Below are 72,089 nucleotides of genomic sequence, written 5' to 3' on the forward strand. Positions count from 1 at the left end.
GCGCTGATCTCTCGGTTCGTCGTCACGTTGGTTAGACAGCAGCTGGTGAAACTGACTCCGCGATCCGCTTTCGCTTCGGCATTTTGCTACTGATCATCTATCAGTTTACTTTTCCTGCCTCCTCTGATCACTTCATGCTGGAGCTATGCTAATAGCATCCGTGGCTAAGCTTTCCTCCAGCTCCACGTTACACTTGTTCCAGGCTCTGCCCGTCGTTTTCTCTAGAAATAGAAACTTTTTCCGACTTTTTTATGTCCGTACGGATCGCACTCGTCTTCTCCTTCCTCTTCACTTCTTGCTCTGATCTACAGTCTTCTTCGTTCTACACATCCCAGAAGCCCCAAAATTACTCACAGTGTGCGCAACAGCGTCCCCATTTACCAGCCGCAGAAAACTGCATTTGACGTATATATACGTCAATGGCACTCAAGCGTTGGATTTTGATTGACGTCCATAGACGTCAATGGCACTCAATGAGTTAAGAAACCAGCTCTGTGAACATTAACACTAGTTTTATTTATTTACAACACATATACACCTCAGTGAATCTCAAATAACAACTTTATGACATTTATTGTCTGATAAATGCACTTTAACTTCTCTCCTCTCTTGTTCCTTCTGACTGGTGCAACCGTTGTGTGTGTGATGTGTTGTATGTTGTAGTGATGTGTGTTGCCGTGTCGAGGCTTCAAGAAGTGCGTGTCGAGGAATCCAGGAAGTATTTTGCGTAATTGATCCTCACCTCCATTCCCACTTTCCCTTTATGACTCTTTATGAACACAAACCTCTTATTTAATCCAGTAAAAGCTCTAATATAGCTACACACTAACATCATTGTAATATTTTGTCCTGTTTAAGTCTTTTGGCCCAGTAGGTGGCCTAGTAGAGCAGCTGAAGCCCCAAGAAGCTTTGTGCAACTTGATGAAAATGCTTCATGAAGCTTCATCTCACCACCACTAGTATTATTCTCTTCATCTGTTTTGTCTTTGTAATTTCTAGTCAAAATCTCATTCTACTTAAAATAAGACTCATCACATAAAAAGCAGTTTGTTTTTAGACACTTTTTACTTCTTTCAAGCTGATTTTTTTTAAATAAATAAGTAGAAAAATCTGATAGTGGAGCAAGTTTTTCTTTCTTACAAACACAAAAAACTTGTTTTCACTGGCAGATTTTTTGTGGAGCTAAATCTGACCTATTTACTGTAGTTCCCGTCCCATTACAAATAAACTAATGGATGAAACGTAAAGTGTGTGTGTGTGTGTGTGTGTGTGTGTGTGTGTGTGTGTGTGTGTGTGTGTGTGTGTGTGTGTGTGTGTGTGTCTCACCGCTCGTTGAGGGACAGTGCTGACGTGCTCTTCAGGATGAACGGTTTAGAAGACTGAGACTCCATCGTTTCTCTCTTCGTCAGATTCATTGGACCTGAAGACAGAGACAGAGACTCATAATCAAACCTCATCTCATACAAACACACACACATCTACCATGCTGGCCTTACACCAAACGATGTTCACAGTCCCAGACTAAAGACTGACAGTCTCTGGTAAATCTGAGGAGTCTTACTGGAGTCTAGGCGCGCTCCCGTCATCTTCATCGTTAAAGACCCCCTAAAGAGGCATTTTAAAATTTGTAAAAATGCTCTGCTATGACTATTCTTTGATTAAAATTGCTTACCTACACAAAGTTGTTTAAAATAACTCTCCAAGACACTAAAAACACGTGCATTATTTCTCCCTCATTGAAAAATTCATCTGCTATTCATATTCATGACTGCCTGGTCAGGGTTGCTAGGTAACGGTGGTGCACGTTAGGGGCAAGGGAGACAGAAAGGTGATTTCAAAACACGAAGCTCACGTCAGGTTTCACGTGCAAGCTTGTGTTTCCTCCAGCGAGTAAATGTAAATTTGAATGTAAACCGAAATGTGAATAAAGTTTATAACAAAGAAAAAGAAGAAAAAGGAAGTCCACACAGGGACTCGAACACGAGTCTCCCGCTTACAAGACGGCGACGCTGCCGCTCAGCCACCGCAACCAACTGCTAATTCACACTGCATCTAGCTCTATATGTAGAGTGGTGAACTACTACAGCAAACAACGGCTGCAGAGAGCCGCCGCCGCTGCTGCTGCTGCTGTGAATATAGAGTTTTTTAGGTGCTCGCATCCAGGGGCCCAGAGTCTCTGAGTTGTTACTGAGTTGCTCGGTAACAGGCTGGTATCACCGTCCTTCACCGCTCCTCACCCGAACACAGAGCAACGTCGCCGCCATCGCTGTTTAACGTACGTTACTCCCGCTTTGTACCCTGTTCATATTTTATGTAATGAGATGGGGGGAAAATCAACGGGATTGGTTGCTACAGTTTCGTGACGCACGAAAACTGACTTCAATTTGAAAAATTGAATCCAGTTTTTTCAGAGTCTGGTATTGAAATCGATTGAAACTGAATTTTCAAGTCTAAAATGCTCATTTATGGCGTGGATTAGCAATTTTGCTCCTGAAATGCCTTGTAACAGAGCCCACACACTAAATCAACATGTTAATCATTTAAAAAAGTGCATTTTTGGTTTAGGGGGTCTTTAAGTTTAAGGTGGTAATCTCATGGTAATTGATAACTCAAATAGTTGTACAATAGTATCTGGTTGTGTTAAACCATGTTAACAACTTGGTTACACAAGGACATTTTCAGCTGCTACAGTCTGACGGACATGAGTTTTTACGCCGTTCGTACACTGATCCATCTCCTGTCCCATTCGTGTACCTTGTTTTGTACATTTAAACCAGTTTGTTTCTATGTTTATTCCTCTCTCTCAATCTCTCTCCCAGAAATCTGATTTAAAGATGTGCAGTCTATGGCTCTAACTAATGAAATAATCTCTTAAATGCTTAGATATGATGACAAATTTATCATAGAACAGCACAAACATGTTTGTTTTGTTTTAGTAGCATAGTCTGAAAATGTCAAATAGAGCTCTGGTAGCTGTGATAAATCATTTTCCAGGACAACTCAAGCTTTTTCAGGACATTTGATTTTTTTTTCTCATTTTCCATGTGTTTACCATGACTGGAAAATTGGTCAACTATTTTCCAGATTTTCCAGGAAGCGTGGGAACCAGTGTCAACTCGTCACTTTAGCACACAGCACTTTAACTACTAGCACTGTAGCTCTTTATAACTTCTCAGTAATCTTTTGGTCCCCTTACCCACTCTTTTAACCGTCTATGGTCAGTTAACTGCTGGTTTATGTATGTACTTCATATATGTTTTGTGTAAGATGTCAAGGTGTTTTATTTTATTGTCCGAGTCCTGCCTCTTGTACTTTTTATCGTCATTGTTTTTGTATGTCTAATATCAACCTGCCAATGGGACTGGGGATGATGGAAATTAGCCACTTGGCTACAATGGCCACATATTTACATGTCAATGCCCATTAATATGTACTGTTCCCTTTTTTTTTTTAAATACACTGCTAAAAAAAATAAAGGGAACACTTAAACAACACATTGTAACTCCAAGTATATCACACCCTTGTGAAATCAACCTGGGATGATAATTTTGATTTACATTGATCATTTGTATGTTATGTTGTTCTCAACACACTCTACTACGGTATATATTGAATAACGATTTTAAACTGCAATATTTCATTAATTGAGATCTAAGATGTGTTGTTTAAGTGTTCCCTTTATTTTTTTGAGCAGTGTGAATAAATCTGAATCTGAAACAGTGGGAGAAGACTTCAGCAGGTTCTGTGCTGTGTTCAATACAATACAACCTCTGTTTACATTAAATATGGTTTAGATTTTACATCAAATTGTCTTTTTAATCTTTGTAGGTGAGGAGGAATAACTTAATGTAAATATCAATAAGACACATGGTTATTAACTTATGAGGACTGGGACTGACTGAACACAGTGAACACACCTGTCCTCCTTCCTGAGGCCTCGGGGAGAAGTTACCGGTAGATTTCCGCTCCGTTAGACGCTGCTTGTGTGTTTTAACGGCAGCAGAACGAGAGAAAACAGCGCAACGGTTCACGGCTCTCTGAGCTAACTGCTTTTAATAAAAGAGGAGGACTGTTAAACTGTTAACACTTCACCGCCAGTTTAAAAGAGATTCGTCGCCATCTTGTCTTCTTCCTCCTCCAGAAACTAACGAAGCGGCCGCCGTGACGTCAGAGCGCGGGCTCTAATTAGCCAACATGTCCGCCCTGCTTCTTCTTGATATCTCATTAATTAAAGTATAAACTGACCGAGGTGTGTGTGTGGTGTGTTTATGTGAGGAGGAGCAGCAGTCATCTCTTACCTGTGCTCCGGAGCAGACACACACACCTGCTGCTGACTGACTGCATCCACTGCTGCTAATCAGTTAGCCTTTAGCACCTGGCTGCTGTTAGCTCCGCAGCCTAGTTCCCGCCAAACCGCTCTGAGCTAATGCTGCGTTCGCTGTCCACTCGGAACTCCTGGCTTTCCGAGTCGACCTCCTACTGGAAGAAGTGCAGTCGAGTCGAAGGCCACCTCACGTCGGTCGGAGTTCCCACTTGGGAAAAGTAGAAAGAGAAACAAATCTACCCTCACTTTTCCGAGATTCAGTTGTGGAAAAACAAAATTCACACACAAAAAAAATGAGAAATGCACTTTTAATGCCAAAATACATTAAAAACGTCGGAGGTTCCGAGTTTTCTTGAACGCAGCATCACTGCGGCAGGCTAGTTAGCATAGCACAGGTTAGCTAAACCTCTTGTTACACACAGATACTCACCTGTACCTGTCCGCTCACCTGCTGCTGTTTCTCCAGCGCCGACCACAGGGACACAATCACAGGTGAAGGCCGGAACTAGAAGGACCGAAATGTTTTTTATATTTTGGTCAAGTAATGTAATGCACAACAAGCTAACGGTAGCTAACGGTAAACGGCAGCTAACGGTCCAGTTTAATCCAGAATAGGCTAACGTTATTCCTCTTCTTTACTGCAGCGATAAATACCAAAAGTGCTGGGAAACAAACACTTTAATAAAGATAAATAAATATGATATGATAGATAATTTACATTCATGACATTCGTTTGTTATGAAGTCAATCTACTGTTTAATACAAGTGATTGGGAATTAAATCATATCTGTAAAAACTCTAACTTACAGTATCAAACTGTAACGATGAGATTACATTTATGTCTGAGATTCCTCCGTTTTATGTTCATAATGTTTGATGTGTGGACATTGAGAAGAGTTTAAACACCAACAGTCTGTTTGTATAAGGAACAGGATCATCAGTCAGTCTATACTTATGTGGCTTAAATCAATAGTTTCATTGATTAATCCATCCATCCATTCATTCATGTTCATTCTGCTGTTTATCCAGCTCATGTTAAGACATCAAGAAGTGAAAAGTTTTAATCAGTAATCCAACAATCTGTGACTGAAATCCTACAATTAGCTATCTAAAGAATGTTCACTGCAGAAACATTGGTTATTGATTATTGATTATTACACCGATTCTGTTGTGTTTTCCTGGTTAACTGCACCGCGCTAAATTCTCCACTAGATGGCGGTAAAGGAGAGCTGTGATTGGCTGTCACACTTTTACGGCCCTCCTCTCCTCTCCTCCTCCTCCTCTCCTCCTCCTCCTCTCCTCCTTCCTCTCCTCCTCCTCCTCCCCCTCTCCTCTCCTCCTTCCTCTCCTCCTCCCTCTTCTCCTCTCCTCCTCCTCCTCTACTCTCATCTCCTCCTCCTCCTCCTCTCCTCTCCTCCTTCCTCTCCTCTCCTCTCCTCTCCTCCTCCACTCCTCCCTCCCCTCCTCTCCTCTCCTCCTCCCTCTCCTCCTCTCCTCTCCTCCTCCTCTCCTTCTTTCCTCCTCTCCTCTCCTCCCCCTCTCCTCTCCTCTCCTCCTCTCCTCCCCTCCTCTCCTCTCCTCCTTCCTCTCCTCCTCCCTCTCCTCCTCTCCTCTCCTCTCCTCCTCCTCCTCCTCCTCCTCTCCTCTCCTCTGTTTTTCTCTGCCACAATTGTGTGATTGATTTTGATAGAGTTGTGTGACATAGTATGGACTGATAATTAAAGTTTGGTTAAAAAAAATATCCTCTCCTCTCCTCTTCCTCCTCTCTCCTCCAGCTGCTCTTATTCTCTAACTCTAGGAATCGGCTGACTCCTCTCCTCCTCTCCCCCAGCTCCTCCTCTCCTCCTCCTCTCCTCCAGCTGCTCTTATTCTCCAGCTCTAGGTATCGGCTGACTTCCTGTTATGTCTGGCTGTCGGGCCATGACACCGCCCCCCCTCCTCCTCCCCTCCTCCTCCTCCTCCTCCTCCTCCTCCTCCCCTCTGGAGCAGCAGACTCAGTCAGCCTGGATCACACCGAGAGGACGAGGACTCGCTCACACACTCACAGCCTGTCAGTGTGTCAGTCCGTGTCTGTGTGGGACTCTCCGTCTCATAGAGGAGCTCAGGTCTCAGCTGGAGGACAGAGGACAGAGGACACAGCTCAGTCTCAGGTCTCAGCAGGAGGACAGAGGACAGAGGACAGAGCTCAGTCTCAGGTCTCAGCTGGAGGACAGAGGACAGAGGACACAGCTCAGTCTCAGGTCTCAGCTGGAGGACAGAGGACAGAGGACAGAGCTCAGTCTCAGGTCTCAGCAGGAGGACAGAGGACAGAGGACACAGCTCAGTCCGGTGAGTGGAGCTGCTCAGACTGTTTATATGTTTATATGTGACAACTGTTGATTCACCACAGACTCTCTACCTCTACCTGTCTCTTTCTTCACCTGTCTATCTCTGTCTGTCTGTCTGTCTCTCTGTCTTTAATTGTCAATTCAATTCAATTCAAACAGCTTTATTGGCATGAACAGAAGCATTTTACAAACTATTTACAAAGATATTTCAATATAACAAATATACAATATGAAACATTTCAACATACATAATATACAATACAATCTGTCTCTGTGTCTTACCTGTCTCTCTCTGTCTCTACCTTTAATTTAATTCAGTTTCTTTGATCGGGACAATGCAGGTTAATTAACATAGTGACACTTCCACTCGTTACAAACCAGTCAATGTGACTGATGTTCTGTTCAGCATACAGAGATTATAGCTGAAGCTAGTTTCACACTCCCGTCCCTAGTTCGGCTTTTAGTAGAAGAAAGACATCAAAGTTACATAACAACACTATAAAATGTAGCCTACAATACATCTAAAATCATACCAAGTCATGACACATTAAACCTGCATAGCTACAGTTCTGATGGTGTTTTTGTTACCTGTCTGTCTCTACCTGTATTGATGGATCAGCTGAGGTATGAACCTAAATAATCGATGCCAGGCTGAAAGCTGAAAGCTGATTGGTTCTCAGACTAGGGACGTCACAATTACTTGTTTTCACAATTAATCGCGGTATTAAATGCCACAATTAATTAATCGTGAAGATTCTTAAATACCGTCACTTTCCAAAAAAGATTATTTTGTTAACACAGAGGCAGATGTGGCACCAAAGTTAAGGTAAATGTAAGAAATACTGGTCAATTTACCTTTAACGTAACATGGTGGAAATTTAAATGTTAGCGTCTCATTTGTGATAAAAAAACAAACAATTAAAATAAACTTAAACATTTGGTATAGATGACAATTAATGATTTGAATATTTAAAACACTTCCCCTGGAGGATTAATAACTGGTTACATATGAATAGTAGATACTTAAAATATTTAGTCCCTATCCCCATCCCTATCTCAGACTGATGATCAGTGAGATCAAGACTGTGTGTGTGTGTGTGTGTGTGTGTGTGTGTGTGTGTGTGTGTGTGTGTGTGTGTGTGTGTGTGTGTGTGTGTGTGTGTGTGTGTGTGTGTGTGTGTGTGTGTGTGTGTGTGTGTGTGTGTGCGTGCGTGCGTGCGTGCGTGCGTGCGTGCGTGCGTGCGTGTGTGTGTCATAGACATGATGTAACGTAGTGAAACAGCTTCACTTCACTGTGTCTCTGTGTTTAATGATTGATGAATGAATCGTTAGTTGTCATGCAGGGTATCCGCGGGGTCTTGAAAGGTATTAAAAGGTGATAAATCAATTTTGGGAAAATGAAGACCCTTAAAAAGTATTAAAAAGTCTTTTCACAACTTTATAAAGTCTTACATTTTGAAGGTATTTTGTTCTGAATTAGCTGTCCAAGAGTTTGAGTCCTAAAAAACATTGTGAAAGTGTGTGAATTTATTCATTTCATTAAAAACCAAAGATGAACCGGAACATAAAAAAGAAAAGAAGATTGTTGTTTTTGTTTTTTGAGAGTGGAGCAGTGTTTTTTTTTTTATAAACTTAGCCTTTTATTTATTATCCCAGCCTATTTTGAATTCTGTTGTATCATAGTGGTCTAGAGTCTTTATCACAAACTAAAACTGTTAAGTTAAAGTGTCACTGATGTAAATGGTTACAGCTTGAAGTGGTGGTGAGGTGTTGAAAAATATTGAGCAGGTCTTGAAAAAGTCTTAAGTGTGTGAAGTCAAAGTTGAATTTATTACACGGTGCCCTGACCATTCATGCCTCATCATAAACTAAAAAAACACATCAGTAAAGAGCACTGAACTGTGATCATTTGCAGATAGTAGAAAATATCAGAAAGTCAATTAGAAGTTCAATAGCTGAAAGTCATGTGATGGATTAAAGTTTGAATGTTTCCAGCTAAGAGTATGCTGGGCTGGTAATCCAAGTCCAAAGGGCAGGGACATTTCAAAGATTTGAAGATAGTTGTCATCCATTTGACTGAGAAAATATAGCAGAAATCTTGATATTTAAAGCAGTACTAAAGAACTTTAAGTTTTGGTTGAGTTTGGCGGCGCCTGTGGACCAAAGCGGTAGTGTTTTGCCTGAAGGAAGACTCCATTTCCCATGAACACTAGTGTGAAGCCCTGTAAATATCCTGCATTAAAATTAACAGAAGACATCAAAACTAAGTTTCTGTTTCCAGTGGATCATTTCAAAGTGAAAACACAAACATAATCCATTGCTAAAGTGCCGTTTTGCCTGTTCCCTCCTTGTTGTGACTCGCAAAAGTGAAAGTAAAGTGAGAGCCGGGTTCCTACCATGCTCCTCAAAGCTGCTTAGTGCCAGAGAAAGAGATACAGACCATAATGATACAGACCCCCTCAGACCACGACAGAGGTGTCATTCAACTTGTTGTAAGTCGATGTATCATCACAAAAGTTATGAAAATATTTTATGAAGGTTGAAAAGTTACTTAGTGTTGGTTTAAGTGAAATGATGATATACAATTAAAAAGGTTTTAGAATGAACTTCCAGATTCCTGTATGAATGAGTGGTTGGTTGTCATGGTTTCCCTCCAGATGAGGATGTCGGTGCTCGGCAACGCCCCCAGCAGCGGCGACGCCTGCCTCAGCATCGTCCACAGCCTCATGTGTCTCCGCCAGGGGGGCGGCGGCGGCGGCAGCGTTGTTGCCGTCGGCGACCGCGGCGGCGGAGGAGAGAACGAGGGCTTCGCCAAGCGGGCGATCGAGAGCCTGGTGAAGAAGCTGAAGGAGAAGAAGGAGGAGCTGGACGCGCTCATCACCGCGGTTACCACCAACGGCCTCCAGCCCAGCAGCTGCGTCACCATCCAGAGGACGCTGGACGGACGGCTGCAGGTAGGCGGTCGCCACGGCAACACACACACACACACACACACACACACACACACACACACACACACACACACACACACACACACACACACACACACACACACACACACACACACACACACAGCGTCCAGCGTTTACATGAGTCTAATCCTGAACTCTGAGTTGATCTACTCTGAGGTAGGAAACTGAACAGAACAGGTGATAACAGTTAGTTTAATCAACTCTGAGTTAGAGGCTGACACGGGAGTGTTTTTTCAATCCCGTCCCGTCCCGCTCCCGCAAAAAAATTCCCGTCCCGTCCCGGTCCCGTGACAAAGTCAAAAAAAAATCCTGTCCCGTTCAAATCCCGAATAAATCACTCCCGAACCCGTCCTGTTCCCGATTTTTTCTATGAACACAGTCATCATGTAAACGATTGTGTTGACAGACACAGACACCCCCCCCTCTCAGCGCACTGCAGGCTGAATGACAGACAAAACAAGACGGTAGATTGACGCCACATCTACCGTCTTGGTTTGTTATTTCAGTTAGTGATAATGAACGCCCTCCTCGTCCTTTCTCTCCCTCTCTCTTTTTCTTTCTTTCTTTTTTGCTTGTGTGCATCAGCTGTTTAATGTGAGGTGGAGATTACGCCGCCGCCGCATCAGCTGACTCCTCTGACTGGCGGAAAACGTTTAATTGCCTACCGGTATGTTGATTTACACAGGTTACACACCGCTACGTAGCCACGACAGTGATCACTGAGGGTGTGTGCGATGTGCAGTGTGCATCAGCTGTTTAATGCGAGGTGGAGATTACGCCGCCGCCGCATCAGCTGACTCCTCTGAGTCAGTCTGACTGGCGGAAAACGTTTCCCTACCGGTATGTTGATTTAGGTACACCGCTACGGAGCCAGGACAGTGATCACTGAGGGTGTGCAGTGTGCATCAGTCCACACACTTAAAACTTTTGGACCGTTTTGAGCGCACCATCCATAGCACTGCCTGGCTTGTGCTTCTTTGAATGTCGCGCTTTGACTCCTGGTCCCGTTCACTCCCGTTTACATTTTTTCCCGTCACGTCCCGATCACGTGATTCAAAATAAATTGACTCCCGAATCACGGGAATCCCGCGGGAATCCCGTGTCCCGCGGGAATCCCGATAAAATGTCAGCCTCTACTCTGAGTAACTTGACCCTGAGTTACGGGGAGATGAAAAGCCCTCATCAATGGAACAAAGATAACATGATTCACCATGGCAACCAGCAAAACAAAAAGCCCAGCCCCTCCCACTTCTCACGGTGGAGTGACGTAGGAATGCTGACGCAGAATCACGTAGCCGCTGCTTTCAGTCTGCAGCTTCAGATAAAAAGGAGAAACTCGGGGTTAGTTGAGGTTAGTGTTGTCACGATACCAACATTTTGGTACCGGTATCGGTACCAACATGTTTTTCGATACTTTTCGATACTTTTCGGTATTTCTCCACATAAAAAGAGAACACAAAAAATGTCATTATTGGCTTTATTTTAATAGAAAAATTTTGGACCATAAAACAGGAAATCAGTAAACAGTTACTGCTGCTGCAGGATTAACATTCCATCTATATTAATCTGAACTCTTCCTAAATTAAAAAATGTCTGTTTAAAAATGAACATCAACTTGTTTTCTTTGCATTATTTGAGGTCTGAAAACACTGCATCTTTTTTTGTTATTTTGACCAGTTGTAATTTTTGGGAGAAATTGTTATCAGTAGTTTATAGAATGAAACACAAATGTTCATGTTACTCAAACATACACCTATTGTTTCCCACATGTAGACCAAATTGATTCTGTTCCCCCCACCCCCATCAACGCAATATCGTTCCGTTAATTCATCTCTGCGTAGCGCTGCTTCGCCGTGCTCACTCACTCACAGAGAGAGAGAGAGAGACAGAGAGAGAGAGAGAGAGAGAGAGAGCATGCAGCCAGTGGTGATCCGCGGTAAAAACAAAACTTATTAACGAGGCTGTGGCGGCCGTCTCTCTCTCGCGCGCGGCGCGCACACACACAGACACACACACAAACACAGGCACATGGACAGGTGGCGCTGTAACGGTAATGATAAAAAGCACCTTGCTTCGTTTGTGACTCGCTCTCTCGCTCCTCGCGGCTCAAATTACAATGCGGCGACTTCACGCGGCGACGTCACCGCTGCTGGCGGCGCAGAATGAAAGTACCGGTCCCATCTAAGCGCAGTATGGTACCGTTTTAAATGCGTTAGTACCCCGGTACCAATCTAGTACCGGTATACCGTGCAACCCTAGTTGAGGTTGAGGTTAGGTTCACGGAGCGTGTTGCCATAGTAACTGACTCCGAGCTTCAGTTACCTCTCTTTGTGAAACGGAAAACCCAGAGTTTACCTCATTTCAGGGTGAACAGACTCAGAGTTTTCACTAAACCTGCTTTGTGAAACGGAGCCCTGGTTGACTGATGATGATGTCAGAGATGTGGGCGTGGCCTGTCAGTATCACACCGTCACTCCTCTACACAACTGTTGATACACTAGAGACTCTCTACCTGTACCTGTCTGTTTCTCTACCTGTCTGTCTCTGTCTGTACCTCTTTTCCACCGAGCTGCTTCTGGTGCTGGTTCGGAGCCAGTGCCTGCTTAGCAGTGTTGTGCAAGTTACTGAAAAATAGTAACTAGTTACAGTTACTAGTTACTTCATTTTAAAAGTAACTCAGTTAGTAACTGAATTACTTAAACCAAAAAGTAATGCGTTACTGAGAAAGTAACTTTTTCGTTACTTTAAAACGTTTTTTTTTTTTTTTTTTTTCCAATGCTCCCACTAAATAAAGGTTGATTGAATAGGCTTCATGCACAGCTCCACTACTTCCTTTTTTTTTATCTGTACATTTTACCATCATCATCATCATGCTGCATGATGTCAGCAGCTACAGCAGCATGACCTAACAGAACTGCAAAAAAAATCTTGAGGATACGTCTTGACCGAGTTACATTCAAGAACCTGTTTCAGTGACGGAAAGTAAATTCATTTTTTTCAATCGATCAGCTGTGTTAACCGTTTTATAGAGGTGGATTTGAGTCCGTCTGTCTGCAGCTTGGGTGGAGTGGGTGCTTGTGTCTCGCTGTGTCCCAGGGGCTGCAGGCTGCACTGGCACACAGCTGATGGGTCTGGGATGCTGCGTTAGCTACGTTACCTTTAGCTCGCCGTCATGCCCTGACCTGTGGCAGCTGATGTGTGGCTGAAACCACCTTGCGTTTCATTCAACCGAACTGTAGTAACGCGCCACTTCACATTCTCAGTAACGGCAACGGCGTTGTAACGATGAGAAAAGTAATTAATTAGATTACTCATTACTGAAAAATATAACGCTGTTAGTAACGGCGTTATATATATATACGCCGTTACTAACGCCGTTACTAACGGCGTTAGTAACGGCGTTAGTAACGGCGTTATACTCTAACGCCGTTACTACCAACACTGCTGCTTAGCCCCGGTTCTTGGTTCTTAGAACTGGCTCCAGACCAGCACCAACTCCTTTCTGGGCCAGAGCTAAGAACCGGTTCTTCCAGGGGCTGGCAGCAGGGTTACCTTAGCAACAAGACCAGCGCTAAGATAGACAGACACGTTATCGCTATACGTATTAAGTTTGTTTATCGATGTAAACACAGTTGAAGCTAACTAGCTGAGCTACAGGCAGTGGCTAACAGCAGCTAACGCTCATATCAAAACATACCGCCGTCAAAACGTTCTTCTTTTTCAGGCGGGTTTAGAGTTATCGTTAATTAAAAGCCTAGTCTGCTTCGTCGGGTCCGGTGTTCAACACCCGCAGGTCGGACCAGGGTTTCTAACTGTAGCAGCAGCAGAGACTGAGCAGCTCCTGATGGGGATGTGGCTCTGACTCACCAGTGGAAAAGCAAAGTGGTTCTTTGGAGGAACCAGAGTTGAACCAGTTACACACCGAACTAGAACTGGAACCAGTTTGGTGGAAAAGAGGTAGAATCAGACTGAGAGAACATGAACCATCTAGAACATAAACCCTCTCAACACTCCAGAATATAAAGTAAAAGCTCATCAACTGTCAGAACCAGAACCAGAACCAGAACCTGCTGTCGTTGCCTCCACAGCCCAGTTGTAAGAAGTATCTAATCAGATTCTGATCTGGATCAAACCCTCAGTTTGTGTCGATCAGAACTGTTTAGTGGGATCAGGAAAACTTTGATCCAGAACATCTGGATTATTCTGATCCAGCAGTTTGGTGGATTCAGGAACAACATGGGATTTAAAGGGATAGTTCACCCAAAATTGAAATGTCCCCCCCCCCCCTCATGTGGACTAAGGGCTAGGAGAAGTTTCAGAGTCCTCCGTGGCTTCTCTGAGTTACAGGGGGTCTCGGCGTAGCAGTGCATGTCCATATGACGGTTGTCAATGGATACCAACTGTCTTCGTAACAAAAAGACACACCAAAAAACATCCAAATACCTCCATGCTGCTCGTATGTAATGTCCCTCTTGTATTGAAGCCCCAACATGAGAAACTGTTCCGGAAAAAATTAAATAAGTCTATATTTCAAGCTTGTTTGTAGCGGAAGGTCCCAGTGTCTCAGTTCACTGCTCTTCCTGTGTCTGTGCAAATCTTGTGCGATTTGCACTGACACCGGTGCAATTTTGAGTGAACTATCCCTTTAAATTCAATTCAAACTGGTCGATTAACAACATTTATCATATATTTATTGATGGCACCTGAATTTTAAACTATTACAGTGATAAAGTAAATGAAGTAAACTTTTGATTATTCCACAAATTAAGACATTTTCCCAACTACTGGATAATTTAATGACATTTGAAATTTGAATTTGAAATTTTGAGTTTGAATTTGAAACACATGGGGAAATATTCAATGTATTTCACTAATCTATTGTACATTTCCCTTTTTCTTTTCTTTTCTTTTTTAACACTTTAAACAGCCAGACCCGGTCAGACCAGATCAGGTCTGGCTGTTTAAAACACACTGAAGAAACAACACACAGCTACACAAGAAAACTACACAAACATCCCATAATCAGATGAATCCAGTGAGCAGAGTGTCTCCATGAGGAGGAGGAGGAGGAGGAGGAGGAGGAGGAGGAAGGGCGGCTGGTTGTTTTGTCTGCAACACAGGAAAGGGGCAGGGTCAAGAGTTGAGCCAGACTGTGTGTGTGTGTGTGTGTGTGTGTGTGTGTGTGTGTGTGTGTGTGTGTGTGTGTGTGTGTGTGTGTGTGTGTGTGTGTGTGTGTGTGTGTGTGTGTGTGTGTGTGTGTGTGGAATGTGTACACGTCTCAGTGTTGTCGTTAGTTCACTAACCACAGTCTGTACAAACGGCTCCTTCTGTCTGTTCTCACTTTGAATCTTCACATCTTTATTAGCACAACAGGAGGAGACAGAGCAACTACTTCCTGGTAGAAAACCAACATGAGAACAATAGTGACGGACGAGAGTTTCACTATATTTATCTCATTTTTCATGTCACTATATCACCGTTTAGACTAATCTGATGTTTGTAAAGTTTATAAAACCAATGATTGGACAAACATTACTATTTACGTGTGCACATTTTTGTAATTAGTCATGGTTATCATAGATTAGCCGGGCTAACGGTTAGCTACCTGTTTAACTTTAATAACTCAGTGACTCAATAAACGCTCCATGAACAAATATTTTCTCCAGCGGATATCTGAGTTCCAACATGACTGAGCTAACTGGAGTAGTTTCATGTCGTGTCCCACAACGGGAGGGTTTTAACAGCTGACGTCCTGCTGTTAGCTTAGCTACCACCGTTAGCTTAGCTGCTGTTAGCTTAGCTGCTGTTAGCTTAGCTACCGCCGTTAGCTTTGCTGCCACCATAGATATACTTTTTTTTTATTTAAACATGTCACATAACATGAACAATGACATACTCAAAGATAACCATAGATATATACATCTTTGTGCTACCACCATTAGCTTAGCTACTGCCATTAACCTAGCTGCCACCGTTAGCTTAGCTGCCGCCATTAGCATAGCTACTGCCGTTAACTTAGCTCCTACTGCCGTTAGCTTAGCTGCTGTTAGCTGCTACCACCATTAGCTTAGCTACTGCCGTTAACTTAGCTGCCACCGTTAGCTTAGCTGCCGCCATTAGCATAGCTACTGCTGTTAACTTAGCTGCCGCCGTTAGCTTAGCTGCTGTTAGCTGCTACCGCCGTTAGCTTAGCTACTGTTAGCTTAGCTACCGCCGTTAGCTTAGCTACAGCCGTTAGCTTAGCTACCGTTAGCTTAGCTACCGTTAGCTTAACTGCCGCCATTAGCTTAGCTACCGTTAGCTTAGCTACCGTTAGCTGTCCCTGTCAGCTGAGCCACTGATGCTTTCTAGACACTGTGATTCCCCCAAACTGAATAAATACAACACATAGCAACACAAAACACACACACAGAAATAGTAATGTTTCTTCAATCATTTCAGATTTGTCTAAACGGTGATAGGGCGTGAAAAATATGATATATAGCTAAACTCTCGTTCGTTACTATTGATCTCATTCACATTACAGCTGGTTTTCTACCAGGAAGTAGAATGTAAACAACAAGGAGATTTGGTCTATAGACCTGACAGTGATGATGTTAGAGCTTCTGTCCAATCAGCAGCTCAGAAAACACCTGGATCATTCAGATCCTCCAGATCAATAACCAGTCAGTCGATCGACTCATCACTTCAGTTTCAGTTGGTTTTATTGGTCTGACCGTCACCGTAGCAACAGGTGACAGACTCACCTGTCTGCTTCTGTCAGAAATATTAAACCATAAGGCTTTATGTGACTGTGTAATATGAAGTTACATAAGTGTGTGTGTGTGTGTGTGTGTGTGTGTGTGTGTGTGTGTGTGTGTGTGTGTGTGTGTGTGTGTGTGTTGTGTCTGCAGTTCTCTCCCTGCCCTTCACCCTTCACACACAGAACCCTGCGCTCTGATTGGCTGCTTCTCTGTGACTGTTACTGACTCTGGATCAGTTGATTCTAGTTTTATTGATCTGGATGTGATTGAGTTGAATCGGTGACATCATCTGTGACATCATCAGAACCAGCCCACCCCCCACTCTGAACCCTCGACTCAGTCAGCTGCTCCCACAGCTACACACACAGACACACACAGACATGATGTCATGGTTGTGGTTTGGCCTGACGGGTTAACTCTACTTCACCCTGGACACACACACACACACACACACACACACACACACACACACACACACACACACACACACACACACACACACACACACACACACACACAGTGTTTCCGTGGTAACCTCTACTCACCGTGACTCAGTCTGGTCTCAAAGACTTTATTTAAATTTCCATGAAGGATGTTTCCTCAGACTGTCTGTCTGTCTACTTTACTTTACTTTATTTGTTTATTTAGTCGGGACGATGCATATTAATGGACAGCGAGTACTAGAGTACCACAGTAAATACACCGGATTTAGCTCATGTGCTAAATTACATCCGTAGTCCCCAAAATAATACAACTATTAACATAAAAAGTCCATAAAGACGGAGGAGCAGTAGATAACAGGAAAGGTACATTTACATAGTTACAGGGTTAAACATGATTCTATATATAATCTATATAGCTGGAATTAACATGATTCATTGAAATATAAAAATATATATCTATACAGTTGCGATTGACATGATTCATTTTAAATATAAATATATGTATATATCTATACAGATGTGTCTGACATGGTTCGTTGAATTATAAAAATATATATATCTATGTAGCTATGACTTATATGATTATTTGAAAAAAAACATAATTACACATGCTCGGGCTAGATTTACTTTCACCAGACCGAGCATGCTTACATGGTTGCACCCTGACTGATTATTGCACACGTTCTGCCGGCAATAAACATTCACACATAGTAACTATACCTCCATTATTGCACAGATACCGGTCATAAACATTTGCACATAATAACTACATGCTAGACTATTGCACACGCACCGGCCATAGCCAAACAACTGCAATCATGTTTAACCATGAAATCAATGTTAAACATGATTGCAGGTGCTCACAAGTTTGTTTGTCTAATATCCAGTCTGTAAGTTGTGTTTTAAAGGTTCTGACTGTCTCTCTGTCTGTCTCTCTACCTGTCTGTCTGTCTGTCTGTCTCACCTGTCTGTCTCCCTGTCTGTCTCACCCCCAGGTGGCGGGCAGGAAGGGTTTCCCTCACGTCATCTACGCCCGTCTGTGGCGTTGGCCCGACCTGCACAAGAACGAGCTCAAACACGCCAAGTTCTGTCAGTTCGCCTTCGACCTCAAGCACGACAGCGTGTGTGTCAACCCCTACCACTACGAGAGGGTGGCGGCCCCGCCCACAGGTAGGCTGTAGCCACGCCCACTGAGGTCACACTGGCCACGCCCACTGAGGTCACACTGGCCACGCCCATTAGGCCTGTAATGATGCACGTGTCGAAACCGAAACCGCGACACTCTAAGACACGAACCTGTGTCGCCAATGAAATGGCAGAACCGCGACACACCCGTTCCAGCGCTCCGTGGCTGTGTTTTTTGCTTTGCCCCCTGGGTAGATATTAGGGGTGTGACGATACACTCATCTCACGAGACGAGACGAGACACGAGATCGGGTTCACGAGATGAGAGGAGACGAGATTTTAAGAAAACTACAATGACAAAATCTATGACTGGACCAACAGACTTTTATTTAACCGAGTTGCACATAACATTTTGAAATGTTTTATTATAACTCTTTACATGCATGATGTAAGCATGAGCTTTTAATAAACTTCATGAGCTTTTAATAAACAACCCCCCCTCCGACCGTCGGATGGTCTAATATGGGGAGAGAGAGAGAGAGAGAGTCGCGGCCACAGAGTCGTTAATTAGCGCTGGATGCGCTGGTTGATAAGTTTCGTTTTTACTGAGGAGGAACTATGAAGAACTCAGCTGTGACTGAAAAGCACCTAAACCAAGTCGAGTAGAGTTGTAACTGTGTAGTGGAAAGGGGTGTAAAGTCATGGCAACTGGTAGTGGAAACCCTGCTTTACATTGTTTTAACATTAAAAAAAATCAAAAAAATCTTGCGAGACAGATTTTTAACGCGACGAGAAATATCGTCTCGTTAAATCTCGCGAGATCTCGTGGCACGAGATCTCGTCACACCCCTAGTAGATATGGCACAGACGGCAAGTTTGTGAGACTGACCGTCGACAGCACCCGCTAATCGTTGAAAACAGCGCTGATACGTAGGCTACTTCCATGTCTGAGTCTCTGGAACAACATCGGAAAAAGTCGCTCTTGACAAGGAAAGAAAAGTAGGGACCAGACCTGCCGTGCCGTGTAAAAACAAACAAACACATCAACAAAAAAATTGACAGCGGGTGCCCGTCACGACTTCCTGTATCCGGCCCTTCAAATTAAAAGCCTGGTAGCCTTTCATATACAGTTCAGTCATATTGATTTTGACTTAATTTTGACAAGATTTTTGTATGCATGTAGGCCTACTGCTGCAGTAACCCTGTGAATTTCCCCATCCTGGGATTAAAGGCATAGGCTACTTTACTTACTTTACTTAAAGCAGAAGTAAGCGATCCGGTGGTTTTGGCTAATGCTGCGTTCCAGGCAGGCTTTTGAAATCGTAAATTACAGCTTCAAGTCACAACTTACGACTTTGTAGCGTTCCAGGCAACCCACTCGTGTTTCTCCGACCTGTTTTACCTGTGAAAGTCACTATAACGGCCACTCGTAACTTCTGACCCGTGAACTCGTACCAGATCGAACTGGTACCACTTCACAGGTCGGAAAAACATGAGTTACGGGCTGCCTTGAACGCACCATAACAGTCCTCGTCGCTACGTCACCACATTCACGGCGTCCCTTGGCTGCACACACAGCCCTGCATGCCGTTCTCTCTCCTCATTGGATAAAAACTGTAGGATACGATAAATGTTTTCTCTTCGGCTCAGAGCAGAGCAGAGTGACTGAGAGACCCGTGTTTCAGACCAAACACTCTATAGAAGTGATTGCTGTCGGAAGATATAACTATTTAAGACTTATATTAACACAAATATATCACTCACTTCTGCTTTAAGATAAGTCTCCAAATGTTTTTTTTTCTTCCTGCGACCAATCGACCAATGAGATTTTGGTCAGCTAATGTTTTTTTGGTCGACCAGTGCTTGGTCGACTATTTCACTACCAAAATCTCTTCTTTTTTTAACCTTAAAAAATTCGAATTGAATCAAATTGTGTATCGAACCGTGGGTCAGAAATCAACATACGAATCGAATCGTGACTTTGGTGCATCGTTACAGGCCTAACGCCCACTGAGTTCAAACAGCACTGAGGTCAAACAGCACACACACACACACACACACACACACACACACACACACACACACACACACACACACACACACACACACACACACACACACACACACACACTCAGAGCTGTTGATTGACAGCTGCCGTCTCTCCTCAGGCGCTCCGTGTCTGGTGAAGGAGGAGTTCATCCAGGACTGTCTGCAGATCGAGCTGCCCCCCCCCCCCACCCCGAGGCCTACCCCCAGCCCCCCCCCGGCAGCAGATATCCCAGCATGCCTCTGTCTCCTCCAGGTCTCTGTCTCACTCACCTCCTACCGTCCCATAGATATACGTATATACTGACTAGATGCTGGTTCCCAGGCAGCTCCACTGAGTGGAATACGTCAACGCGGCGGCCATCTTGGTCAGGGGGAAGCCGTGTCTACTTCCTGCATTAGAGGTCTATCAACTATTAAAATCACCACAACTCACTGAATATTCAACTGGTTTTCAAGCCGTTTGGTTTATTATAAATGTCAGACACATATTTATGATACAACAAAAACATTTTGAAAATGTTTTATATATTTTTTTTTATGTATTAAACATACACTTCCATACTCAGACACACCCACATGCATAAATACACTGAGATGTGTTCTACAGGGTCTGACTGGTCTGACTGCTGGTCAGACGTTTATATGTCTATGGTCAGAAACCCCTGACCAAGATGGCCGCCGTGTTGACGTACGCTGAGAAGCAGAAGGCGCCATCTAGTCAGTATATATAAATATCTATGCTACCGTCCTACCTGTATGTGTCTGTAAACAAGACTGAATGAGTCAGAGCTGTGCAGCAGATTGATACAGGTATCCCAGAATGCATTTCACTCCAACAGAGAGCGGTAACAATACAGCATACTGCATACTGCATACTACATACTACGAGAAATCAGCAGTTTATCGTAAAACGGCAACAGAAGAATGTATTTAGTGTGACGATGCTCTGCGGACTACAGATCTGGTGACACGGGAAAGGAAGGGCGCCATGGTGACGTCACCTACGCCACCTGTAGTCTTTCTGGTTACGGACTCTTCGGAGTTTTATTCTACAATATATATATATATATATATATATTATATATATATATATATATAAACTTTATTTCAGACACGGGTCCATATCACAATCAAACAATATAAATAGGTTTACAACAAACTGCTGATTTCTCTTCATGAAACGTGATGTTTTAAACAGGTAGAGGTCATATTTTTTTCTCATGGCACAATTCAATCGGATCACGAAATAAAACTTGGACTCCCGTTCACTTGTATGGAGACTTTTTCAGAGTTGAGGTCCCATGGCGCCGTTACTTCCTGCTTCCGCTTCGGCTCACTATGAGGTTTTGAAGACGATGTGAGGATGACCTCTGACCTCTGACCTCTGTTTTAGTATTTTTATTTCGCACAACACACATGATATTAGTAGACAGAGCAGAAAAGAAGGGAAGCAGATGTGTGAAGCGCCAGGTCTCCCAAGAAGCTATTTAAAGCTCATGGCGGGAGCCTCAAACGTAATACTAATGTATTACATATTCATACATATGTCAAATCATGATAGAAAACAAGACAAAAAAACAAAAAGGACAAAATAAATCATTCTTCATTTTACATGGAGTTATGAGCAAAAGCATAACGCCTCATAGTGACCTGTGACCTAGGTACAGTGTTAGATCTACGTCTTCTCCATAGCTTCACATACTTAGAAAACAAATGATACTGTACACTGGTATAGTCTTATACTTGGACTTGTGTATAGAGAATGTGAAGTTACGTCACGCCGTGGGACGTTGGGCGCCATCTTTGGAGCATCGCGGATGTAAACACTTGCTCGTTCCCCTAAGAAAAGTTCCCCAGAGTCTCTTAAAAGTAATCATGGTGGGACAGTACTGCTGCCACAGTAGTAGCTATATGCACTAATACCAAAAACCAGATAGTTGACGATGTCTGGATAAGTCAGTGGAGTAAATCTGGGTCTTAATAAGTTGTAGTTTTTCTGTGTACCTTTGTTTCTCGTTAAATTTGAGTTTATCACGATACGTTCCTCCTTCGTTTCCCTTCCCCTTCTCCATTTCTTTTTGTCCGTCTTCCTCATCTCTTTTTCTTTCTCTTTTTCTTCTTGCTCGTTTTCCTCCGTTTTCCCCACTCTGTTTACGTTTGCGTTCCTCCAAAGATGGCGCCAACGTCCCACAATGCAAAGCGGCGTGACGTCAGCTTCACATTCTCTATAGGATTGCATTGTAGCACAGTGATTCCTCTGACCTCTGACCTCTGACCTCTGTCTGCAGGCAGCAGCTCCATGACCAGCGGGGGGGGCGGAGCCTGTGGCAGGAGTGTGGGAGGGGTGGGGGGGGTGGGGGGCCCGGGTCTCCTCCAGATCGCCCCCCCTCCTCAGACCCCCGACCCCAACGGCCCCCACAGCCCCCGGCCTCCTCACCCCCCCACCCCCACCCCCACCCTCACCCCCCCACAGCAGCAGCAGCAGCAGCAGCAGCAGCAGAGCCCCCCCCCAGCAGGTGAGTCCCTGCAGCATCACAGGTGTCAGTACTGCATCAGTAATAGTAACTACAACCAGTGGTTCTCAACCTTTTGTACATCAAGGACCCTAAATTGACACAAATTAGACCACGGACCCCCATTGGACCACATTTAGAAGTAAACACCAGAAATACACAAATATTTGTTCTGAGACTGAAGAACGCTACTTTTTTATACTTTTAAATTAGGGCCAATGGCGTGAATTTTTGGAAATATTATAGAGAAATTTCTGGAAAAAAGTGGTCCAATTTCTCCAAAAACATTTAAACATTTCTAGGAAGAAGTGGTAAAAATTCTCAAAAAAAAGTAAAAAATAAAAAAAATAAAATAAATTTCTTTTAAAAAAAGTGGTAAAATTCCTTGTAAAAAAAATTCTAGAAAAAAGTGGTAAAATTTCTAAAACAAAAAAGTAAAAAAAAAATCTAGAAAAAGTGGTTAAAAAAAAAAACTTCCTCTCAGGTATACTCGGTATAGCCACTGAAAATGCATAAATACTTCAGTATAGCCAGTACAACACAACTATCTAACTAAAGTAAATGTCAGTGGTTCTCAGAGCGGGAGGTTGACAGGGTTTAAGGGTCCACAGCATTTTATTGAAGTTTTACCACTTTTTACTAGAATTTTTTAACTTCTTTTTTTTTTTCAGAAATATTATCCCTTTATATAATTATTGTTTGACTTTTTTTTTTTTTTTTTTTTGAAATTTTACCACTTTTCCTACAATTTTTTTGAGAAATTTGACCAGTTTCTTCTCGATTTTTCTTTTTTTTTTCAAGAAATTTTACCCCTTTTTGTATTTGCCCCTTTTTTTGAAAGAGAGAAATTTTGCCACATTTTTCTAGAATTCTTTTGAGAAATTTTACTATTTTTTCACAAGTAAATTTTTTTATTTTTTTCCTTTTTTTAATTTATTTTATTTTATTTTTCTAAAAAATCTTAAACTTATTTTTGTAAATTTTTTTGAAATCTAAAACTGCGTTCACACCAGACCTTTTGTTTTTAGAACGAGCGACGAGTTTATGTAGCCGATGTCGATCTGGCCCTCTGCGTTGTGTTTCTCACGGCCTGCCCTAGGTGGGTTCGATCCCACGACCTCCCGCACCGGAGGCGACGATGCTAACCTCTTCGCCAAGAGGTTGACAACCACTTGGCGGGTTGGTTAGCATGTCTTTTATGGGTGGAGTGAGTGCACATCCGTTACATTTACATGTTAAGTCAATACAAACGAGCGATGGAGCGTTTAATCGCTCAGGCGAAAAAACGCTGGGGCTCGGAGCGACGGAGCTACGGAGCGTTTTTTCACTCGAGTCGCTCGAGATGAGAAATCCCAACTCTCCGTCCGTCAGTCGCTCGTCGCTCAGCCCTGATTGGCTGCTGTAATCCCGGTGGTGCCGGTGTAAACAGAGACACATGGCAGTGGGCATGACGTCATCAAAGCCAAAATGCGAGTCTGTGGCTCTGTGACAAATTGACGAGCGTCTGCACCTGAGCGATGGAGCGTTTTTTTCGGAGCGATACGAGCGACAGCGACAAAAATAAAAGGTCCGGTGTGAACGCACCTTAACCACTTTTTTCTAGAAATGTCTCAACTTTTTGGGAGAAATTGTACCACTTTTTTTTCCAGAAATGTCTCTATAATCTTTCATAAATGTAGCTATGCCTGGGGCGGTGCGTGGCGCAGTGGGTAGAGCGGCCGTCCCATGTAGAGGCTACAGTCCTCGCCGCAGGCGTCCCCGGTTCGAATCCCGCGTCGGGCAGACCTTTCCTGCGTGTCATTCCCCCTCTCTCTGCCTCCCCATTTCCTGTCTATCTCTACTGTCATCACTATCAAATAAAAGCAAAAAAGGCCGAAAAATATACTTTAAAAAAAAAAAAAAAAATAAATGTAGCTACGCCTAATTTAAACGTCCATTGATTGTTTGTGTATTTCTGGTGTGTTGTCCAATGGGGGTCCGTGGTCTAGTTTGTGTCAGTTTTGGGTCCTTGATGTAAAACAGTTAGAGAAGCAGCGTCTATGTGATACAAGTATCAACAGTTTACCACCTAGAAAGCAGTTTACCACAGTTGCTACGGTAACCAGCTGTGTCGTGTGTCTCTGCAGCCACCTGGTCAGGTAACGGCCACGCCCCCTTCAGCCCGGCGGCGCCACATCCACAGAGTGGGCGGGGCCACCAGCAGCCGCCATTACATCATCACCACCACGGCCCCAACACACACTTCTGTACGTGATGTTCATGTTTTTATTTTAATGGGAAAATATTTTATTCATAAGCAAAAAATTTTCATTTCCTCATTTTCTGGTTCAACTTAATTCACTTTATGAATCCTCCTGGTTAGAAATAAAAAGAATACACAACTTCTTAGAGCTGCAACTAACGATTATCTTCATTATCGATGAATCTGTCAACTATTTAAACGATTCATCGATTAGTTGTTTGGTCAATAAAATGTTTAAAAAATGTTAAAAACATCAACCAGTGTTTCTCAAACCACCAGACGACATCGTCCTCAAATGTCTTGTTTTGTCCACAAACCAAAGAGAGACTCAGTTTATTGTCATAAAGGAACAAAGAAACCAGAAATATTCACATTGAAGAAGCTGGAATCAGAGAATCTGGACTTTTTTTCTTTAAAAAACGACTCAAACTGGTTATTAGATTATCAGAATAGTTGACGATTAATTTAATAATCGATTATTGTGCGATTAATCGATTAATTGTTGCTGCTCTATGAAAAGGTATTTGATGTACTCCCTGCCATTCAATGAAATTTATGAGAGATTGTTAAATACATTTGTGTGTTGACATAACAATTTTATATTGTGCTATTAGTATTTATTTATTTATTGTGTTTTCTATTATTTAATTTTTATTTCATCTGAGATCTTGTAAATGTTTTCTGTATTCTCTCATGTATTGTGTTGTGTGTTAGTGTTTGACATGATCTGTAAATTAACTATTGAAATGAATTTTAAGTTTACTAAGTTAACTTTAAGTTTGTTCTGCAGGGTCACAGCACCACAGCTCCCCCTACCCACAGCCGGTGTCCAACCACCCAGGTGAGACAGCTGTCTGTCTGTCTGTCTGTCTGTCTGTCTCTCTACCTGTCTGTCTCACCGTGTCCTCTACCTGTCTCTCTACCTGTCTGTCTCTACCTGTCTCAGGTCCAGAGTTCTGGTGCTCCATCTCGTACTTTGAGCTGGACGTGCCGGTGGGAGAGATGTTCAAGGTTCAGGCCGACTGTCCCGTGGTGACGGTGGACGGCTACGTGGACCCGTCCGGAGGAGACCGGTTCTGTCTGGGCCAGCTGAGCAACGTGCACCGCACCGCCGCCAGCCACCGCGCCAGGTAGACCGGTCTAAACCAGTATAAACCAGTCTGACCAGTATAAACCAGTATAAACCAGTATAAACCAATATAAACCAATATAAACCAGTATAAACCAATATAAACCAGTATAAACCAATATAAACCAATATGAACCAGTATAAACCAATATAAACCAGTATAAACCAGTATAAACCAATATAAACCAGTATAAACCAGTATAAACCAATATAAACCAGTATAAACCAATATAAACCAATATAAACCAGTATAAACCAATATAAACCAATATGAACCAATAGAAACCAATATGAACCAGTATAAACCAGTCTGACCAGTATAAACCAATATAAACCAATATAAACCAGTATAAACCAGTATAAACCAATATGAACCAGTATAAACCAATATAAACCAGTATAAACCAGTATAAACCAATATAAACCAATATAAACCAGTATAAACCAATTTATAAAACGGAAAGGTGAAATCCGGCAATCTGATTGCTCTGATTGGTATATTGAGCATATACCACGGCTACTATTCTAAAACCTTATCACAGCGTAAGCTATCACTCCGCCTCAGGCACGTATGACTGGTATGATTGGAAGTTGTTGTCATGTATCCATGACAACGGATTGTTGCAGTCCGTAGCAAAAGACAGCTGATGTTTTTACGATGTTAAAAAACGGACTAAAGTAGTTGAATTCACATGTTTAAGGTTGACTTTCACCTCCGGGGAGGGTTAACAATGGTAGAGGGGACTGAGCAGTGACTTTCACCTGAAAAAATGCGGAGGAAAAGACAAGCTGCAGAGCTAATTTGGAGCTAACGTCTGGAGAGGTGGGACTATTTTTTCACAGTGAGGCTATTTTATTGGATAATATGTATTTCTGGTTGAATAAAACTACATGAAATTGATTGCATATCCCTCTTTTATATTGCCTTTATTCGTAACCGTTTTATAAAAGCAATATATCACTCCAGTCCGTGGTCCGTGGTCTAAGGGGGTTGTCGTCCCTCCGCTTCGCGTCGGGCCGAACAACGCCCCTTAGCCGTGGTATAATGAGCATATACCACGGCCTGTCGTGATATATTGCTTAAATAAACCAGTATAAACTAATATAAACCAGTATAAACCAGTATAGACCGGTTTAAACCAGTCTGACCAGTATAAACCAGTATCCACCACTTTCCGGAGAACGACGCTGGGTGTCGCCATGACACTCTATTCATTACATTTTAGATTAACGTTAGCTGGGCTAACCGTTAGCTGTTAGCCGTTAGCAGTGTCAATAAACAATAACTCAATAAACGCTCCATGAACAAATATTTTCTCCAGCGGATATCCTAGTTCCAACATGACTGAGCTAACTGGAGTAGTCTCATGTCGTGTCCCACAACGGGAGGGTTTTAACAGCTGACGTCCTGATGTTAGCTTAGCTGCTGCCGTTAGCTGTCAGCAGCAGCAAAGCTAACAACTACGATAACCATGACTAATTACAAAAACATGCACACACAAATAGTAATGTTTGTTCAATAATTCGTTTTATAGACTTAACAAACATCAGATTTAGTCACAACGGTTTTGGCAGCCCGGAGCCCCACATTTGGTACCTACACCGGTGGCTAACGCTACCAGTTAGCCGCTAACGCTACCAGTTAGCCGCTTGCTAGAACCGGTGGCTAACGCTACCAGTTAGCCGCTAACGCTACCAGTTAGCCGCTCGCTAGAACCGGTGGCTAACGCTACCAGTTAGCCGCTCGCTAGAACCGGTGGCAACGCTACCAGTTAGCCGCTAACGCTACCAGTTAGCCGCTCGCTAGAATGCTACTAAAACCCACTTCTGTTGTGGTGTGACGCAATGGATCATGGGAAAATAAAGTGGTGGATAAACCAGTCTGACCAGTATAAACCGGTTTAATCCTGTCTAACCCTGTCCCCTCTAGGCTCCACATCGGCCGCGGCGTGCAGCTCGAGTGCCGCGGCGAGGGCGATGTGTGGCTGCGTTGCCTTAGCGACCACTCGGTGTTCGTCCAGAGTCTGTACCTGGACCGGGAGGCGGGACGCGCCCCTGGAGACGGCGTCCACAAGATCTACCCCGGCGCCGTCGTCAAGGTGGGCCCGCCGTAGCCATGGCAACCGCATCACCGCATCGCCACGCGCGTGTGTCTGTGTGTGTCTGACCTGTGTGTGTGTGTGTGTGTGTGTGTGTGTCTGTGTGTGTGTGTGTGTGTGTGTGTGTGTGTGTGTGTGTGTAGGTGTTCGACCTGCGTCAGTGCCACAGACAGATGCAGCAGCAGGCGGCGGTGGCCGTGACTCAGGCAGCGGCGGTCGCAGGTTCGATTCCCGGAGCAAACGGAGTGGGAGGGATCGCTCCTGTCAGTGAGTAGCTGTCTGTCTGTCTGTCTACACACCTTTACGTTTAAATTAGGCGTACATTTTTGAAAATTGTGGTAAAATTTCTCAGAAAAAGTGGTAAAAATTCTAAAAAAAAAAAAAAATTATTTTAGAAGAAAAAAATTTCTTGAAGAAATTCTAGGAAATGTGGTAAAATAAAAAAAAATAAAAAAAAGTGGTAAAAGTAAAAATAGTATAATGTAAATAGTAAAAAGTAAAAAAAAAAAAGGGGCGGCAAACAATAATACAAAAGGGGTAAAAAGTAGAACAGAAAAAGTGAGAAGAAACTGGTAAAATTTCCCCAAAAAATTATTGGAAAAGTAGTGAAATGTAAAAAGAACAAGAAAAAAAATGGAAACAATAATTTAAAAAGTTTTTAAAAATTCTAGGAAAAAAGTGGTAAAATTTCTCAGAAAAAGTGGTAACAATTCTTTACAAAAACATGTTTTCTTTTCATTTTGGAAGAAACTGGTAACATTTTTTTTTTTTTTTTTTTTTCCCAATCTCAAATTTTTATTAACAAAATCCGGCATAACATAGACACAATTCAAAATATATCCGTCAATATGTAGCCAAAATACACAAAATTCAAAACATTTCTTTCAACATGTGGCCAACATGACCAAGCAGATAATACAAAAATAACCACAAATGAAAAAAATAAATAATTAAATAAAAAATACACAGTCAGAGTTAGTCAGGAATTAAAGTAGTCAATTTTTCATAAACACATAAGGCTTGTTTCGTTTTGATATGTTTTAAGGACTTTTTGAAAATAAACATCTCATTCAAAAAAATTAAAAACAGTGGTGTGCTGTTTGAAAATCTACATCTATGGAAATTCTAGGAAAAGTGGTAAAATAAAAATAAAAAAAAGTGGTAAAAGTAAAAATAATATATAGTTAATAGTAAAAAGTTAAAAAGGGGGGAAAACAATAATACAAAAGGGGTAAAAATTCTTTTTTTTTAAATGGTAAAAAGTAGAACAGAAAAATTGAGAAGAAACTGGTAAAATTTCCCCCAAAAATTCTCGGAAAAGTAGTAAAATGTAAAATGTAAAAAAAAAAAAAAATGAAAACAATAATTAAAGTTTTAATAATTCTAGGAAAAAAGTGGTAAAATTTCTCAGAAAAATTATTGGAAAAGTAGTGAAATGTAAAAAGAACAAGAAAAAAAATGGAAACAATAATTTCAAAAAGTTTTTAAAAATTCTAGGAAAAAAGTGGTAACAATTCTTAACAAAAACATGTTTTCTTTTAATTTTGGAAGAAACTGGTAAAATTTCTTGAAGAAATTCTAGAAGTGGTCAAAAAAAAAAAAAAAAGGTGGTAAAAGTAAAAATAGTATAGTAAAAAAAAAAAAAAGTAAAAAGGGGGGAAAACAATAATACAAAAGGGGTAAAAATTCTTTTTTTTTAAATGGTAAAAAGTAGAACAGAAAAATTGAGAAGAAACTGGTAAAATTTCCCCCAAAAATTCTCGGAAAAGTAGTAAAATGTAAAAAAAAAAAAAAAAAAAAATGAAAACAATAATTTAAAAAGTTAAAAGATTCTAGGAAAAAGTGGTAAAATTTCTCAGAAAAAGTGGTAAAAATTATTAAAAAAAAAAAAAGAAATTCTAAGAAAAGTGGTAAAATTTCAAAAAAGAAAAGAAGTGGCAAAAGTAAAAATGGTATATAGTAAATAGTAAAAAGTGGTAAAGTGGTAAAATTAAAAAAAAGAAAAAAAGAAAACAATAATTACAAAAGTTTAAAAAATTCTAGGAAAAGTGGTTAAATTTCTCAAAAAAAGGGGTAAAAATTATATTAAAAAAGTAGAACAGAAAAATGTATAAGAAACTGGTAAACTTTCCCTAAAAAATTCTCGGAGAAGTGGTAAAATTTAAAAGAAAAGAAAAAAAAAGAAAACAATAATTACAAAAGTGAAAAGAATTCTATACTAGGAAAAATGTCAATAAAAAGTAGTGGACCCTTGAACCCTGTCAACCCTCCCACTCTGAGAACCATTGACATTTACTTTAGTTAGATAGTTTTGCTGAAGTATAGCGAGTTATGTATTTTCAGTGTGAGTATCACATAGACTACACCACTGTGTGTGTGTGTTGTGTGTCTCCCCAGCAGCAGGTGTGTGTTGAGTCTACCAGGTGTGTGTGTTGTGTGTCTCCCCAGCAGCAGGTGTTGTGTTGTGTCTACCAGCTGTGTGTTGTGTGTCTCCCCAGCAGCAGGTGTGTGCGCGGCAGCAGCGGCCGGTCTGGGCGTGGACGAGCTGCGGCGGCTGTGTCTGGTGCGTCTGAGCTTCGTGAAGGGCTGGGGCTGCGACTACCCCCGGAGCAGCATCAAGGACACCCCCTGCTGGCTGGAGGTCAACCTGCACCGAGCGCTGCAGCTGCTGGACCAGGTGCTGCACACGCTGCCCCCACACACGCTGCTGACGCACACACAGCACACACTCTGATGCCACCTGAAGCCCCGCCCCCCTCCCCCACACCGCCCAGCTGCAGACTATCAGCCAACCAGAGGATGGCCTTAAAGGGATAGGTCAACATTTAGTCAAATTGGCCCATTGCCATAATCCCTATAGTCATAGCAGTAGGTTTGTTACCTTTAATTGTCGGTGCAAGCTGTTTTTAGAACGGCGGAGCAGAGCCGTGAGCTGCTCAGAGCTACGCTACGGAGGCTCATTATGGGATTTCTTGGTTTCCCTCATCAAACTCATCAAATACACAATCCAACAACTCCACAACGCTCTGGTGGACAAGTTGTGAGCTGCACATTCACCACGCTATGAGATAATAACACAACGTTACCACACAGAGTCGTTTTAGAGGGAAATTCATGCAAAACCGCTTGGGGTGTGACGAGATCTCGAGATTAAACTCAACGATATTTCTTGTTGCGTTAAAAATCTGTCTCGTGAGATGTTTTTTTTTATTTTTAATGTTAAAACAATGTAAAACAGGGTTTCCACACAGTTACCAATACAAACGCCCCTTTCCACTACACAGTTATAACTCGTCGCTGCCACTACTTAAAAAAATCCTAGAGGAAACACTGCACATAATGTTGTTTGCACTTGAAAAAAAGAAAGGCATATTTAATTTTTTTAAATTTTATTTTAACTTTTATAAATTTTGGTTTTAGTTTCAAATTGTGGAAGAAGAAGTTAAAAGCTCATGCTTACATCATGCATGTAAAGAGTTATAATAAAACATTTCAAAATACAACTCGGTTAAATAAAAGTCTGTTGGTCCAGTCAGATATTTTGTCATTGTAGTTTTATTAAAATCTCGTCTCATGAGCTGAATGTATCGTCACAGCCCTAAAAACCGCTGATGCACGTTGCCTTCAGGGACAGTTTTTCATCATCAGTCTCTGTATTTCCCTCTAAAACAACTCTGTGTGGTAACGTTGTGTTATTATCTCATAGCGTGGTGAATGTGCAGCTCACAACTTGTCCACCAGAGCGTTGTGGAGTTGTTGGATTGTGTATTTGATGAGTTTGATGAGGGAAACCAAGAAATCCCATAATGAGCCTCCGTAGCGTAGCTCTGAGCAGCTCACGGCTCTGCTCCGCCGTTCTAAAAATAGCTTGCACCGACAATTAAAGGTAACGAACCTACTGCTATGACTATAGGGATTATGGCGATGGGACAATTTGACTAAATGTTGAACTATCCTACCTTTTAAAGGGACAGTGACCGTCTCATGAATATTCACAGACTCATTAAGACGGGACGGTGAAGTGGAAACAACAAACAAGATACTGAGTTTATTTATTAATATTTTCATTTTCATTGATTATCCACCAAAGATGGATCAGTGACATCATCATTTCCTGTTTCCTCTCTGATCCGTCACATTATTTATTCTGTTCTGTTTCCATTTCACATTTCAAAGGCTTTTATACTGAAACGGTCTGTAACATAAAATACTTTTTTGAGATAAAACAGTTGCTGCCTCTTTGTTTCTGTTTTTCTGAGTAATTTTTTTTCGGACTTAACAAGATTGTTTTGTGCTACATGAATATACAACAGTAAGATTTTGGATATCTCTTTTTATCACTCTGTAAATGAGAAAATACTGTCACCAGCCCTTTAAAACATCTAATGTCTCCATGTTTTTAGTAATAAAATGTTATATAAATGAGGCTGTGAATGATATATCAACAATCCCCTCTGTAAAAACCTTCAGGATATAGAAAGGGATCAAAGTGGAAGGTTTGGTGTCTGGAAGTGCTGCTGAAGTGGAGATTTCTAGAGAGGAGTCTGAGTCTGAAAAACTCTTTCTGAGGAAACGGCCTTTAAAGACTTGGACTGTAAAACTACACAGATTGTTATTGTCAATCCTACTTTTGTGATTTGTTGCTATGATACAAAGAAAATGACATCATTGTTCAGGAGAGAGAGAGCTTTACAATGACACCTGACATGACACGGCTCAGACTAACTCCTGGTGACTTTAGGAGAAATCTACAGATAAAATAAAGTAAAATAAAAACCTTAAAGTAGATTTTCCACCATTTTTTTCCCACTATTCTGAAAGAAGACATGTTAGGGAAGCAAAACAGCCCATAACCTCATCTTTCCCAAGTGAAGGCAACGCGCCTCCGTAACTCCGTTTATGATGGAGAAGAGCTGTAAACTGAAACATCTGAATCGGGGGGGGATTCTCCGCTTTCCGAGGGTCCTTGAACGCTGCATCTGTGACAACAAGGGACGGGATAGGCTGCGTGTGGTCACGTGGTGCTGGAGCAGACGCAGCCAGACCATAATATACAGTAATACATCCATGAGCCAGACAGGAGGAGGACTGAGCAGGAAGGTGCTGCTGGTCCATAGGAGGATGGAGGGTAAGTCCTGTTATGTTATATAATTATTATAATAATAAATGATCTTTATTGTTCATTCATTCATTCAAAACACACAGCAATAAGATATAAGACACATGACACATGGTTCTGAAATGGTCTTTCATGAATTTAGTAATGATGATAATGAATGACAATTAAAAAAAAAAAAAACTTTATTAAAAAATTATATCCATAACAATACTGTTGAGCCAGGGGATGAAAAAAATATAAAAGTATAAACCGATGCATCGATGTAAAGAAAATCAGATCATATTAAATAAAAAAATTCCAAAATAAAGTTTGTTTTTAAAGCCTTTGGCATTTCTAGTCCATCGATGTTGGTGCTGTAATAAAACAAGTTGTACAAAAAAAAAAATTTCAATCATTTTCCATTTGGTTGTTTTCAAAGTAAAGAAAAATGTCCTTTTCAAGCAGATGTAGCCTACTGAATGTCCAGTTTTCTCTTCAATAAAGTTTTGTACATTCAACCAAAATATTTGACAATATAAACAGTGAAAAAATAAATGTGCAATAGATTCATCATCATCATACAAGCCACAGAAATATAAGGGGTTTCAATATCAAGTTTCAATTCAATTCAATTCAATTGTTTAAACTTTAGACAAAATGTATTACTGACCAACCACATTTTTCTTCCATTCCACATCCCTGAGATTTTCCCAAAAAAAATTAGCAGAAGAAAATGACTTTTTTTTTATAAATACTCTTAGTTGCTATAGCAGCTCTCTAGCGCCCTCCTGAGGAGAGTTTCCTAACTTCAGGATCAGTTCATATCCTCTCTGCTTTCCACACAACTCTCATAATTATCATAGATGCTTCCCAGTTGTTTTTCCCTATAATCTTACTGACCAAACTCTGCACATACGTCGTAACTCTGAACTCTTTCTACAAGACTTCATCACATAACATGAGTTCAGTTTCCTGATGAGATGCAAACACTGCACTGCCTTTTTTTTGTTGTTCAAAGTAAAACTCCAAGTACAATTAAAAAGAGTTCCTAAGTATTCAGTGTATCAGTTTATGATGATAAACACCATGTTGCTGTTGTTCATTCATGTGTGTAATGAGCTGTTTGATTAAGTTACCTGACTGTGTGTCTACAGGTGATGAGCATCAATGATGTCGTGTCGCCTTCAGCTCAAACAACGCTGCACAAAGACCTTCAGTCATGTAAACAGCTGACCACACCCAGCTGTTGTCCTTACTGCTTTGTTATTGTTGTATCATCATCATCATTATTATTATATTATTGTTATATCATCATTATTATTACTATTTCATCTTTTATAACAATTATTGTTACTGTGGTGAAGCACTGTTGTCTTCAGAAACTTCCCATTGGAAGGCATAAAAAAATATATTTTCATAAAGTTGACTTCTGCTCTTCCATTTATCAACGGATTGTCTATTTTCCATTTATAACAATTCTGTGAGCCAAAGTCATCATTGCATTACTTAATAATTGTTGGTATATGATACATGTTGACAAAAAGTACATTTTTTTTGCTGTTAGTTGCAGTATATTGTGGGTGTATACGAGGCCTGTAAGTGGTAAAAATCCACCTCTATGGTCATGATCAATTAGCTGTAACTCACAGAGGAAAATGTGTATTTGCACAGAACTTCACATGTTGCTTGAAAACACCTAAATACAACTTTTCACATTGGTTGACCAGAGAGATATAAAACAAAACACAACTTTGTTTTGTGAAATATGGCCTGCTCACCCAAAGGTAACAGCAGATCAAATGGCAGGTTTCCCTGAATCATATGATGTATAATACTTGAGAAATCAAGCTCAGGATTGGTAAAATATAGAACTATTCCAGGCGTTTTTAGGTCTATGTGCTCAGATTAATAAAAGTATTTTATTTATTTTCTCTCTAGTATAACAGATGTGCACCCCAGCATTCTTGTTCTAAGCCTAAGGAGTTAAATTCTCAGTTTTTGTATTTTATTAATTTCATCTTTTGTGTGATTGAGGGAAGACCAATCATCCCTATCTGTATTGTCAGTCGAATCGTGGAAACTGCAAAAAAAATCTAATATCTTTCCAAGAATATTTGTCTTATTTTTAGTCAAAATGTCTCATTTTTAGTCAAAACAAATCACATTCTACTTAAAATAAGACTCATCACATAAAAAGCAGCTTGTTTTTAAACACTTTTTACTTCTTTCAAGCTGATTTTCAATGGAAATATTTTTTTCTTTCTTATTACAAACACAAACAACTTGCTTTCACTGGCAGATTTTTCTACTTATTTCAAGTGAAAATTAGTTTGAAACAAGTGAAAATTATCTAAAAACAAGTTCATTTTTAGGTGATGAGTCTTATTTTAAGTGGAAAGAGTTTAGTTTTGACTAGAAATGAGACATTTTGACAAGAAATAAGAAAAATATTCTTCGACAGATTTTGAGTTTTTGCAGTGGATGTATTACTGTGCAAATTAATTCAGTTGTAATTGACAGATAAATGGATGAAATTGGTGAATTGATATGTGAATGAACATGTGAACCATGAAAATCACAATAAAACAGAATTGTAAAAATCCCGAGTGGACCCTGAAGGCATCACGCCAACATGGCGCCAATGAGGACAAAGAGCGAGCGACGGTGCCGTTTAAATGTTTCATGTCCGTCTTCTCATTGGTCGCAGCGAGGCCACGCCCCCCCGCCACGTCCGTCCAATGGTAGCTTAGGATCCTGCATAATGAGCCGAAGGGGGCGGGGCCAGATGAGTGGTCCCTCCTTCCATCAATCAGAGGCCAGGATGAGGACGCGCATGAATATTAATGAGGGAAAGGGGGCGTGGCCTGTGGCGCAGAGGCAACATGGAGGTTTAGTTATCGCTGCTGTCGGCGGGAGAACGACCAGGAAGAAGAAGGAAGGAGAAAGAGGAAAAAGCGTCGTGTTTTGTTTTCACTTTTCCTTTGATTCAACTCGAGTTTTTTTTTTTTTACTACAAAAAAGAAAAACAAAGATGGAGATGAAGAAGAGGATCAGTCTGGAGCTGCGGAACAGGAACCCCGCCGAGGTGCGTTAACGTTACTGTGAATCTACCGGAGAGACGGAGAGAGGCAGCGGGGAAGGCTGCGGGGGCAAGCCGACCACACGACGCTGAAAACGGCTTCGAGTCTCCGGAGCCTCCGCTGGTTTCACCCGGAGGAAACAGCTGCTTTCTCCGGGGAAACAGCTCCTTTCTCCTCCTTTCTCCTCCTCCTCTCTCCTCCTCCTCCTCCGTCATGGAGGAGGAAACTCCCGCCGTGTGTGTGGAGGAGCAGCTCGTCTCCTTCCTTCCTTCCTGCTGCCGTTACTTAACGTTACGTTACCGTAGCAGCACGCGGGCTACCGTAACGTTAACGTAACGAGCTCACCTGGCCGCTGTCCAGCAGCAGCAGCATCGAACCGGGGCTCGGTGCTGCTGGTGGTTCTCCTCAGGGCCGCCCCAAGAGCCTCCATGGGGCCCTAAGCCCTAATAAATCTTTATTTTGGTGCCCTCTATTACTGCCAATAATTCATTCAAATTCAGCTACAAGTGCAGCAGCCTGGGGTTGATTTACATTTAATCATCTTCTATAGTGGGAAACTGAATGTCACCTAGGTGACTAAAAGTAACAAAATAAACCAACAGACAATGCATTTACTGTAAACACATCATCTGCTTTTTTAAAATTTTTGGTTTTAAATATACTCAGGGTTTCCCGCAGCGCTTGGCCGCCTTAACAGGAAAGCGCTGCCGCCTAAACTAATATATTATATTACGACGAGCGCCTTCATTCATCTCCGCATCCTCTCACACACATACACACCACAGAGAAGCGCGCATGCATAACAGCAACGCGTGGTGAAAGCGAAACTTAATACGGCGCGCCAACTTCAAGCGATGGACGCGATGACGCGTCCATCGCATCGCTCGTATCGCCCGAAACGTGTCGCCCGACGCGCCATCGCGTCATTTACATTGACTTTTAATGGAAAGTTCTGGCGTTTATCACGTCCATCACGTGTGGTGTGAACGCACCGTTACGCAGTGTTTCTCTAAGGATCGACAAAAGTTACGCACTACAATTTTGAAAAAGTGACTTACCTTTTGGGGCCCCAAGCAGGAGCTTAGTTCACTTACACCTTCGGCCGGTTCTGCCGCTTTTCACAACCGCCGCGCGTATGTTTGATCGTGATTCCGTCGCTCGCGGCTCAGTGTGAAGCTCCGGTGTCGCGTCCTCTTGGTATCTGATGGCGCCTCGTGCAGGTGGAGGCTTTTTAAAGGAGAGTTCCGGTCATTTTTGACCCCTAAATCGTTGTCCTGATGGTCACCCAGTGTTGGTTGGAGCAAAAAAACATGACTAAAATTGATGCAGGCAAACCAGAGTTACCATGGCTACCCGGCGCTAGGGATAGCGACAACGCTAACCCATGGGGGCAATTCTTTCAACCACAACAAACACTTTGTCCTTGTTGTGATGATTTCTTTACAACAATAACCGGTGGAGCAGTGCAGTGGTAATGTCCATAATATCTCTGACCGTTTATTTTAGTAAAGAAATCATCTCAACAAGGACAAAGTGTTAGTTTCTCTCTGTGATGGGATAGTAATGTCTTTCTGGGATGTTTCAGAGTTAAAAACACAAAGTTTCTACTGTTTATACTGTTACTATATGAGTTCAGTGGTGTCTCTAAGGATTCCAGTCATGGACCAGAGATATCTGATTGTTTTCTGAGTGTTTGTTGTGGTTGAAAGAATTGCCCCCATGGGTTAGCGTTGTGGCTATCCCTAGCGCTGGGTAGCCATGGTAACTCTGGTTTGCCTGCATCAATTTTAGTCGCGTTTTTTGCCCCAACCAACACTGGGTGACCATCAGGACAACGATTTAGGGGTTAAAAATGACCGTAATTTTCCTTTAACGGGAAGACGTGTCCCGGTAGAAGCCGGTCGTCTGTTGATGAGTTGGAAACCAACTCCATGATCGACCTTCCGCTTGATCCGCTCGTTTTATTAATGTGCAGTTTCAGTTTCTGATTGATTGATTGATTGATTGATTGATTGATTTGTCTGAAACACAAAGATCTATCTACTGTTTAACTGTTGGTTTTCCCACCGCGATGGACGGTCCTTGAACGTCTCACAGGTATAAACAGCAGAGCGGCGTTAATGAGGGGGCGGGGCTTCACGCTTCATCGACATGAGATGACGTCACAGATCTTTGACCGTTCAACACATTCAGCCGTTGTTGACACGACAACGCTCGCGGGGGGAAAACAAAAAAATATTTATGGGATGTGCCTTTCGTTGAGACGGCGACGGCGTTTTTGGGGCTTGAAACCTCCTCCAGTGGAAACGTTAAAAACACAACTAGAGATGTCACGATTACAGATTTTCTTTGTACGATTATTGTCAGAGAAATAACACTGTGTTAAGATTATCACGATTATTCTGCATTAATTCATTTACATCAATTAATGTGTAAAATATAATTACAATGCTAATTATTTATACTAAATATTTGAAGTCTCTGCTATTAATATATAACCATTAACCAATTATAAATCCTCCAGGGGAAGTGTTTTAAATATTCAGTTCTTCTGGTCTGTCAGGTTGTGGAGATGGTGGTGGACAACTGTCGCTCCGGCGACGGCGAGGTGGAGGGTCTGACGGAGGAGTATTCTGGTCTGGAGCTGCTCAGCATGGTCAACGTGGGTCTGACGTCGCTGTCCAAGCTGCCAGCGCTGCCCAAGCTCCGCAAGGTGAGTCCTTTAGGCTATGAACTTTAGAAGAAACCGGTCAAATCTCTCAAAGAAATTCTAGGAAAAGTGGTAAAATTGTAAAATAAAAAAAATTATTTATTATTATAATAATAATAATATTTTTAAAAAGTGGTAAAAGTAATAATAGTATAAAGTAAAAGGTTGTTTTTTTTTAAATTGAGAAGAAACTGGTAAAATTACTCAAGAATTCTAGAAAAAGTGGTTAAAAAAAATACAATCCAAAAATTATAGAAAAATTTGGTAAAATTTCAAACAATGGCAAACAATGATACAAAATGGGTAAAAAAAAATTGCAAAAAGTAGAACTGAAAACAGAAAAATTGAGAAGAAACTGGTAAAAATTTCTCAAAAAAAAAAAAATCTAGGAAAAGTGGTAAAAAAAAATAATTTAAACGATAATTAAAAAAGTGAAAACATTCTATGAAAAAGTGGTAAAATGTGAATAAAAAGTTGTTGACCCCCTTGAACCCTGTCAACCCTCCCACTCTGAGAACCAGTGACATTTACTTTAGTTAGATAGTTTTGTTGTACTGGCTATACTGAAGTATTTATGTATTTTTAGTGGCTATACTGAGTTTAGGGTTTAGGGCTGTGTAAGGGGGCGTGGCCTCCTGTGTGATGGGGGCGTGGCCTCATTGGGGGGCGTGTCCTCTGGTCTGACCCTTGTCCCCCCTTTGCCCCCCCCCCCCCAGCTGGAGCTGAGTGACAACAGCATCAGCGGAGGTCTGGACTCTCTGGGGGAGAAAAGTCCCAACCTGACGCACCTGAACCTGAGTGGCAACAAGATCCAGGAGCTGAGCAGCCTGCAGGGCCTGGTGAGAACCTCTAACAACCTCTAAGAACCTCTAACAACCTCTAACTGGTCCTGGTGAGAACCTCTAACAACCTCTAACGACCTCTAAGAACCTCTAACTGGGTCTAGACCTGGTCCTGGTCCCGTCTCGAGGATGACATTTGCCGGGAATTCCCGCGGGTCACGTGATTTCCGTGGGATTCCCGCGGGATGGGAGTCAAAATTTTATTGATCCCGTGATTGGGACGGGACGGGAATAAAAATCAACGGGAGCGGGCAGGAGCGGGAACGCCATTAATAGATGATGATTTTCAGCCGTGTTAAACAACCAAAAGGACAGATGCGTCCGTGTTTGTAGTCACCTTTCAGTGGCACTTTTCTCTTCTCTCTTCTACTCTTTCACTTGTATTAGCAGCCTTGGTGATTCTGGGCGCCGCCTTGATTAAAAGGCAGATGTAGCGTCTTTTGCGAGCATTACTTTCAATGTAGAACACGTCATGTGCGCTCACAACCAAAAACCAAAAACGGTCGTCACGGTGAAGCTGAGAACAGCGGAGTTTTCCTCTCCTAAAGCTGACATGTGGTCGGGTCACAGTTTAATTAATATAAACTTCAACCTTAAAGCTCTCTGTCTGTCTTCAGACTGTCCTGACTGTCCCTGAACATCACACAGGGACATGGAGCTGCTTGTGTGACTGGATACTGAGTTTTAATGTTTACATCAGGCTGAGTTCAACAAATCAGTTTATACTACTGTGATTTAAGTAGTTAAATAATAAGATATAGTTCATATCAGAGTTAATAATATCATATAATATCGCTGCTCATCAATTGAACCCCCACACCCCCACCCCGTGCGCATGGACCTTTGCCACCTTGGTCTCAAAAAAACCCCCAGGGAAAACCCTGACAACAATGGAGGGAGGTGGAGGAGATGAAGCCGTTAAGTGTGAGCTACAGAATAAAGTCAGGACTAATGAATAAAAAATAAAAACGGGAGTGGGACGGGATTGGGAGTCATTCTACAGGAGTGGGACGGGATGGGATTTATTTTTTTACTCTGGCCCGGGATTGGGATGGGATGGGATTTTTTTCTCTGGGATTGGGATGGGACGGGAATGAAAACCCACTCCTGTGTCATGCTCTAAAGCAGGGGTCTCAAACTCCCGGCCGGGGGGCCACATCCGGCCCGCGGCCCCCCTACATCTGGCCCTTGTCTTGACTTAAAAAATAAGGCTGTCAAAGTTAACGCGTTAATGCAAAATGCTTTTAACAGAACTATTTTTTTTAATGCGCGATTAATGCGCTAACCTCGGGCCACTCCGTAGTTTGGTGCAAGCTCTCTAGTGTAGGAACATGAGGAGAAAAAACATATGCAGGTTTTCTGTAACATCATAAGACCCCCAAACGAGGCTGCTCTCTCTCTCTGACAGCTGATTTTTAAATACTACCATGAAAATGGTATTTGGAAAGCATAAGAAACGTCCAGATCTGGATGTTTCTTCAAAATTTAAATCGTTTGACAGCCCTACTATCATACAATATTTGAAAATAAACCCCGTTTTCAGAAATATTTGTGATTTTTTTTTTTTTTTTTATACTCGTCTTGAAAACTTAAATGGCCCCTCACTGAGATGACAGTGCGAGCAGTGGCCCCCAGCTCATTTGAGTTTGAGACCCCTGCTCTAAAGGGAACCTCTACCTGGTCCTGGTCCTGGTCCTGACCCAGTCTTGTGTGTGTGGTGTGTGTCCTCTGTCCCTGCAGCAGAGCCTGAAGAACCTCCGTAGTCTGGACCTGTTCAGCTGCTCCGTGTCCTCGGTGGACGACTACAGGGACGGCGTCTTCCAGCTGCTGCCTCAGCTGTCCTACCTGGACGGCTTCGACCAGGACGACAACGAGCTGCTGGACTCGGACGACGACCACGGTGAGTCACCGCTCCGCTCCACCGGGGGTCAGAGGTCAACCTGAGGTCAGGGTAGAGCTCAGGATTTTAGAGACGACAGGTGAACAGGGTCAAACATTAAACCAACAGATTTCACCATGAAACTTCCCAAGTTTATCACCTTAAAGGGATAGTATCATTTTTTTAAAGTGTGGTTGTATGATCTCCAAATAGCCCCTAAGTACTTTAATTGCAGTAGAAGACTCTCTGCACTCCTCCCGTTAGCAACGCCAGCCCATAATAGCCCTGCCCAGAGATTTACAACATACAGTGTTGTGAACAGACCCAAAGAAACGGCCTATTTTCACGGCCTAAAAGAGGTTTCAACAGTTTTTATTTGGACCTAACCAACTGCTGATCGGCGGGCGCTAACCCTGGGCGGAGGGATACGTGAGTTGGTTAGGTCCAAATAAAAACTGTGTTTTTCCTGCACTTTGAAGGGTTGGAAAAAATTATATTATAGCGAACAATGGAACTGTGTATTTATTTTCAGGTAAAACCTCTTTTAGGCCGTGAAAATAGGCCGTTTCTTTGGGTCTGTTCACAACACTGTATGTTGTAAATCTCTGGGAGTCCTCGCCACTCAATCGCTCCGTCCAAATCTCGTGACGGACCAGGAAGAGGAGCTTCCGCTGCAAACAAGCTTAAAATATAGACTTATTAAAAAAAATTTCAGACCAGCCCTTAGTCGACATGAGGGTGAGTAGATAATGAGTGAAATTTTAATTTTGGGTGAACTATCCCTTTAATCAGTCTTAATGGCAAATACAATGACTGGTCCAGACCAGAGGGTTTGATCTGGCTTCATCTTGTTCCTTAATCTGATCAAATATATTAAATAAATGAAGATAAAGTCACAACAGGTGAAACTCTGATTAAACTCTGATTCTTGGGCCAAATGTGAAAACTTTATTTATAAAACCGAAAAGAACAGAGTGAGTGTGTTAACGGCGGTTTGTTCCAGACGAGGACGAGGAGGCGGGGCCGCCGCGAGACCACGACGACGACGACGACGATGATGAAGACGAGGAGGAGGAGGACGAAGACGAGGAGGGGGACGAGGACGAAGTCGGACTGTCCTACCTGATGAAGGACGGCATACAGGTGTGTGTGTGTGTGTGTGTGTGTGTGTGTGTGTGTGTGTGTGTGTGTGTGTGTGTGTGTGTGTGTGTGTGTGGTGCGTTCAGGGCCACGAGTCATTTTCAGTTTTTATTTCTCTGACGACAACGATGAAAACTCTCAGACAGAAACATGAGAGTTGATGTTTAACACACAACTGGAGCTGCAACTATAACCCATTACTACATTAAGAGAATAAGTTCCACCTGGCTTGACCAAGCCGCTGCTCCTCAGCCTGGCTCAGCGTTCCAACAACCAATGGCCTCTTTGCACAGCTCCACCACTTCCTGGATTTAAGGCAGCTCCTTTGTTTCCTGTCTTACATTATTAATCCAGGTGTGTCTGAGTGGTCACAATGGTCACACACACCTGGATTAATCAGGTTGTCCAATAATGTAAGACAGGAAATGAAGGAGCAGCATGAAGTTCAGGAAGTAGTGGAGCTGTGCATAGAGCCCATTAAACCAGGATGGACTGATGAGACTTTGTCCACAGGGGTTAAAGTTCTCCGTCGCCACGACGGATTTCCGTCAATTAGAAAAAATGAGGGGAGAAAAAAAAGGCTACACGTGTTTTTGTTGTGGTTTACTAACGCTGCTCTCAACCAATAAAATGGCTCCCAGTCAGTAATTTCTCCTGCTAATCAGTGAAGTAAAAAAGTAAGAGTGTGGGGGATATTGTTTGCACTATCTGGCAACCCTGGCCTGCCTGCACGTATGAGCCCGGTGACATGACTGTCACTCGCTGAAGGCCGATACCGGTCTATACCGGTCTATACCGGTCTATACCGGTCCATACCGGTCTATACCGGTCTATACCACTGGTACGTAGTAGCGTCGGGTCTCCTGTAGCGGTTGACGTCGGCAGAGCGGACCTGTTGGTCATATGTTGGTCCGCCGCCGCGGTCCGAGCGGACGTGGCGGCGCGCATTCGGTTTCTTTTTTTTTTTACCGTGCACGTCCGCGGTGCACTGCTGCACCGCTGCACGGATGAAACAGCAGAGGAAACGGGCCCTTGAATGGCTGGTCCAGACCAGGTCCAGACCACTAGATTAATGCCTAGCTATATGTTTTTGCTCCACTAGACCAGTTCTGAGTTCAGTTTAAGTTTCATTCACTCCAGCCATTCTTGCCTTGTTGCCTTACAATGATAGGAACCTCAGTCAGTAGCTACTCAATGTTTTTTTTTTTCTATCTGAAACAGACTACACCAGAATGTTCTTCTCAGTTTTCTTGCCTTCTCCTGTCTACAATTTTGAGGCCAGCACCTTTTGAACTGGATGTGCGCGACCGTGTCTACTCTTCTCAGACTACACCAGAATGCTTCATTTATGTGTTAAAATCAAAAAACATTTCTGGGGGGGAATGCCCCCAGACCCCCCTACAGGGGTTTGGTGACTCACCTGTTTGACCACTTCAGAGTTTGCAGGCAGTGTAGCTGCATCTTCAGGTTTATGCAGAATCATTTATTGAAGAATCAAAGAAACAACACTTTTAGAACAAGGTTCCTTCATCAGGTTTAAAATACAAGGCAGAAATGACGACAATAATGCACCAGACGAGGGAAACGCTGAGTGGGGGGGGGCTTGCAAAAAAAAATTTCAGTCAAAAGATTTTTTTTTTGCTTTAACCCCTGTGTCCAACCTGGCTTTCCCACTTATCCTGGTTATCTTTATTCTACTCTTGAACAACAGGCCCCTGGGCTCATCTTCATCTGGTTCACTGTGTTATGAACTGTGACCTTTGACCCTGTGACACCTACTACACTACCAGTTACCAGTCAGGTCTGGTGTGTGAGCAGCAGGGGGCGCCGTTGACTCAGTGTTGTTGTTGTTTGATCAGGACGAGGAAGACGATGGAGACTATGTGGAGGAGGAAGAGGAGGACGAGGAGGAGGAGGATGAAGATGGAGGTAGGAGTTACACACACACACACACACACACACGCAGACACACACACACACACACACACACACACACACACACACACACACACACACACACACACACACACACACACACACACACCAGTTGTTTTGACCAGTTGTAATGTTTTGGGAGAAATTGTCATCAGTAGTTTATTGACCCTTTGCACGTGACGTGAGATACAGACGCCAGTGGCAACTAGTGATGTCACGATTAGCCTGTAGATGTTCTTGGTACGATTATTGTCAGATTATAAGAGAGAACGAAGCCGGTTGGCTCGTACATAGGTTCCACCCCTATAACACATTACAGCAAGACAGATTTCTATCGCTGACAAATAAACATAGAAACAAAAAAAGAAATAAAGTGCATACATAATCAATGTTATATGACCAAAATGAACAGAAATGAGAAAAAAATAAAGAAATAAAGTGCAAAGTGATTCAGTAACAAATGGAGACAATAGAGATAAGGTACAAAAAATGAATGAATTAAACTCATAAAGAGACAAAGTGAGGATGTGGCATATGGAGAGAGCGAAAGAGAGAGAGGAAAGAGCGGGAAATTCAAGAGAAGTTGAGATGTATTTTTAGCTGCTTTTTAAAAAGTGAATAAGAAGAAATGGATCTTAATGAAGGAGGTAGTCCATCCCAGAACATAGGACCTCTATAAGTCATAATAAACTGATGGTGTGATGTGCGGGTGAAGGGTAAATACTATAGAGTGAGATTATTACTGTGTCTAGTGCGGTGAGAATGGACATTACAAGTGAAGGTAAAGACATGTTGAAAAGTGACAGGGAGATCTTGGTTCCTGTAAATAAACTTGTGAATAAACAAACAAATCTGATAGTTATTCAGTTTGTGAATTGGTAGAAGAGAAGAGAAGAGAAGAGAAGAGAAGAGAATACTTAGTGAATCACTCGCTGGAGGCAGATACCGGTCTATACCGGTACGTAGCAGCGTTGGGTCTCCTGCCGCTGTTGACGTCGGTACGAGCGGACCTGTTGGTCATGTTGGTCCGCCGCCGCGGTCCGAGTGGACGTGGCGGCGCGCATTCTGTTTCGTTTTTTTTTGTTTTTTGTTTTTTTTACCGTGCATGTCCGCGGTGCACCGCTGCACGGACAAATAGCAGAGGAAACGGGCCCTTGAATGGCTGGTCCAGACCCCTAGATTAATATGAGATTTGTTTTGGCTCCCCACTAGACCAGTTCTGAGTTCAGTTAGTTTCATACACTCCAGCCATTCTGGCCTTGTTACTTTACAATGATAGGAACCTCAGTCAGTAGCTACTCAATGTTTTTTTTTCTATCTGAAACAGAGTTCACCAGAATGAGAAGAACATTCTGGTGAACTCTGTTGTTCAGAGTTCACCAGAAGCTTCATTTATGTGAAAAAATCACAATCTACAGGGGTTTGGTGACTCACCTGTTTGACCACTTCAGAGTTTGCAGGCAGTGTAGCTGCATCTTCAGGTTTATGCAGAATGCAGAATCATTTATTGAAGAATCAAAGAAACAACACTTTTAGAACAAGGTTCCTTCATCAGGTTTAAAATACAAGGCAAAAATGACGACAATAATGCACCGGACGAAGGACCGCTGAGTGGGGGGGGGCTTGCTAAAAAAAATTCAGTCAAAATATTTTATTTTGCTTTAACCCCTGTGAATGAATGGGCAGACTTTTCTTAAGATGCCCATCATCTTCGTTAATCTCTTGCAAACCAGGTCTATGTGATTTGTCCAATCAAGTCTTTCATCAACTAATATTCCGAGGAATTTAGTAGTTTTGACTTGGGTCAAACTTTGACTTTTAATACTTTTCAAGACCTCGCGGACACCCTGTGTTCTCAAAACGCCTCAGATCGATGTTTTCAGATATGAAACATTCAACATGTTCTTCCCTGTGTTTCCAGAAGAGGACGGAGCAGCGGTCCAGGGGGAGAAGAGGAAGCGTGAAGCCGCCGCCGACGACGACGGTGACGACGACGACGACGAGTAGAAGAGCCACCCTGAGTCACACCCTGACCTCTGACCTCTGACCTCTGACCCCGCCCTCTAGCCCCGCCCCCTCCGGTCGCCACGGCAACGGGCTGATGACGTCACCAGCAGCAGCAGCAGCAGCAGCAGCAGCAGCAGCAGCCCGGTCACATGACTCGACCCCGAGGCGGCTTCAGTCTGACTCTAAAAAACTAAACGCTTCGTTTCCCATGAGCCTCGGCTCAGCGGCAGGCAGCCGTTGCTATGGAGACGCCGCAGCTGCAGCTCCCTCTCTGATTGGACCGTTCTCTTCCTTCTTTCTTTCTCTTTTTTTTTTTTTTTTTGGGGTTTTTGTTTTGTACCAAAGTGACTGTTACGACATGAACCTTTAGTTTTAAGCCCCGCCCCCTCACCTGTCAGCTGTCGGTCTGTGGCCCCGCCCCCTCCCGCTCCGTGTCTGTGTGTGTGTGTGTGTGTGTGTGTGTGTGTGAGTCTGTGTGAGTGTGTGTGAGTGTCTGTGTGTGTGTGTGTGTAATAGCGGTGTGTGTGTGTGTGTGTGTGTGTGTGTGTGTGTGTGTGTGTGTGTGTGTGTGTGTGTGTGTGTGTGTGTGTGTGTGTGTGTGTGTGTGTGTGTGTGTGTGTGTGTGTGTGTGTGTGTGTGTGTGTGTGTGTGTGTAATAGCGGGGTGTGTGTGTGTCGTGGTGCTGAGTGGATTTTATTTTTTTATTCCTGATCGTTTCTCTGTCGTCGTGTTTTTGAATAAAACAACTGAATCTGTTTCTTCTCTTCCTGTCGATCATTGATCATCAGTTATTGATCATCATCGCTGGTTTGTCCAATGAGTCAGGAGAGTTTCTCCATCTAGAACTGCTCACTGTCTGTTAATTGGCTCTTTCTCGTTACCTTGACGACCGCTGAGTCTTTGGTAGAATGTTATGGAGCTCGGTGCTAATTTGAGATTTCTCAATGGTGTGTGTTGCTTCACTTATAGATATGGATGTTTACAGGTTTGTTATGCTACTGTCACTTGGTGAGTATTGTTGCCCTGAAATGTTTTGAATCATTATGAATAGATTTGATAATTATTCTTCAACTCCATGTTGTTACTGAAGAAGTTCACTCACATGTCCCATATTACACATCTGTGCCATTTTATTGATTTCACATGGCAAGACAAGATGAAATATTGCTCAAACAATTTATCGTTTTTGAATCAGGTCACAATTTACACAATTTACAACATACCAATATAATTTGTATACACAGCCAAGCAGCAGTTTGAAAAGCTGTGTTATTTAAGCCATTTTGATTTAAATACATAGAAACATTATCTTTCATAATTTATCAATGATACATTATTATATTATAGGGAGTAATAAGTGCACTGTACACACTGGTCAGTTTTTGACACAGACTAAAACAAAAATAAGAGAAGAAAAAGAAGCATAAAACATGGCTGTGTTGATTGAAACCATATATATCATACATTTAAATTTTTCTATTTGCATATTCATGAATAAACATCTTTGACGGCCACTGCTGCCATCATTGAAACCTCCCGTGCATACTTGGCTGCATTGCTCCATCTGCTACCAGCCAGCCTCCTGTTGAGAGAATGCCACACTTCTTCACTCGATCTTTTAGAGAGTTGTTCTGCTTGACAAAGTCCTCAATCTTCTGTCCTTCAGGCAGTGGGTTACCCTGAGTGAAGAGAACTCTTGCATAGGCCTACTTGAAAAAGCTTCCTCAAATAAATATCGGTGTATTTTGTGTGACAGCCTTCTCCTGCCCTATGAACTTATCCGCTTAAAGCACAATGACTGACACACTCCATGATACAGCTCATTATCTCAGGCTTTGGTTTGTTTGCCGATCTCTCTTTGTCAAAGAAACCAGACACGTCAGTCATAATGAGCCTCATTCCAGTGAAGGATCGCAACTTTGCTCCTTACTTGCTTCTGAGTCAAAACAATGGCTTACCTTGAATGCATCAGGGTTATCATAGCTAAGTAACACTAAGACTAAAACTAAACCGTGCAGTGAAAAGGTTATTTACTTGACTGAAATGAAAATAAGAATGACATAGAAAAAAAATGAAAATGCCACAGGTCAACATGGGACTATTTAGAGTACGACCCCTAGGTCGATAAGAGTAAATGCATTGTGATGAGGACTGATAGGAACATTTGTGGGAGGCAACTGAAAGGGAAAAATCCCACAAATTTGAAAATTCATCTTGAGAGGTCTTGTACAAATCAAGGCTTCCCTCCTACTAAGACTAAGTTTAAACTATTTAAAAACTAAACTAAAACTGCTTAATCACTCGTTGAACTATAACTAAACTGAAATAAAAAAGCAAAATTAAAAATATTTTCGGTTTAGCATTGATGCTACGCTCTGTTAGCGTCGGTGCTACTCGGTTTAGCATCTGTTTCTGTACTCGTTCCTTCTCGTCATAGAGGCACCATTCAATGACCGTCAGAAAGCGGAGAATCCAGCGATTCAGATGCAGTTTACAGCTCGTCTCTATCATGAACGGTTCAGAAGATATTTCATGTTTTGCACCGAAGCAACACTCATTTTCAGAGGGTTTAAGTTGCAAGTCAACTTTAATCATCATTTACCTGCCTTTTCTGCTTAATCACTCGTTGAATTATAACTAAACTGAAATAAAAAAGCAAAATTAAAAATATTTTCATGAAAATTTGGAATGCACCCATTCCAAACATGGTGTTTGTAAGGCCGCTCCCCCCAGATCAAAGGAGCACCATTTGGTACCAGCAGTAACCCTAGAAAAATCAAGCTAATTGGAAGTCAGTTGTGTTGTGTCATTTGTTCAACATATTTGCAATCCAGCTATGTTCTCTGCTGACTGATCCTGTTCAATCAGCTCTCCTACATCTAAAAAAACCTCCTATAAAATGCTTCTAGTAGTGCAAGAACTGCTGCAACTCGACCAGGTCTACCTCCTGGTGCAAGGGCTGCCGTAACTACTGAAACACAAGCACACACACAAAACAAAGCTTTCATTAGTACTTTGGTGTTAACACCAACACATATGAGATAAGAAAAGACAATTGCCTCTGCTTTCTGTCTGACTTCCTCCTCTGACAAGTGTGGTGATGTCTGTCTGATGTTCTCCACTTCTTGTTGTATTCTCCTCGCCACTTCTTGTAGCATAACATTAGTGCAGACTCCTTCTCTTTCTGTCATCACTTGTATTGTGTTAAGTAGCCTTTCCACCTGGACTTCATTGTTCCTGTATTCATCATCCTGCTGGTTGTTCTTCCAGTATCTATTATCAATGACATGGCACCGATTACTGCACTTCTCCAGCAGATCCTTCAGCTTCTCATTCTGACCGACAAACTCAATCTCCATTCCTTCAGCGAGTTGGTCACCGTGAGTGAAGACAACTACAACATGTCTGAAAGCCTCCCGACCCAAACACTCTTTTATTTTGTCAACAACCTGGTTCTCTTGCTCTGTGAATTTCTCCACTTTCAGCACAATGATAAAAGCATGAATCTCAGGAGCCCACTCTATCATATGCCTCACTATTTTAGATCTCAGCTCCTCCTCAGACTTTTTTGTGTCAAAGAAACCAGGAGAGTCAATCAAAGTGATTCTTCTTCCATGAACATGTCTGGTAACTCTCTGAGATCTTGTTGTTTCAGACTTTGAAGTGTGGCCTATTGTGAACACATCTTCTTTAAGTATGGTGTTACACAGCTCGCTTTTCCCAGCTCCAGATTTTCCCAGAACGGCAATCCTCAAGTCTGACAAGTGAAAAGAATAATGAGATGTACATTCTTAGACATCAGAAAATTGTCAAATTAGAACATGTTTTTCCAGCAGGTTGTTCTGACCCTTATCAGGCTTTGTCTACAAAGCCTTGATGATGGAGTGAGAGCGTTGTGACGAGTGGCGTCTCAATTGAAGTACAAATGTAGGCTATCACATTTTTTAAATGTATCGAAACTTTACAAATACACCAGACCTGAAATTTCATGAATTATTAGTAAGAAATCTAATTATTATAACTCAAGCATGGTCAAATGTGGCAAAAAAGTGTAATGTGTGATCAGAGTCTACCACTAAACACACCTGAATGCCCATATTTGGTTGTACTGACAACACCACGTAATGAATACATGAAGCTTCACATCTTATTTTTTTTATTTATTCCTCCCAGCAGGTTGTTCTCATCACCCTCTTCTCACTAGATTTATAAATACATCAGGTTTTGATGATTGTTTGTCTAATTCTGTCTTCTGTTTTTACACTATTGTGGGTTCTCTATCCGAGACCTGTAACATAAACACTATGAAGTTAAAAGCATGGCGGGACTAGATCAGCTTTTGCTTCTCCCGCTTTCCCTTTCGGCCATGTGTATTGTATTATTTGAACTAAGATGAAGTGTGATGATGATTATTTAAATTGACATGCCCGAAATAAACTGATTGATTGATTGATTGATTGATTGATTGATTGATTGATTGATTGATTGATTGATTGATTGATTGCTTGATTGATTGATTGATTGATTGATTGATTGATTGATTGATTGATTGATTGATGGCCATATAGTAGCATACCACATTATTTGTGTCTGTGTGTGGTGGAACTTGTGCCAGAATTCTACTTCCACTGAGGATGTCACATTGTGAAAATTTGTGTAATTTCCAAAAAGGGTGTGGCTTTGCAAATTAAAACAGGAAGTGGCTTGATTATTTTCATACTTATACCATGGATCTATGACTTATACCCAGACAGCGGTCTGCCTGTTGTGTTGTATCTGGCTCCACTTGGTGGACACAGTGGAAACTAACATGTAGTACACCTTGTCTGTGTTGTAGGATACAATAAATGTTTTCTCCTGGGCTCAGAGCAGAGCAGAGTGACTGACAGACCCGTGTTTCAGACCAAACACTCTATAGAAGTGATTGCTGTCGGAAGATACAACTATTTAAGACTTAGATTAACACAAACATTCACCTTACTTCTGCTTTAATAGAAATATTATTTATGCACACATAATTGGGAATCAAACTACAGAGGGGCAGCACTTGTCATAAAGTTTAACTTCCAGAATGAGTGGTGATTTAAAGCTTAGTGGCGTCTCAAGGGTCAAACTCACCACTTGTGTGTTGTTCTTCTCCATTGTTTGGATCAACTTCAGTTACTTTATTACTCATCTTTAAGTGCTGGTGTGTTGATCTGGTGGAGAAGTGCAAAGTGAGAGGGAGAAAACCAAACACACACACAACAGACACACTAAAACTGCAGAATCAATAGAACTGGAGGTGGGTTGTATTATCATTTTTTGTGTTTTCAGTTATCAATTTGTGAACACAGTTCATAATCACCTTTCTGCATGTTGTAATTCCTAGGCTAAAAACCCTGGAATAAACTAGTAAATTTAGTCTATGGGTTTTCTGGACACTATGACTGAAATGAACAACCTAACTTACCTTCAATGAAATCAAAGATTTGACTGAAAATGACCCAAAGGTGTAAGTGTGTTCCTCCTTTGTCCTTATACCCTCTTCTGTTTTCTAAATATTATTGGTTCTTGTTCCTTGGTTGATGAATCCACCCCACATATACAGTATACCGGGTATCCTCTATTTACTTTTTCCTCTAGGGAGGAGTTCATTTAGCACTGGCACGTAACATTGCCAGGGTAACCTACCTGACTTCAAATTAACCTGATCTGGTTGAACCGGTATTCAAAGATTTCATTTACATTTATTAAATTGTGCCACCTTGGACTGCTGCTGCTGCTGCTGGTTGTTTTTTCCAGTCTCTGTTAGTAATGTGACACCGGCTGTTTTCCTGCGCAGACGGAGTCTGGATGATCTGGTGGAGACAAATGAATACATCATTAACACTGTTTGTCTGCAGTGTTGCTAAAATAAACTAAAACATGTGGAGTTATTCATTCATGCATATACAACCTGGCATGGCCACAGACATTTAGTTTCAATTTCAAAAAAAAAAAAAAAGATTTATACAACCCGGATAAGATTGTACTTAACCCACTTTCATCAGGTGATTGCCTCAAATGGTTTAGTTATTGACAGTAGAGAAAATTAATTTGCACATGTAGGCTATAGTCAACTTAAATATACAATGGTCAGTTACATACCATACAAGTTACATAAACTTAAATGCTTTAAGTAATCAACAATTGAAATAAATTGTGGTCTATTTAAAAGTACAATATTTCTAACTTAATATTATATAAGTCAAATACACTTAAAATCCTATTTTTTGTGAATTACCACATACAGTAGGCTACATTTTATTTATTTTACACACAACAAAGCAACAAATAAGTATTAATAATGATGCTCAGTGAGATACAACATGCAAAAATTAGCAATACCAGACACATCTGGTACAAGGTACATTGTTTGAGGTAAGTTGGTGACTGCTTCCATTACAAGGCTGCCGCCTAGGATGTACGGAAGCATATTGCTGCCACACCGAGAAAAAAAAAGGGATCAGTATCACGTAATTACATGAAAAGTTTATTGTTACAACTATAACGCAAAAATATCATATCTTGAAATAACGTGAAACTTTAATAACGTTATAACGTGAAAAGATGTGAAATTATCACGTTATTTCAAGATATGTTTATGAACAACCTTAACTTACCTTCAATGAAATCAAAGATTTGACTGAAAATGACCCAAAGGTGTAAGTGCATTCCTCCTTTGTCCTTATACCCTCTTCTGTTTTCTAAATATTATTGGTTCTTGTTCCTTGGTTGATGAATCTTCTCCACACATACTGTATATACCGCCTATCCTCTATTTACTTTTTCCTCTAGGGAGGAGTTCATTTAGCACTGGCACGTAACATTGCCAGGGTAACCTACCTGACTTCAAATGAACCTGATCTGGTTGAACCAATTCAAAGTTTTCATTTACAGTAAATAAATTGTGCCACCTTGACTGCTGCTGCTAAGTTAGAGTTAAGTTAAGTTAAGTTAAGTTAAGTGGTTGTTTTTTTTCCCAGTATCTAACAGTAGGCTAATGTGACAACGGCCCTTTCTCCAGATCACCCAGACAATGATAGCCTTACTGAACCTATTTCACTTTTTGTTGACAACTTTTTAAGAACTGTAATTGTTCAATTGCCTTCCTATCTGAGAGACACTATGGATTTTTTAAAAATAACTGTCTAAGGTCCAACAACAACCTTTTGACCCTGACTATCATTTGATCACATTAGATATCAGCACTCTATATGTACCAAGGAGGGTCTGGAAGCAGTCCGACATTTTCTAGACCAGAGTTCTGAAGATATCCCATAAATCTTGTTGCACATGGGAAATAACATGATTATATTTTTTTCAAAATAGAAGGCTTTAAGCAAAGATTAAATTTTTTAAAGAAAAATGTGATTTGCTAAACTTCTGCACTACTATCACATAGCATTTCCAGCGCATATCAGTTATAAAGGTGTGTAATAAGTATGACAAAAGGGGTTTACTGTTCACAGGCTTGAAAGAGATAGACGTCATCTACTTACGACTTAATCAGTCTTGATGGTAAATACAATGACTGGTCCAGACCAGAGGTCAGAGGTCGACCAGAGAGTTTGATCTGGCTTCATCTTGTTCCTTAATCTGATCAATTAAATAAATTAAATAAATGAAGATAAAGTCATAACAGGTGAAACTCTGACTCTTGGACCAAATGTGAAAACTTTATTAACAAAGGGAACAGAACAGAACAGAGTGAGTGTGTTAACGGCGGTTTGTTCCAGACGAGGACGAGGAGGCGGGGCCGCCGCGAGACCACGACGACGACGACGACGATGAAGACGAGGAGGAGGAGGAGGAAGACGAGGAGGGGGACGAGGACGAGGTCGGACTGTCCTACCTGATGAAGGACGGCATACAGGTGTGTGTGTGTGTGTGTGTGGTGCGTTCAGGGCCACGAGTCGTTTTCAGTTTTTATTTCTCTGACGACAACGATGAAAACTCTCAGACAGAAACATGAGAGTCGATGTTTAACACACACACGTCACTAGAGCTGCAACTATAACTGATTATTATATTAACTATCAACTATTCTGATATAATAATAATCTAATCATCAGTTTGAGTCGTTTTTAAGGGGAGACACTACAGGTGAATAGGGTAAAAAATTTAAATAACAGAATTCACCATGAAACTTCCCAAGTTTATCACTCACATTAAGACAAATATTTTTTGTATTACAAGTTTTGTCAAATTTTATGTTTAAATATGTAAATGAGGTAATATCTGATGAAATATGCGCTAATTTGCATATATTTCCTGACCCGAAATCTGAACAATGGATAAAGCGTCTTTCAAAATTCTTGTTTCATTTAGTTGACATATTAGAGTCTTTAGTTTTTCCAGAGGAGGATTTTGGATATCTCTTTTTATTACTTTGTAAATGAGAAAATACTGTCACCAGCCCTAAAACATCCAATTTCGCCATGTTTTTAGTAATAAAATGTTGTATAAGTGAGGCTGTGAATGATATATCAACAATCCCCTCTGTACAAACCTTCAGAATATAGAAAGGGATCAAAGTGGAAGGTTTGGTGTCTGTAAGTGCTGCTGAAGTGGAGATTTTGGGTTCTGAGTATGAGGAAAAACTCATTTTGAGAAAACGGCCTTTAAAGACTTGCACTGTAAAATTCCATAGATTGTTAATGTAAATCGTACGTTTACGATTGGTTGTGGATACGGAGGAGATGACAATTTTTGAAGCCCAGATCATTGTTCAGGAGAGAAAGAACTTTACAATGATACCTGACATGACCTGGGCCAGACAACAAGCACAGCTCAGTATGTCACAGTCAGGGCCGGCCCTAGCATTTTGGTGGCCCTAAACAAGATTTGTGTTTGTGGCCCACTCTAAGCGCAAACACCAAATCACATACACTGCTTAAAACTGAATACAGACATGTTTGATAGACAGATGTAACAATACTCAAGTGTTTTATGTCTAATCTTCCGCTCTAAGTACACTGAGGCCAATTTGTCCTAGAACACTGTCTCAAGAAATAATTTAGGCCAAATTTTCTGAAAAATTTCAAATCCCTTGTGAAAACACTCCTTCAGTCATGAGAACAAACTCTTTTGGTGCTTTAAATAGGATATGAATACAGTAATAGATAAGTGTAGAAAAGAAGTCTAAAATTAAATTTTGTAAAATCGCCTTTTGAGCATAAATGTTGTCATTCTGCCGTTCTATTTTCACCAAATGTCTTAAATGTGAGACAAAAGAAGCTGAATATTGACTTCAAAGCTTCATCAGATTTTTTAAATGAGAAATTAAAACAAAAAGATTTACTAAATAAATTGAATTGTTGTGCAATGAAATAAATAAATGAAAAACACACAATTTACATTGTTCATATAATGTGTGTTGTCACTGTGTCTGTGCTGTGTGAAAGGTAAAAAAAAAAAAAAGTGTAAGAGCTCAACAGGTCTGTATACAGAGCTGGAGCTGAGTTTAGGTCTGAACTTTCTCATATATATATCTTTTTTTAATAATCATGCTCATCAGATGAGTCAAAACTTTCAGCGTCTGAAGCACCGTCATCACCGCTTCTCTCTCTCTCCTAACGATTCTGTGGGTTTGAAGCTTCACCGTTGTTTTAATTGACAGGTTCGGTCTCCTCTGCCGTCTCTCTCCATGCCAGCCGCTGTAGGTAAAGACCATGGAGCTAAAACTGTGATAGGAAGGACCTTAGTGATCCCAGAGTGCCAATTGGTTGGCCGAAGTTGACTGACAGGCGATTCAACCAATCACGTATGCTCAAGTTGACGGACAACGGATTCAACCAATTACGCACAGTGAGAGGGGGCGATGCGTGCACTGTGCTCTGTTATTGGCTCTCAAACCCTGGCTGTGAATAACGTAGGTCATCGAGGGCGGGTGTATTTGAAAGAGGAGAGCCGTCCCTCGGTCACGGGAGCAGTTAAACTGCGTTTCTACGGCGTAAAATGACCGAAATATAAACAAAAACATATCAAGACCGTCGCGTAAACGCGCGCGCCGACCGCAGTGTTAAAATGACTTGAATTGAACCCCAGTACCTTCTGATCATGTGGCCCCACCTGTCGGCTGAGGCCCTAAACAACCGCATAGAGTGTTTATGCCAGGGGCCGGCCCTGGTCACAGTAGCGTGTGTTAACTTTTGGCGAATTTAGGAGAAATCTACCAACAAAAGAGACAAAATGATGTAAAATAACCTCCTTAATGTGGATTTTCTACCATTTTGTTTGACTTGTATTAAAGACTACATGTTAAGGAAGAAAAATAGCCAAAAATCTTAAAATTGATCAGTGTCCAGATTCTCTGATTGCAGCTTCTTCAATGTGAATATTTCTGGTTTCTTTGTTCCTTTATGACGACAAACTGAGTCTCTCTTTGGTTTGTGGACAAAACGAGACATTTGAGGATGTCATCTGGTGGTTTTTAACATTTTATAACATTTTATTGACCAAACAACTAATGGATTAATGGTTTAAATAAAGGACAGATTAATGAATAATGAACATAATGTCTAGTTGCAGCTCTAGACTCCAGACTGGAAACAGATTCAACAACTAAATAATGAAAACCAGATGAAACAAAAGCAGTGAAATCTCTTCCTATGACACGTTTCAGTCATATCATTTATAAATCTAAACTCTTATTTATTTAAAGTGTTATCTTGTTATTGATCCTCAGTGATGGGGTCTAGATACAGACGCAGCTAGGAGCTCATGTCTACAAGTTAAATTCATTCATTCAGTGTATTTCAATGTCCTCTTGTTAACTGACTCTTTTTTTCTTCTTTTTTTTGACAATTCAATTCAAATGAAAAATTTATTCATAAATAAAAATCAATCCCAGCATAAAACCCCCAGAACAGGAAGAGCCGTGCAGACAGGATGGTCGCTTGGTTTTTCAGAATAAAACCCCACAAGAGAAAGAAAAAAATAAAATAAATCCAAAAAGCTGAATAAAACTGAACTGTATTAGTGAACTGACTCTGTATCTCTGTGACCTCTGACCTCTGACATCATCAGTGTGACCTCTGACCTATGACATCATCAGTGTGGGTCAGATCTGTTGTGTGAGCAGCAGGGGGTGCCGTTGACTCAGTGTTGTTGTTGTTGTTGTTGTTGTTTGATCAGGACGAGGAAGACGATGGAGACTATGTGGAGGAGGAAGAGGAGGACGAGGAGGAGGAGGATGAAGATGGAGGTAGGAGTTACAACACACACACACACACACACAGTGAAACATCAACAATCACAATGTCACACACTAGAGGTCGACCGATAGTGGATTTTTAAATTCCGATATAATAACGATAGTTTGGAGCAGGAAAAAGCCGATAGCCGATAAATCGGCCGATAGCCCCCCCCCCCCCCCCCCCCGTCTACTTGCCAGCCCATAGGGCTCCATTGTGAACCAGGAAATGTTGAGTACCCCAAAGTTTTATGTTAGAAATAGATAGTATGGGTCCCCAGTATTCAGAAACTGCCGGATGCTAACTTATATATATTGGGCAATTAGCATAACAGACATAATTAGCATAAATTAGCATAATTGCCTATATGGGCAATATTTCAACAAAATTGACTTGGCTGATCTGGGCAATATTGGAGTGGTTTTAGGGGTTATTGATGATGCTGAATCCAAGGCTGTATTCGAAACCGCATACTATACTGCTAGTACGTACTGATTTGGCCAAAATGCAGTATGCAGTATGCGAACAAAAGCAAAATCTGCAGTATGCGAAAAGTTCCCGGATGTCGTACTGATTCGGAAAATATCTCCAGTATGTATCTGACCAGTCTACATCGCCTACTGTATCCCACAATGCAACGCTCCCCTGCCGTCCTAACGTAACCAGAGCGTAACCAAAGACAGTAGTGTAGCCGTGTACCGTAACTATAGTTTAATAAAATAAAACTTAAAGCAGAAGTGAGTGGTCCGGTCGTTTTGGCTAATGCTGCGTTCCAGGCAGGCTTTTGAAATCGTAAATTACAGCTTCAAGTCACAACTTACGACTTTGTAGCGTTCCAGGCAACCCACTCGTGTTTTTCCGACCTGTTTTACCGGTGAAAGTCACTATAACGGCCACTCGTAACTTCTGACCCGTGAACTCGTACCAGATCGAACTGGTACCACTTCACGGTCGGAAAAATACGAGTTTCCTTGAACGCACCATAACAGTCCTCGTCGCTACGTCACCACATTCACGGCGTTCCTTGGCTGCACACACAGCCCTGCATGCCGTTCTCTCTCCTCATTGGATAAAAACTGTAGGATACGATAAATGTTTTCTCTTCGGCTCAGAGCAGAGCAGAGTGACTGACAGACCCGTGTTTCAGTCCAAACACTCTATGTAAGTGATTGCTGTCGGAAGATATAACTATTTAAGACTTAGATTAACACAAATATATCACTTACTTCTGCTTTAATGCAGACTGATCGGTTCATTGTAAAATATTTATTTATTTTTTGTAAATGTGGTGATTTCTGTACGTAACGTTAGGCTCCAGAGCCCCGAGGCAGCGCTGCTCACACACAGGAAGCTTCACTTTACATTCAAACAAACTAATGCTACTGCCACAATTGAGATTTCATCAATGAGACCAACATTTTTCTCCTAAAAATAATTTAACCAGCCGGTGGTAAACCTTTAAAAACCTGCGGGTAAGTTAATTAGCGATGGTTTTCTCCCCCGGGATGACGACGGGGGTTGGCCGGCCAAGCAGCTCTCTGTGCCTCTGTGATGTCCCGGTCGCTGCAGAGCTTCACTTCTCTGAAAAACATCGGAGCAAACTTCTAAACAGCCGTCGTTTGGATCAACTGGCCGTAGATTTGAGATCTAAACAGTTACTTTCTCACATGAAAACATATTAAAACTTAATAAAGTTACATAATAACAGCGCTAGAGCGAGAAATAAAACAGCTTTTAGCCTGTTTTACAGCTACTGCTACCGGTTGCCGTGAAATGCATTCTGGGAAACTGGTATACTGCAGACTGAATCCCACATTCAGTATGCAGTATACAGTACATATAACGCAGTATGTAGTAGTAGGCAGTACGGTAGTATGCGGTTTCGAAAACAGCCCATTTCTGACATTTTCAAAATTCAAAATGGCTGTCTAAACCGGAAGTGACCACATTTTAACCGCCAGTGGGCCGATTTTGATGGACCAAAATCTGGTCACCGGTTTAGACAGCCATTTTGCATTTTGAAAATGTCAGAAATGGATTCAGCATCATCAATAACCCCTAAAACCACTCCAATATTGCCCAGATCAGCCAAGTCAATTTTGTTGAAATATTGCCCATATAGGCAATTATGCTAATTTATGCTAATTATGTCTGTTATGCTAATTGCCCAATATATATAAGTTAGCATCCGGCAGTTTCTGAATACTGGGGACCCATACTATCTATTTCTAACATAAAACTTTGGGGTACTCAACATTTCCTGGTACTCATTGTTGGCAAGTAGACTACCCCCAAAAAAATAAAAAAATAAAAAATTATATTATGTATATAAATAGATTTTTTTTAAATAATAACATGTATCTTTTAGCTAGTGTAAAACGCATCAGATCGATGTTTTCAGATATGAAACATTCAGAGTTTTCTTCTTGTTTCCAGATGAGGACGGAGCAGCGGTCCAGGGGGAGAAGAGGAAGCGTGAAGCCGCCGCCGCCGCCGCCGACGGTGACGGTGACGACGACGACGACGAGTAGAAGAGCCACCCTGAGTCACACCCTGACCTCTGACCTCTGACCCCGCCCTCTAGCCCCGCCCCCTCCGGTCGCCACGGCAACGGGCTGATGACGTCACCAGCAGCAGCAGCAGCAGCAGCAGCAGCAGCAGCAGCCCGGTCACATGACTCGACCCCGAGGCGGCTTCAGTCTGACTCTAAAAACTAAACGCTTCGTTTCCCATGAGCCTCGGCTCAGCGGCAGGCAGCCGTTGCTATGGAGACGCCGCAGCTGCAGCTCCCTCTCTGATTGGACCGTTCTCTTCCTTCTTTCTTTCTCTTTTTGTTTTTTTTTGTTTTTGGGTTTTTGTTTTGTACCAAAGTGACTGTTACGACATGAACCTTTAGTTTTAAGCCCCGCCCCCTCACCTGTCAGCTGTCGGTCTGTGGCCCCGCCCCCTCCCGCTCCGTGTGTGTGTGTGTGTGTGTGTGTGTGTGTGTGTGTGTGTGTGTCTGTGTGTGTGTGTGTGTGTGTGTGTGTGTGTGTGTGTGTGTGTGTGTGTGTGTGTGTGTGTGTGTGTGTGTGTGTGTGTGTGTGTGTGTGTAAATAGCGGGGTGTGTGTGTGTCGTGGTGCTGAGTGGATTTTATTTTTTTATTCCTGATCGTTTCTCTGTCGTCGTGTTTTTGAATAAAACAACTGAATCTGTTTCTTCTTCTCGTTATTGATCCACTCACCTTAAAGGGAGAGTTCAACATTTAGTCGAATTGGCCCATTGCCATAATCCCTATAGTCATAGCAGTAGGTTCGTTACCTTTAATAAGACAGAGTTGTTTTAGAGGGAAATTCATGTAAAACCACTGATGCACGTTGCCTTCAGGGACAGTTTTTCATCAACAGTCTCTGTATTTCCCTCTAAAACAACTCTGTGTGGTAACGTTGTGTTATTATCTCATAGCGTGGTGAATGTGCAGGTCACAACTTGTCCACCAGAGCGTACTGTACTGTATGTCAGTGGCTCCTACCAGAAGCTCCAGTCAGCTGAAATTGGCCGCAATATGAGCTATCAAATCAATAATGATTTTTGTGTGTGTGAATGATGATGATGATGTTTCCTCTGTGCTGCCATCGTCTGGTTCCTCTGCTGCAGCAACAAGGACGAGGACCAGTTAGATGAGTCCTTGGACCTCGACCCTGGTACCAGTCACAGCCTGCACTTTATGACTCATGGGTTCTTATGGTCCATATCAGTGTGTGATTGTGAAACTAAAAACAAGATAACACAGTCACTGACAATGGGTCTCTATCTGGTGTCTCATTATGAGCCAGTAAAGTTTATCTACTGTTAAACATTGATAAGATGTGAGTTGAATATGAGTTTTATGGTCCTTTAGTCAGATTATGAAGCAGAGAAAATGAAACTTAATGTATTGACAGAACTTCAGCAGCAGAGACTCAACACATCGTCCACCTGGAAAAGACAAACATGGCTCATCGTCAGCTTGGTGAGGTTTTTTACTTTAGGGTTTTAATATTCATTTTAATTTTAAACTCAACTCAACTTATTTGAACTTATTTAATGGTATGACATCATGTTGTCTATGCTCTATGTTGGTCTGTGTTCTTGTGGGAGAATGGAAGTGTGGCTGTTGTTCTGTTTTTTATGAGGAGCTCGGAGACACAGGATCAGTTGTAGCTAACACAGACATTTCTAGTTCCACCGGTTCCTCTAAACCAGGGGTTCCCAACCTTTTCCAACTCGGGGCCCACTTGAAAATCTAAACAATGTTCGCGGCCCACCTTCATCCCTACATCGACCAAATGATGCGTTCTCAGAGCTTTTTTTTTTAATTTAATGATAAAGATTGAGGACTGAACTGAAAGCAGGGGGCATTTAGGAAGCTCCACAGTCACTACTGCAACACAGCTGATGCTGCCAGTTGGAGGAGCATCCTGACTAAATCCTGAATAACAGAGAAGGCTTCAGTTTGGGAGAGTTCACTTTCATGTTCACTGAGAGTGAGACAGTTCACAAGTCCACAGTTTGGTTTGATTTACATAGTTGTTGTTTTCTTATTTTTTAACTCTCCAGAAACACCATTCTGTTCATTTCATTTTAAAGAATATTAATATTTTATTTTTATTTTAATCATTAAAAAAAAAAATTATAATATTTTCATTATAAAGATGTTCATGCCTCTCTGTTCAATGTTAGATTGCATTAGTTAGGACTGGGCTACCTGCAGAGGGATTAGGCAGCTGTAGCCTACATCAACATCTGTTATCTTGATAATAGGATATGGTTCTTGATGAATATTTAGCTTTTTTACTGTTAAAGTTTTAGTGCTCTGATTCACAGTTCACGTCAGCTCAGGTGATCAGGTTATTGTTTCACTTCACTGCTCCGACGCTGCGCCCCGTGTGTGCGTGTGTCTGTGTACAGCGCTGACACACACACAACCCTGCATCTACAGCAGCCTAGCGCATGTTCTTCACGCTGTAGACCAGTCAACATTGTAGTGTATTATTCACCTGAAATTTTAGCTTTAACATCATGTATTATGTTTATTCTTTGTATGTGTGCCTTTTTTTTGGGAATTGAAGGAAAGTGTGAATTGGTGCTCTGCTTCATAGATATGTTTTGCTTAGAAGTAAACAAATCGAAGGTAGATGTTATAAGAAGAGAAAGACGCACATACATTTATAGATATATAAAGATGTTGCATTAGGTGTTTAGTAACAGTAATAGATTAGATAATAAGTGGCTCTTGTGAAATGCACCCTAGGAGAATATCTTTCCTGTTGTTCACATTTTTCCTGTGAGAGCCTTGCTTAAGTTTATGTTAGCCTCGTCCGGAGTAAGAATGCAAGGTCGTAAAACTCTATAGGCTAGATCCTGTCTCATATCCATAGACGCAAGACATGAACTGCGTATGTTAAACACTTACAGGAATTGTTTAGAGATTAACAGATACATGGATTGTTCATGTTAATGTTGAACACTTAATGCCTATTATGGTAAGCTATATCCTTATGTTGGGAGAAGGTGGAGTTTTGGAGTTAGAAAGTATATATGATCATGGTGTTGAGCCATAGGAGGAAGATCTCACTTTGGCACCAGGGATGCTTCAGGATTCGGCATTTTTTGTACACTGTTCTTCTACTTGTTAATAAACTTATTTTTAAATACAAGTGAAGACGTGTCGGCGGTGATCCCTTCTTTTCATCAATACATCAATATACCACAACATAAGACGTGTTACCGCAGAATAAACAACACGAGCAGCTCCGTGTTTCCACATTCGGAGTTTTTTTTTTTTTTTTTTTTTTTTTTTACATTCAGAGTTTTCTCCTCCTTTCTTACCGGAGTGACATCACGTTGCTCTGGCTCAACTCTGCTCATGAAGCTGCTGGAGCCTCCTCTGTCTCCTCACTGGCCTGCTGCTCTACTGGACACTCAACCCTCCGCCCCGACACTAATCAAAGTGTTGCTGGGTGTCCGGTGCGACGCTTCAAACACATTGTTATGATTAGATGTTATTACATGTTTGACCGCTAGGCGGCAGTACTGGTTAATAGTCAGCTTACCGTACCAGATAACGGGGTAGAGCAAGACTGCATGGAGCCACATGTATGTTGTTGAGAACGTGAGACATTAAACTAAGTTACTTGCTATCAACACGGCCTCATCCTTGGAACACGAACATGACATGGTACCAGGAGTAAACTCGAATGGGCGACATGGATTTAAAATCACCGGAAAGTTTGAAACTGACGGGGAATGTCGACGAGAACTGGCGCACCTTCAAACAGCGGTTTCACCTTTATGTTTCGGCTACGGGACTCGAGGCGAAGACAGAAGCAAGAAAGGTAGCGCTGCTGCTAACAATGGCAGGGCCACAGGCCATAGAAGTATTTAACACGTTCGTGTTGGACAGTCCTGAAGATAATGAAAAGTTGGATGTAGTGCTTAGCAAGTTTGATACTCACTGTTCTCCGAAGAAGAACAAGACGTATGAGAGGTACGTGTTTCGGTCTCGTACACAGCGGCAGCATGAGCCCTTCGATAGCTTCCTGACGGACTTGCGGCTAAAGGCGCAGTCCTGCAACTTTGCAATGCTGACGGACTCCATGATACGGGACCAGATTGTATTCGGCGTGGAGGATAAAAAGGTCAGAGAGAGGCTACTACGGGAGATGGAGCTGACGCTGGCAGGAGCCATTAAGATCTGCCAGGCCAGTGAGCTGTCCCAAAGGCACGTGAGGACGTTCAGCGAGATGTCTGCAGTCGCCTCGGCGCAGAGCGACAGCGCGGCAGCGGTTGGAGCAGTGTCGTATCAGCGGAGACGGCGCACACAGACCCGGCCTGCACAGCAGGAGGACGTGATGATAAACTGCAAGCGCTGCGGCTCACAGCACAAGCCTAGACAGTGTCCAGCGTTTGGTAAGCAATGCTCCACTTGCCAAGGCAAGAATCATTTTGCTAAACAATGCTTCTCCAAACGGAAAGAGTGGAAGAAAGAAAAAAACTGTAAACTTAATAGACGAGCCTGATCTAAGTGACACGTTCTTTGTTGGAATGGTGAATTGTGAAAGTGAACAAATAAATAAGCCAGACAATGTAAATGATGTCACTACAGAAGATAAGTGGATAGCTCCTCTAATGATAAATGGGACTGTAGTCACCATGAGATTGGACACTGGTGCGAAAGCAAATCTCATAAGCATGTGTGATGTAAAGGCAATGAAAAATAAGCCACAAATAAAAAGAAAAGAATCTGGACTGAAAGACTACAATGGGCGGCCAATCAAATGTTTGGGCACATGCAGGTTGAGTGTCACAGTTAAAGGAAAAGTGCACCACCTATCCTTCTTTGTTGTGAATGAGGGACGTGAATCACTTCTTGGTGACAGAGCCTGTGAAGAACTGGGGCTTGTGAAAAGAGTGTATCGCATCGTTCCAACCATAAACCCAACAAATGACTCTATGGACACAATTGTTCAGAACTTTTCAGATGTTTTCAAGGGTTTTGGTGTTTTGCCCTTCACATATAAAATACAGTTGAAAGAAGGAGCCCAACCAGTTGTGCATGCAGCACGCAGAGTTCCGGCGCCGCTGAAAGACTGCCTAAAGAAAGAACTCGACAGAATGATCATGATAGGAGTCATCAAAAAGGTTAATGAGCCTACAGACTGGGTCAACTCATTGGTCATCACAAAGAAAAAGAATGGTGAGTTGAGAATATGTATGGACCCTAAAGACCTAAATGAGAGCATAAAGCGTGAACATTATCAAATACCTACACGTGAAGAGATCATCAGTGAAATGTCAGGTGCCAACTACTTCACAAAGCTTGACGCCTCACAAGGCTTCTGGCAGCTGAAACTGGATGAAAGCAGCACCAAGTACTGTACCTTTAATACGCCCTTCGGCAGACACTGCTTTCTCAGACTGCCTTTTGGAATCAAGTCAGCACCTGAAATATTTCACAGAGCGATGGAGCAGATCATCGAGGGCTTGGATGGAATTCGAGTCTACATTGATGACATCATCATATGGGGGTCCACAGCCCAAGAGCACAACGAGAGGCTGAACAGAGTTATGGAGCGCATACAAAAGTATGGACTGAAACTCAACAGGAGTAAATGTGAGTTTGGCGTTCAAGAGATCCTCTTCCTGGGAGACAAGCTGTCTGCACGTGGTGTCCAACCAGATAAAGACAAAATACATGCAATACAGCAGAACATGCCAAGGCCCACAGACAAGACAGGGGTGCTACGCATCATGGGGATGGTGAATTTCATAGGTAAATTCATTCCCAATCTGACAGCAAAGACATTATGCATCCGAGAGCTTCTGCACAGGGACTGTGAGTTTAAATGGACAGTGAAACATGAGCATGAGTGGCAAAAACTCAAGGACACACTGAGCACAGCACCTGTGTTGTCATTTTATGACCACACGAAGAGGATAAAAGTGTCTACAGATGCTTCCAAAGATGGTATTGGTGCCGTTCTACTCCAGGCTGAGGGTGAGCACTGGAAACCGGTAGCCTATGCATCTCGGGCTATGACAAAAACTGAATGCCGATACGCTCAGATCGAAAAAGAATGTTTGGGACTGGCGTATGGTTTGGAGCGGTTTCATAGCTACGTGTACGGCCTGCCGGCTTTCACAGTCGAAACTGATCATCGACCGCTGGTCGCCATCATCAAATAGAATCTGAATGAAATGTCTCCACGGATTCAGCGGTTAATGATGAAGATGCAAAGGTATGATTTTGAACTGATATATACTCCAGGTAAACACCTAGTCCTTGCTGACGCCCTATCCAGAGCAACTACAGGCGACAGTGTGAGTGCAACAGACGAGGACATACAGTGTCACGTGAACATGGTGTCGGCTACACTGCCTGTGTCGGACACAAAGTCAAGACAAATAGCGGAGGCTACAGCAACGGATGCTGAGCTACAGCATGTCATGAAGAACATGGATGAGGGATGGCCAGCTGGTTCATGTCCACAATTTTACCATGTCAGAGGTGAGCTTAGTACTGTGGATGGTCTGCTGTTAAAAAAGGGCAGGATTGTTATTCCACGGGCTTTGAGAATGGACATGTTGCACAGGATACATGAAGGCCATCTCGGCATCGAAAAGTGCAAAAGGAGGGCGAGAGACACGGTTTTCTGGCCCGGACTGAACAAAGACATTGAAACACTTATAAGTAAATGTGAAACATGCCAGAAATTAAGATGGCGCCCACCGTGGCGAACGTCTCTGTGCGCTTCTCCGGCAAATGTTTGTGTTTGTTTATTTTTCTGTTGCTCTTTAAGTTTTTTGACGTGCAAATTACATCGGCACTGATCACGTACGGCAGAGAAACCTTGCTTGAGATTGGCAAGCAACCTCAACGCATTAACCTCGACCTGTTGGACCTGGATTACCCCCTGCGCTGCAACGCCCGCAGACCGGGTCTGCTCACCACGGAACCGAGCGCACACAGCCGGGGGAAGCAGAGACCAAAACGGCGGCGGCGACGAGGCAAGAGAGGTGGGCTACATGCTAGGCTAAAGGCTAGGGCTAGCAGACCACCCCTTCCCAGCCTGTTGCTTGCTAATGTCCGATCTCTGGAAAATAAGACTGACGAACTCAGAACCAGGATTATATCCCAGCGAGAAATGAGAGACTGCTGTGCACTTATTTTTACTGAAACCTGGCTATCGGACAATATCCCGGAATCAGCTGTTCGGCTGAATACACACTCCATTCACCGTGCAGACCGCACAGCGTCATCTGGGAAGCTAAAAGGTGGGGGTACCTGCATTTACATTAACAACCGTTGGTGCTCAAATGTACAGACTGTTGATAAACACTGTTCTGGGGACATAGAGTATCTGATGCTGAAATGCAGACCATTCTATCTTCCGAGGGAATTCAATGCGGTTTTATATCGTGGCTGTTTACATCCCCCCCCACGCAAATCCCTCGGCAGCACTCAGGACACTGTATGACGCTATTAATGCACAAGAAAACAAACACCCTGAAGCAGCCTTTATAGTAGCTGGCGACTTCAACCACTGTAACCTAAGGACTGTGATGCCATCTTATCAACAATACGTTACCTTCCCTACACGGGGAAAGAACATTTTAGACCATGTCTACTGTAACGTGAAGGGGGGGTATAAGGCTGTACCCCGCCCCCATTTTGGCCAGTCCGATCACATCTCTGTTTTCCTCTACCCAGCATATAGACAGCTCCTCAAACAAGCCCCCACTGTAAAAAGAACTGTTAAAGCATGGACAGAAGAATCTGAACAGGAGCTTCAGGACTGCTTTCAGTGCACTCAGTGGGATGTTTTTAAGACAGCTGCTACAAATGAGGACGGCATTGTCAATCTAGAGGAGTACAGTTCAGTGGTTTCCAGCTACATCAGCACCTGCACTGACAACATCGTGCCTTTAAAACACATTTGGTCATATCCTAACCATAAACCATGGATTAACTCGGAGGTTCGCTCTGCACTGCATGCTCGCTCCAGGGCATATGCTTCAGGTGATGTCACTGACTACAAAAGATCCAGATACGACCTGCGCAGAGCCATCAGAGAAGCCAAAAAGCAATATACACAGAAACTGGAAGGGCATTACACCTCCGCTGACACTCGGCGCATGTGGCATGGACTTGAAAACATCACAGGCTATAGAGACAGAAGCAGAGGGACCATCACTGGTAGCAACTTCTCACCAGATGAGTTTAATGAATTCTATGCCCGCTTCGAGGCCCACAACACCGAGCTGACTGAAAGAGAAGGCAAGGGTCAGAATTCACCACCATCACTCATCATTTCAGCTACAGATGTGGCGAGGACCCTGGGGAGAATAAATCCCCGGAAAGCAGCCGGCCCTGACAACATCGAGGGCCGTACACTTAAAACCTGCTCTTCAATGCTTGCTGGGGTCCTAGCAGACATATTTAACCTCTCTCTGTCTCAAGCCACAGTCCCCACCTGCTACAAAATTACCACCATCATTCCATTACCAAAAAAGGGAAAGGCAAACTGTCTGAATGACTACCGGCCCGTTGCATTGACTCCTATAGTGATGAAATGCTTCGAGAGGATCATCATGAGCCACATTCAGTCATTCATACCCGACACCTTGGACCCTCTTCAGTTTGCTTACAGACCAAACAGGTCAACAGAAGACGCTGTCAGCACAACAATACACACGGTTCTCACACACCTAGAGAATAAGAACAGTTATGCCCGACTGCTGTTCATTGATTACAGCTCGGCCTTTAACACTGTGATACCAGCTAAGCTTACCAACAAGCTTTCCTCTCTAGGTGTGTCATCCACTCTCTGCAACTGGGTTTTGGACTTTTTAACAGGTAGACCTCAGTCAGTCAGACTGGGGAACAACACTTCTGGTACATTAACCATAAACACAGGAACCCCACAAGGCTGTGTTTTGAGTCCAATGCTGTATACACTCTTCACTCATGACTGTACCGCCTCCCAGCATAACACCAGTATTATAAAATTTGCGGACGACACTACAGTCATTGGACTGATTTCTGGGGGAGATGAGTCAGCATACAGGAGGGAGGTAGCTGACCTTGTGAAGTGGTGCAAGGACAATAATCTCTCCCTAAATAACAACAAAACAAAGGAGATGATTGTGGACACACGGAGGAAGAGAGGTCAGCACGCGCCACTTCTCATTGATGAGACTGAGGTGGAGAGAGTCGCCACATTTAAATTTCTGGGCATCAAAATCTCTGAAGACCTCAGCTGGTCTAATAACATCTCAGACCTGGTGGGGAAAGCCCGACAGCGTATGTACTTCCTGAGAAGGCTGAAGAAGTTTGGCATGCCAAGCCACATCCTCAGCAACTTCTACAGATGCACAGTTGAGAGCATCTTCAGCTACTCCATCACAGTCTGGTTTGGTAACAGCACAGCTCAGGACAGGAAAGCCTTACAGCGTGTAGTGAAGACAGCACAAAAGATCATTGGGACAGCACTGCCTACACTGGAGGACATCAATAACACCAGAGTTCTCAGGAGGGCTCACAAAATCATAAAAGACATCACCCACCCACAACACAAACTGTTCGAGCTCCTGCCATCCGGGAAAAGATACAGGAGCCTAGCAGCCAGAACAACCAGGCTGAAGGACAGCTTTTTCCCCCAAGCTGTCAGACTCCTGAACAAAACCCTCCCACTGCCCCTGCCCCCTACCTCTGCAGATTGCCCTATGCCACTTTAGCTGCATTTGCACTATCTTTTATTGTTTTACATTATCTATTTATAACTGCTCTTGCACTATTTATTTATCCATTGTTGTTATTTTAATTAGTGTTGTTTTTATTATTACTTGTTTTTTTATAATGTTGCCGGAGGTATTATCACAGAGTAAGAATTTCATTGTACTGTGTGACGCTGTCTTCAGTATATATGACAATAAAGATTTGATTGAAACACAGGAACAAGCAGAGCAAAGAGCCTATGGTGGTAGCTGAGGTGCCAACAGCACCATGGCACAAAGTAGGAATGGACTTGTTTCATCTCAGAGGTAAAGACTATTTAGTGGTAATGGATTACTACTCAAACTTCCCTTAGATGGCGCTACTAGCAAGCTCAACATCAACTTGTGTCATAACACATGCTAAATCTATCTTCGCCAGGCATGGCATCCCACACACCGTGGTGAGCGACAATGGCCCCTGCTTCAGCAGCAAAGAATGGCAGAAGTTTGCACTGCAATATGATTTCAAGCATGTGACGTCAAGCCCACACTATGCACAGTCAAACGGGCAAGCTGAAAAAGGAGTTCACATTCTCAAGCAGCTCCTAAAGAAAGCAGCTGACAGTGACTCGGATCCCTATCTGGCTTTATTGAGCTACAGAGCATCACCTCTTCAGTGCGGCCTATCACCAGCTGAACTGCTGATGAAGAGGAAGCTCCGAACAACTTTGCCGAGTCATCAAAACGACAAATTAAAGCAAAAGAATCACTCAAAGATTGAACATAAGCTACGACAACAGAAAATGATGCAAAAGTCATTCTATGACAGAACAACCAGGCATCTCCCTCCACTGACTACCAACAACACAGTCAGGATTGAGGATGCTGATGGATGGAGTACAAAAGCAACTGTCCTGCAAGAAGTTGCTCCACGATCGTACACGGTGAAAACTGATGATGGACAAATCCTCAGACGCAATCGTCGCAGTCTATTAAAGACTCGTCAAGGGACTGTTGGTGAGCTCAGTGTAACCTGTGGTGAATCTCAGGTAACTCCCACACCTGCTATGGACTGTAACACTGACTCTCACACACCTACTCCAAGCGAACCTGAGTTAAGAAGGTCCACAAGAGAAATCAGAAAGCCTGATAGACTGAACTTATAAACAAAGAAAATTCAATATGCATGTTAAACATGTTGAACAAAATGTATATTGATTGATGTTGTGAATGTGTTCTACATGGTCTAGTGCTGGCTTAGATATGAGTTATGCAATCTGATATAAACTGTTTATACTGCTTATGTGTTGCAGAGTTATGCTGAATGTGAAATGGTTAAAATAACTGACACAGCTAATGTGATGATTCATGTTAATGCATTTTACTATAATAATATAATACATGATTTTACCTTAGAAAAGGGGGGATGTTATGATTAGATGTTATTACATGTTTGACCGCTAGGCGGCAGTACTGGTTAGTAGTCAGCTTACCGTACCATATAACGAGGTAGAGCAAGACTGCATGGAGCCACATGTATGTTGTTGAGAACGTGGGACATTAAACTAAGTTACTTGCTATCAACACGGCCTCATCCTTGGAACACGAACATGACACACATGACGACCCGACACAGGCGAACAGACCGGGTCGGACTCGTCTCATGTACCGCTCCACACACACCGTGTTCTAGGCTACTACACAGTCGCGACAGGCGGCGGTGTGTCAGACGGCGGACTGACAGGCAGCTGTCGCATTAATTTCTGCCGTGTGATATCAAGGAAACATGTCCATAGCTGATCATCATAATCGCAGTCCCGATTAGAGATCGTTTTATCGCCCAGGCTTATTTTTTATATATATAATATGTTTAAAAAATATTTCCACAAAAATCATACTATTTTGAAAATGATTTGGCGGCCCACTTGCAATACCATTGCGGCCCACCAGGGGGCCGCGGCCCACAGGTTGGGAA

The 72,089-nt window shown here is 42.2% G+C and overlaps 3 protein-coding genes and 1 long non-coding RNA gene across 5 annotated transcripts in view; all 4 read left to right on the top strand.

Annotated features, from left to right (window-relative positions):
• Nucleotides 1-9,314: 9,314 nt before the first annotated feature.
• smad10b (SMAD family member 10b) lies at nt 9,315-30,700 on the top strand (the record flags this gene model as incomplete). The annotated part of the gene is given in 10 exon segments (XM_083989478.1): nt 9,315-9,605; nt 17,805-17,979; nt 20,103-20,176; nt 20,179-20,236; nt 24,623-24,742; nt 25,529-25,579; nt 25,685-25,868; nt 27,798-27,966; nt 28,110-28,233; nt 30,468-30,700. Coding segments are annotated over 10 exon segments (1,479 nt in total).
• Nucleotides 30,701-35,941: 5,241 nt separating this feature from the next.
• Nucleotides 35,942-47,049, top strand: LOC310999057 (acidic leucine-rich nuclear phosphoprotein 32 family member D-like). 2 transcript variants are annotated; one of them, XM_083989360.1, is made up of 7 exons: nt 35,942-36,149; nt 38,708-38,857; nt 39,571-39,693; nt 41,437-41,596; nt 42,579-42,718; nt 44,575-44,644; nt 46,575-47,049. In XM_083989360.1, exons 1-7 carry the CDS (start codon nt 36,096-36,098, stop codon nt 46,655-46,657), a joined length of 780 nt encoding a protein of 259 aa, XP_083845486.1. In that variant the 5' UTR covers nt 35,942-36,095; the 3' UTR covers nt 46,658-47,049. The 2 variants fall into 2 exon arrangements, with proteins under 2 accessions (XP_083845486.1, XP_083845487.1); XM_083989361.1 differs by having other exon boundaries at nt 35,949-36,149; nt 46,572-47,049.
• Nucleotides 47,050-54,430: 7,381 nt separating this feature from the next.
• On the top strand, nt 54,431-61,024 carry LOC310999070. Its single transcript, XR_014596026.1, has 3 exons — nt 54,431-54,554; nt 57,818-57,887; nt 60,313-61,024. It is a non-coding gene; the product is annotated as an uncharacterized lncRNA (long non-coding RNA).
• A 9,395-nt stretch (nt 61,025-70,419) lies between these two features.
• The window catches only part of LOC310999155 (GTPase IMAP family member 8-like), a gene marked incomplete at both ends in the record, with an annotated part of 22,165 nt that continues 20,495 nt past the window's right edge, over nt 70,420-72,089 (top strand). Inside the window, one exon of the mRNA XM_083989479.1 lies at nt 70,420-70,441. Coding sequence (XP_083845605.1) covers nt 70,420-70,441 — 22 coding nt within the window. The remainder of the gene's footprint in view (nt 70,442-72,089) is intronic.

The sequence above is a fragment of the Trachurus trachurus genome (assembly GCF_905171665.1).
Source record: "Trachurus trachurus genome assembly, chromosome: 16".
In the NCBI taxonomy this organism is placed as follows: Eukaryota; Metazoa; Chordata; class Actinopteri; order Carangiformes; family Carangidae; genus Trachurus; species Trachurus trachurus.

What these genes read in the sequence shown, in the direction of transcription:
- LOC310999057 (XM_083989361.1), top strand. Translation starts at nt 36,096, where the DNA reads ATGGAGATGAAGAAGAGGATCAGTCTGGAGCTGCGGAACAGGAACCCC. An exon ending in CGCTGCCCAAGCTCCGCAAG is followed by an intron (nt 38,858 to 39,570) that starts GTGAGTCCTTTA and finishes CCCCCCCCCCAG; the next exon opens with CTGGAGCTGAGTGACAACAG. An exon ending in GGACTCGGACGACGACCACG is followed by an intron (nt 41,597 to 42,578) that starts GTGAGTCACCGC and finishes GGTTTGTTCCAG; the next exon opens with ACGAGGACGAGGAGGCGGGG.